The following is a 72,089-nucleotide window of genomic DNA, read 5'->3' as shown; positions in this document are numbered from 1 at the left end:
CAGACCTAGTTTTCCATACTTTTGCACTTTTTCTAGATATTTTTACAGCATTGTTCTTAGAAGCTTTTGTGCCCTAAATTTCATTTCTCTTCATCTCTTAACCATCTTTTACAAAAAGAAGGTGGATTCCCATCCAATCTCGATTATTCGACTCGGATGTTGATCAACCTTCTTCCGAAACTTGCCGACCAAGCTACCATGAAAATGAGTAGCTAAGTCCTCCATTTGTCAAGGTTAGATGTAGATGATCATTAGCTTTGTGTGTAAATGTAAGGATCTTCATGTGTAAACTCTTTAATGGTGAATATATGATGAAAACTTTGTTCTTATTCAAAACTCTTTGTGTTGGTTTATGATCGAGAGATGTTTACCAACTCTTAACCTAGGTTTTCATCCAATCTTATTTGTTAGCTAGAGATAGTAATGAATGATTTTGTTCACCATAAGGTTGAACCAAAAAGTTGTCATTTTGATAGGTTGTGTTAGAGATAAACAATCGATCAAAATGGGAAAACTCACAATGTGTGTTCGAGAGAAACACATTGGGAGGACTTTGTGAAATAATTTATCATCTAAAGGAGTTTATAAGATTGTTGACCGAACAAATACATGCAAAGTGATCGTTGAACCCTAACTTTGGCAATATTTCTCAAATATTCAAATCAAACTTTTACCGCATTGTATTACCTTTTTATGCAAGATAACGTGATTAAAACCAAAACCCCATGTGTTACTTAAGCTAAGATTAATACAATCATCGAACGGCGGTGATATCTTACAATCCCTGTGGATACGATAACAAAAACCCGACACTTAAAATTACAATCAACAGTTTGTAGCTCTCAAACTACATTGGTTTAGTCGGGATGACTGTACATACTCTTTCATATGAGGGTGGTTTATAGAGATTATGTTTATAATGGATCTAATAATTGTTTTATGTTTTTTTGAAGATATTATAAGGACTTACAAGGGGCGGTATTGTTTCATAAATTTGAGCATCTTTTGAAACATAAGAATACTCAACAAGATTTTTTATTTGGTGGGTATCAGTCTTTTTATAGAGTTTAGGAAGTAATAGGGAATATGTGGTAGTAATAGGTTGAATGTTTTGTTTGGTGTTTCCATGATTAAGTAGTTTTCTCTCATACTCCCTCTCTTTATTATATTCATACCATATGCACCCCTTCTTTCTAACCAAACTCTGATACCGTCGACCGCATCCAACCGGTGTCCACCCCTAATTCTAAAGTTATTAATCTCGAATAATGGAGTGGTTGACCCCAAAAATAGAATAATGAAAAGCAGGATATTTTTTATAAATAATCTACCTATATATTTTTATATACATTTTAAACCCTAAGATCAAACTAATTAAATAACCAAAAATGCTTAATTTATTGCCATTTACTTAATGTATTGTTTTTTTAAGAGAATAAGTAATCATTATTATTAGTTGTTTATCTTGTCTAAAATATTACTATTTTTTTTCAACAGTAAGAGGTCAGTGAAGTATATGGGGAACATTAACTTGTAAATTGCCCTTTTCAATCCACTTTATCACCCTTTAGAATTTTCAACCATATATTCTCTTATTTAGTTGATTAATTAAAAATCTTTCTCTCTGCCTCCACAACTTCATCTTCTTCTATTCTTCTTTGATTTTTTGCTTCGTCAAATCCAACACAACTTTATCTTCTTCTATTCTTCTTTGATTTATAAGTTCTTTGACATTTGATGAAAAAGTAAAAAAAAACAACCAAACCGCTCCACGCTGGTAGCGACCCACGACCCGCTCCAAGATACAACGTCTTTTTCGCCAATAATCGTAAATTGGGATCCTCACATTGGATATGTCGCACAGGGTGGCCACTCCGGCCGAAAATCCGAGATTGCGGTGATAGGATTCTTTATTAATAACTCTGGGTGGTTCTTGGGTATATTCTAAGAAAGGAATCATTATTGTCTCTAGGTATGTTTTAAGAAGAGATTGTATAACCATATTCAAATGCATATATCTAAAAATTTATAGTTTGTTACTTATTTCAATCTACCATAGAATTTTATAAATTGGATACACTTTTGTTTATCTTGGTTAGATGTTAAGGTTGTTTTAGGTTTAATATAATTTTTTACTGCTTGTATTATAGAGAAAATGTAAGAGGCTATTTGATACATGAGACATACATAAAGAAGATATTATAATAAATCCTTTGATGCATACTCAAATGTTATGTATAAGGTATGAAAGAAGATTGATTGAGGTGATTGAATTCCTATAATTCACAAGGTATTAGAAGAAAAACAAAAAGATGATAATTGAAAAATGAATTTAAGAAAGGCAATCATTTTAGCCTTTCAATAATCATATTGGTGTCATCCATAACAGGTGATTTATTAACAGACCTTCAATCCTTTATGTTGCTCATTTGAATAATAAATATCTTCTCTAGAGTTCACCCAAACAGAACAGGGTGCATGCTCTGATGCCAATTGAAAGTTTGTTCACCAGAGGCAAATGTTGGACCAGATTTCTAAGTCAATATCTTCAACATCTTACACCAGAATTAACAAATGATTAATAAACATGATGGTCAATGCAGAAAGAAATAAAGGGACATAAATAATTGTTAACCCAATTCGGTGAAACCACACATATGTCTGGGGGCACTCTACCCAAGAAAGGAAATTTACTATTTTAAATTAGTACAACTAGTCTTATAAGAACAACAACCCTATATTGTTCAATACATCTTCCTAATCCTATTGACTTTCTATTTATGACTCCCCTTAAATATGAGAACTCCTCTCAATTTCTCTCAATCTCTAATCTCAAGTGATTATAACTTCAATAAACAATTTATAGAATGTTGAATTACAATTCAACTAAACAAATTAGCATTATGTCTTTTGATATGAAAATAGACACTAGTGTGGTGTACAAGCAACACAAACAAAAGACTCAAATGAAATCCTAATACTAGGAATCTTCAATACTTGCTCTTTTTTTTCAATGTTGGAATGAGTCTCCTTAAACAGAAATGCATATTATGGGCTTTTCCAATGGGTATATGATCACTTCCAGAATTGTAGGATATATTGTTAAGATTTATTTTTCAAATATCCTCTAAAAATATTTGATTTGATTCAAATTTAAATCTCCATTTAAATTGATTTGATCACGTCCAATTTAATCAAGCAAATACACATAACTGCATTGCTAAAAGATAGCAACAAATATGCAACAAATCTGATTGAACCAACCAGAAAATAACGCGCAAAAAACTTATAACATTGACTTGTTGACAAGGGCCAAATGTTGCACACATGATGGTACATTTGTACCCACATGTGTCCTTTCTTCACAAAAACAACTTGAACATATCATGTTGTTTTACATAATACAGTCAATCCAAAAAGGAACAACAAAGGGTTTTTAGAGATTCACTTAATAGAGAAACTTCTTCTGACGAGTCTTCCTTCAATGAGTTTTTCTCTAATGGATATGCCAATGAGTCTCCTAAAGGTGATCATTTTCTCAATTTTATGCTTGCTTCCTCTGTAGTTGTCGGGAAATTCCCTCTTCCTGCGTCAAAACCTATCAGAGGTGGAGATTATTATTTTGAATAGGGAAAAATCTCACTCATTTATCGAAACTTATAGGTCTACTTTTAGTTAGGAATGTCATATTCGTTGTCGGTTTATCTCCTCATCTACTTAAGTTGTCGACCATTCTCCCATCCTAAATTCCTCGTACTTCACAAGAATCACTTGCTAGCATATTTGAGGAAGATCTCGCCTATCTCCGGAATCTCCATGAAGCAAAGAATATCAAATTTTTCTCTAAGATAGCCTTCTATGCTTACTAGACAACTTCTCTATTTTCCTTGAATGTTGTTGGACGAGGTGATGTTTTGGCTATGGGCCACCCTTCTAAGGAAATGGACTCTTGGAAAGGTAAACGCGAGGTGGCTGAGTATGATAAATCTTAGCTCTAAAAGAAGGTGTTGGATCTTCGTGAAGAAGTGGGCAGGCTAAGTTCTCTTTAAGAAGAAGTGACAATTCATGGGACCCTTTCTTCCCTTGTTGTTAAGAACATTGAGTTTTAATCATCCTTGATGGTAGAGAAGAAGTCTCCTGAAGAGGTATTCACTACTACACTAGTGCTGACACCTCGCACCAATGAGGCTTTTAAGGCTCTCTAAAAGGTAGAGGAGTATGGGGAGGAGAAAAGGGAGATCTACTAGGGACGAATGGGCGTCATGAGTAAAAGATTGGTGATTCAATTAACTAAAACCTCAAAGATGTGTATGACGCTTTCGACCTAACAGTCGACCAATTAGAAGTACTTAGCCCAGGTGTTCAGATTCCCCGTTTGTGGCTTAACTCGCAAAATATGGTCTAAGATGGAGTCTTGGTAGATGATGAGGTTCCCTTCTTAATTAGGGTGATGATGCATAATTTTTAATGATTTTGATTGGGTGTTGTGGCTTTATGTTTTCTTGCAATATATATGAATCACATTGTTTATTTACCTTTGTTCTGTTTGGTACCTATAAGCCTACTTCAATTTCTTTAGTATTTTTCTGTAGCCTTTTAATTGTAATTGCACGTGTTTGTCAAGAATCACATTTTATGAGCACTATATGTTTCATTATCTTGATTTAGGTATACCTTGAGTATGTGTCCATAAAACTTAAGACTTTATAACCTGAAACTTTGTTGATGAAATTGCCAATGCTTGATTAGGGGTATGGATCTTTTGAGAAGATTGTATTTAGATTAGTGAATTATACTCGCATTCTCCACTTGCTGGTAGATTTCCTCACCATTACTATGTTTTCCATCCAAGTGGGATTCTTGATCTCTTTTATGAAATTAGCTTCCTTCAACTTCATGTCCTATTTGTCTACCGATTACCTCCTTTGTTTTGCACATGCATCATTTTCTTTGAGATATCATCTTGATTAAATGAAAGAGTGGAAACTTGTTACTTATAACATTTTTCTCGAATCCTGACATATCATACAATTGGCACACAAAGAGTTCTATGTTTTCAATTTGTATAACCATTATTTACTCCTCTTCTGCGACTTCCAAGGAAGTTGTAATTTTTGTAGTTTAGACCTTAGTGAGCATATTTTTTATTTGCTTCTCTTCAAATATTCAATGGGGCATACCCTTCTTCCCCTAAGTCTTCATGTGGGTCTAAGTCGCTCACATCATGTGTGCAGTTCACATTGGACGAGCTCGTCTTAGGCGAAGGCACATTCTTTCCTTTTTAGGGTTTAATCTTCCGGTTGACATAGTAACAACATCTAGATACTTCCTAGCCCTCTTTTACAAAAGGCACTTAGATGTTGAAGTTAGGTACTTCTTGCAAATACATATTTTTCTTTTACAAATTTTAATGTATATTTGAGACTAAGATGATATTAGAATGAGCACCCTTAATTAGAAGCTGCTCAACCGATTTGGTAGCAGACACCCTTAGCCTCCCCCTTTCCAACTAATATCCTATAATCAAACAATACACAACTACTATCTAATTCACTCATTTTTCCAAGTGCACCTACAACCAATCTTTTCCAATAAGTTTAATCCAAGTATCATTCTTTAACAAAAACTGGCCAACCAACCAACCCAAATAATGACAGCAACTAATTGAGGATCCTTGATAACACAAGTCTTCTATAGTGAATGTGAGTGAGTCAATGTTGTCATTGAGATAAGGTAAGTTAAATTGTGCTAAAATAGTCCATTTGAAATTCAGCATTTTCCACTATGATAAAAATATTAAAACAATTTTCAACTGAACAAAAATGTACAAGATTGAAGCTTCTTCCTAACTATGTTTTCATAACAAATAAAAAAAAGAATAAAATCACCCTCTCAAACTCAAAGTTCCCTTGAAGAACTCTGCCAAACCTCAACACATTGCAAATCTTTTCTTGTCAAGAACATTCTACTTCCTCCAAATGCCAAATTGGTAATCTTAGCACCTCCTATATCCTGTCCTCTCCCCATCAAATTCTTCTTGAAAATCCTGTTATTAGAAGAACCCATTATAATCTCCGACCAAAGTTCTACATCACCACCTTTACTGCAAAACACTTGATTCCCTTGTGTTTCAATTTTGTAACCAAACCCTTCTTTTTTACCATTCAGCACTTTTCTCTTATCACCTAAACAAACCCATGAGCTTTTCTCAGAACCCAAATTCTTCAAATCCATATAAGAAACTTCACCGGAATTCACACCGACTTTAAACATAGCAGACAAAGAATCAGAAACTGTTACATCTGCAAAACAATCAACTTTCTCGGAAACTTCCCATACAACCTCGCCGGAACGAACGTCCCATAACCTAATATTACCGGAAACACCGGAAGGACCGCTGTGAGACCCGGACGCCATTAACAAATTATGACTTTCAATCCACTGCAACTTCGTGGCTGGGATGGCTGAATCAATATCGGCGCCGTAGATTTCATTGTGACCAATTTCAGTTACGGGTCTCAAGCTATTCAAATCGTAAACGACTATAGAATTGGAGTTTCTCCGGGAGGATTCAAAGCTGACGAACATATTCTCCGGGGAGGATCCAATAGCTTGAACGGTGGATCCCGATTTCGTGACGTTCTCCCAATTAAGCGTTTCTTTCACATAACCCTTTTCCAGATCGAGAATCTGCAGGCCGGAGAAGTCATTAGCACCGGCAGCGGCAAGCGACGGAGATAAAGCAAATAAAGAATCAACGGCGGTGAAGTGCGTTAGAATAGTAGATTTCCGACGAAGCGACCAATCAAACGTGGTGATCTTGCTACCATGAGAAACATGAAGAGAACCGTAAGGGGTGGTTGCGATGGAAGAAGGAGAGTCTCTCCCATTTAACGCTAACTGAAGCGATTTCTGAAGATTGAAAGGCTCTAACTGAGAGGGGTTGGAGAAGGAATTCACGAGGAGATTTTCGATGCCGTAGAATCGGGACTCGATGATGAGGTCATGGAGGTCGAAGGATTTGGCTTTGGAGGGAAGGTTACCGGTGCGGAGGAGAGAGAGGAAGAGAGAGAAAATTTCAGGGTCTCTGTCGATGAAAGGTGTGAAAGGGGAATCGGTTTGGGAGATTCTAGAGAAGAAGGTTTTGGGACCTGCTGAGGTTAATGTTTGTTTAGTGGTTTGGAACATTTGGCCACCGACGTCGATGGTGACTATGTTGGAGTCTGATCTTGGTTGAGATTGGAGAAGAGAGCCTGCGAATGGTGGCATTTTTTGTTTTAGGTTAATGTTTTTGTTTTAGGTTAATGTTTTTGTTTTGAAGTGGAATGGGTATTGAATGGAGAAGAAGTGGTTTATATATGAAAGGGGTGGGTTGTTAGTTAGTTTTGAAATAGGTGTGGGGAAAGAGGGGAGTCTAGAAGGTCCAATGCAGAAAAAGTCTGGAGTTCAGTAAATGTAACGATTTCTGGTTTGTTTTGTGAGCGTCATGCCCAACGTACTTTTCTTTCTCTTTCTTCTCTTGTTCCTAACCTGGATTATATTGGCTGTACAAATTGGACCATTTTTAATATTTTTATTTATTTATTGAGTAGGGATAATGTGAATATAATAGATATGAAAGTATTATTTTTTTAGATAAGTTATAAAAGTAAAATAAAATAAAAATAGTCAGACCAATGCGGCTGGGTATATTAGTGTGATACATATGGGAGGGTTGAAAGTCATACTTGGTGCCCACGTTTTTGTTTTACTAGAACATCCAGGTTTTTTTAATGAAGAATAATACTAAATGAACTAGACTGACTTTTCTATTTTGTTTGCGCTGAAATTTGACTTCTCATTATTCTTTGAATTGATAGAGTACTGTTTAAAAATAAGGATGATTATAATTTCTTTATATTTTTAAGTTTAAAGTTGTAATACTCGTGAGCCCACCCTATCTTGCAAGGTGGGTCAATTTAGACTCACACCCTCAATTATGTATATTTCGTTCATTCACGTTTTTTTTTATCGATTTTCATAAGACGAGTCTAAACGGGACAGACATGTCCATTTATCATCCCTATTTAAAATGTATAAAAGTTTAATGATATTTTTTTTTAAGTTATTGGTTAACTTATGTCCTAAAGATATACTATGTGTCTTAAAGATGTTTGAAGGATTGTGTGTATGTTTGATTTTGTGTGTGTATATATATGTCTGATTTCTTTGGATGAGTTATCTCGAACGAAGCTCGTCCGATTGAAGAATAAGACTTGGTTGAAATAATTGATGGATTAGGTCGTTCATGTCAGCCCACGGCCAACCCGATGTGGTATTTGATTGAGATATGACAGAGAATGTATTATGGCTTGGGATTTGAGCAATCAAACTTGATTTGAGGTCATATAAATGAGGGACAATCACATTAAACTGCCTTTAATAGGCTTTACATATAAGATGGGTCATAACTATTATACAAGGAAGAAAAAATAACAATTTTAACTAGATTAATATCATCTATCAAGATGAAATTGCATCGAACAAAGATCAATATTCTTGATTTTGTTTCTTATTTTGATATTCTAAGAAATTAGATCAACAAAAAAAATATTATTTAGAGTTAAACTCCAATTAAAGATTATTTCAACCTGTTTGATGAGAGATTTCAATAACTAGTACAACGATCGAGAATTCAATGTGAATTCAATAAATGTTGTCCAAAGAAAGAAGAAAAACAACTCTTAATTGTTGCATTGTTGTCCTAAAATATGCCATTAACACTAACAAGACTAGAGTTTTCCTTATCCCTGCCTATTAGAGTTTGCTTTGATCCAACCACAAATCAATTTACTCCTACTTACCTCCTTAATAATGAGAGTTGTTCTAGGATGACCTATTATAAAGGAAGTATTAAGAATGGAGAAGTAGAGAAGTGGATAATGTAGTTAAATGTAGTTTTTTAAAGGTTTCTCGCTTGATCTATATTACTAAGAGATAATTAAGTGTAAAACACTTTCATTAGGAAATCTCAATTGATTCCTACAATGTCAAATCACCCAAATAATGTTACTATAAATGATAAATGATCAAATTAAATCATTACCTAAGAAAGATATAATATCGACAAAAGAGGAAATATAAATACGATTGTGAATAATGGTACCAAACCACTACCAACACTTCTAGCAAAATAACACTTAATAAAGATATGAGTAACATATTAATATGAACTCCCACATAGGCTACACACAAAAAACAATAGTGTAACCCTTGAGATCAAGAATTTGGTAAGTTGACACCTTACAGTTCAAAATCCTCTAAAATATAAATATCGAGAGGAAGGAACATAACCATACCTAATGGCTTTACCCTATAAAAAAGGAGGGTTCATCTTACGAGATAATTATAAGCATCTTTAAAAGAGAGTGACCCAAAAATTATAAGGAACCATACTAAGTTATTATGATAATGGGACAATGAGATGGTTGGGTGAATTATTTTCTCGACCAACTAGGAATACTTTTGAGTGAGAATTATTAATCGTTTTCAGAGTCATAGGTGTTGTTTTTTAAGCATTTCTTTTGCCCTGACTTTCTTGCGTTCGGGTCTTTTTGCGGTTTAGAAAAAAAAATCTATTTTTAAACAAATTGTCTCAGATTATTCCGACTTTTTGTCGATTCATTAGGAAAAAATCAGTAATCAAAAGCCTCTATTTATGAAATAAATAATGGATGTCGCCCTAAAAAACCGAAATTCCTTATTTTTCTATTTTTTATGATTTATTTTCTGTTTTTGTGGTTTCAGAAAATTCCGCAAAAATTCTCAAAATTCTTAATTGACGTTATTAGTTTAGTTTTCGTGTTTTTGTATTTTTTTTATTTTATTTTAATCGTTTTTTTCGTATTTCAATTGTTTTTACTTAATAGAGACATTGTCGGTATTTTCCTATTTGTTGTTGCATTGCTGAGTTAGTTGTGTTTTCTCATTATTTGTTGATTTTTTTTCTTTTCTATTAAGTTTAACATGGATGACCAAAGAACTCTGAGAGAACTTGTTGTCCCTGATGTTGATTATAATGCTTTGTGTATTGAATATCCTATTGTTGTCAAATCCTTGATTGGGAACATGTCACTTAACTCCCAACAGTTCATAACAAGGGATAATTTTGTGGTCCAAGCAAAAGGTGTGAATGAGATTCAGGTTTCTTCTTCTAACAAGGCTCTAGAAACCAGAACTGATGAACTTACCTCTCTAGTGAAACAATTAATGCTACCCATTCCACCATCACCACCATATAACCCTCCATAAGTAACCACATTTTTACCTTCTGAACCTTCACTAGAGGAACTTGTCAAACAAATGGCCGCCAACAATCTCCAATTCCAACAAAGGACCGATTCTAGCATTCAAACCTTGAACACGCAAATGGGACAACTTGCTACTCAAATAAATAACATGCAAGCCCAAGGGTCGAACCAGCTTCCAGCCCAAATAGTTGTCAATCCAAAGGATTCTAATGCTAATGTGAGTGCGATTTCGTTGAGATCTGGAAAGGTTACAGAAATAGCCCCAGAAAAAATAAAAAATTGTTAGTGTAACACTTGAAAATAAACCTGAACCTTCTATTGATGTTGAGGTTGAAAAAAAGTATGTATCATCAATCCTTTTCCCAGAAAGAGTACTGAAAAATAAGAAGATTGACGAGGAAGAGCATTCTGTTTTTCAAATAGAGTTGGTTTCTGAAGTTGTTGATGAAGTTTATTCTAATTTGTTTTCAACTGATTTTCCAACTTTATCGGGTTTTGATGATATTTACTCATGTGATGATTGTACTAACACTAACATTTGTGTTGTTTGTGCTGAGATTGATGTTGTCTTGCAGGGTGACAGTGTAAATGAAGTTGTTTATGTAGCTGAAGCTCTTGACATCCCGGCTTCCCCAAACATACCATTCATTGAGCAACCACATTGTTTAGAGTCTAAACCATTTCCTGAGGATTTATATTATTCATCAAAGCTTCAACTTAAGCAGAAACATAAGAAGGGAATTAGATGGACCTTGGCTGACACTCGTGATCTTAACCCATCCATATGTATGCATAGAATCTCACTTAAAGATGAAATAAAATTAGTGAGGAAGCCCCGTAATCCTTTGATTCTTGATATTGTGAAAAAGGAGATCACTTTCACGCGTCCATTCAACACTTTTACTTATCAAAGATTCTTCTTTGATCCTGGAATACAAGGCGAATGCACTAATCAAAATTCCAAGGTCAATGGACGTTACCCAAAGCTACTACATGAGAACCCGACTTTGGAAGAAGAGACTGCAGAAGAACTCTCTTTGGAAAAGGCTGCTTATGTAATCACTTATCCGCCTTGACTCCTCGGGTGTGTTCTTTCCTTTCTCCCATTCTTATTTTATATTTATGGTATTTCATTGAGGACAATGTATGTTTTAAGTGTGGGGGAGGGAATCATTTATTTGTTTTGTTTTGTTTATTTTGTTTTTCAGTTTTTCTCTGTTTTTGGTTTTTAGTTGCTAAAAAAAAATGCATCTTCTTGAAAGTTTTAGGCTATAGACTGACTAATTTGAGATTAGTTTGCGGAGACTTGGGAAAAATTCACAAGATCGGTATTGTATTAACATCGTAAGTCTCATGAATATGGAAATTGAGTTGAATTCTTATTATGTTTTAGCCTTAAATTCTCATTCTCTGACAGCTCTTGAGTAGTTTATTTCAACAGTCAACACCATCTCACACACACTCTACGCAGGGAAGCCGATGAATATAAGTGAGTGTTCCAAAAGAAAAAAAGAGAAAAAAATAAAGGAATGCACCTTCTAAGTTTGGTGACCCTCACCCGGTCACTTAACCCAACGGTTGTGGAACCTTCAAAAAAAAGTTGGAAATAAGACTCTTTTGTAGTTGGTTTAGCGGTTTCTGGTGTTAAACTTGGTAGGGCGGATTACAGTCCGATCCCCCGCAACTACAATTGAGTAAGCAAAGGGTTATGCCACTTAAGTACCAGAACCCCGTGCAGAAAAGGATCAGAGTCACTAACCGGTCGCCTTGCTATGAAGTGTGGAGATAACGGGCTTAATGTGATTGCGCCTGAATGAAAAAGAGCCAAAGAAGGATGAGTAAGTTAGGCTTTAATATAATAACATGATTCGAGTTGATTTGTGTATTCAAGAGGTTTATGTCTGCATAACTGTGGATTAGTATTCTTACAATGTCCTTAGTGTGCAAGATTAGTACCTATCGAAGCAAACTTAACCGAAGATGACTTGTAGCCTAGAATGAGTAACCGTTGATGGGTCTGTGTTTTGTTTTGTTTTTATTTTACTCGGAGTGCAAAAGTTCAAATGTGGGGGAATTTGATCAGTGCATTTTGATGCACGTTCTTCCATGTTTGTACTTAAGCATTTCTTCGGTTTGCTTTGATTATTTTTATGTTTTAATGTATTTTCATAATTTATTTTATTTTTGCACTTATTTAATTTTCGTATTTAATTTTCAGCATTAACAACTTTCGCAAGAAAAATCATATATTGAGCTAGGAGTATCGGATTGAGACGTGCTACCAGTCGATGGAAAGCTAAGAAAAAGATCTACAACTTTTGTTCAGAAGTCGAGAGTTGAATCAGACTGTAGCAGGGCCAGAAATTTCGTTGAAGATGCTGTATTATTTTCATATTTTGTTTGGATTAGTTGTATTGGGCCTGGATCGTACATTTGACCCGGTTGAGTTGTGAAACGGGTTTGGGTGTTTTTACCTAGGTTAGGCAGCCAAAAACAGGGTTACAGCTTTTCTGTTCAAGGACGATTTTTGAGAGCGAGCAAGATGACTATGGAGAACTAATCCCTTTTGAATCAACCTGCTGTAATTCAGAATCCGCTTTGAGGTTTTTATTAATTCCAATTTGTTTCCTTTGAATTCTTCTTATAATTCCAATTATTAGTTGGTCATAAATGTGGGTTCAGAGTCGTTATGACCAACTAAACTTGATTGAAGAGAAGAGATTGACTGCCATGTGCCATGGTCAGTTATATCAGCAGAGAATGAAGAAAGCTTTTGATAAGAAGGTCAAGCCTCGTGTGTTCCAAGAAGGTGAACTTGTGCTCAAGAAAGTCTTGTCTTTCGCGCCCGATTCCAGGGGTAAGTGGACTCCAAACTATGAGGGTCTGTATGTTGTTAAAAGAGCATTTTCAGACGGTGCTTTGATACTTACAACTATGGATGGGGAGGATTTCACTCGTCCTGTGAATTCAGATGCAGTCAAGAAATACTTCGCCTAAAAAAATAAAAACTAAATAGCTCGCTAAGTTGAAAACCCGAAAGGGCGGCTTAGGCAAAAATGAGCGTCTCGGTGGATTGAAAACCCGAAAGGGCGACCCAGGCAAAAGTTAGAGACATAAATAATGATATATGTATCCCGCTAGATTGAGTACCTCATCCTGGGGCAATCTAGGCAAAAATTAGGGATTTGGCAAGTAACTGCATCCTGACAAGACTTTGTTCTACAACTGTCGTCCGTCAGAGATCCTTCCTCATTATCAACCAAAGCTTCAAATACATCGGATTCAGAATTGGTGGAGAAATGGTCATTATGTTCAACGTAGCCCTTTTCCAATATATATCACCAATTTCAAATTTGTAAAGATCTATGGAGTCTTGCCATTCGCAGACTACCATTCTATCAAATAAATTTGAGTCTTTTATCCAATTATTGGCACTCTTATCTGTTTCTATTCAACAAATGTTTTGCATGTTTTGATTAAGAAAATATCATTGTTTTAAACGATCAATTTTTTTATAATTTGTTTTTAAACAAAGTGAACATTCACAATGAGGAAAGGATACTTAGGAGATCCTCAGTGCTCTCCCAAGGGTGGTACGATCCCTAACAGGGTAAGATTTTTGTCCATATTCCTGGCATGATTGTATCTCCTCCCTCCGGAACCCCTTGTGGTTTATCCTACCAAGTGGATTGCTTGTTGAGAGTCACCTCTCTTCCCTTCAGCAGAGTAGCAATCTTTCTTCCTCAGCAGCTTGGATCTCTTTGGGCAAGAGCGGTATTTGGTGGTTGATCCCGATAAATCCTTTATCTCCTCGGATAGATTCCCCAATAGAGTTGTTGGTGTGGTGGACCTTGTCTGTGATAACTCTCGTCCCCAGCTGGAATGATTGATGATTCATCCCCTGCAGAGTTCTTTGCTTCCTGGTATCTCTGATCCCCAGCAGATTGGATACTCTCTGGTGAACTTGGCTTTCTCTCTTGAGATGTAGTACCGGGTGGTTGATTCCTAGACCTGGTTGTGTTAGATATGTCTGTTTGTCAGCATACAGCATACATAAACCACGCATATACATGCATAATTATAACATTCAGATATTCATGTTGCATTCTTTGCCATATATCGTTGTTTGTTGTCTCCTGCTATTTGGTGATATATTTCCCCAAGCAGATGTGTGTGTCTGATCTCTCCATATAGAGTCAGCTCCATAGGCAGAAAGCGTCTATCCTTTCTTCCATATTCCCCACCGGGTTATATCCTCGTGGATGTTGATTGTTTTTGTTCCTTCCCAACACATATACTGGGATGGTTTTCCCCATTGAGTTATATCCTCACCGGGACAAGTCTTGATTTGGTGTGCCTATCTAGTTTGATCCTAGATCGGTCTCTTGAGACTCTTTTCCTGTTTCCCCGTGGTAAATGAATAATTTCTCAATAATTAGTAATTACTATCCCCGGCGGAGTCTGTGTTTCTCTACCCTCATACCGGTAGTTGTGAACCCTATTTCTTCCCTTTTTGCAGAGTAACTATTTTTGCTCATCTTTAATTGGTGACAGTTATCTTCATCCAATATTCGGTGATGATATCCCCTCATCTGCTTGGATAATTGCCCTGATTACGCAATTTATCCCCAGCGGATCATCTCTCGTCTATCTTGTTGTTGTTGGTAACGATTGTTTCTCCCCTGAATTGGTCATCATTATATACCTAGTTTCGGTATCCCGGTGCCTTTTCTTTTCGGTCGATTTATCCTTTATTAACCCAGTAACCGATTGTGGATAATCGTCCATGCGAGTATATTATCTACGTTCTGACGGTAATAGATAGTATATCTCATGCACTCTCGGGTCTGAAGCCTTTTGTTCTTCCCTAGTTGAGTAAGATTCGTATCCCCTTTGTGGAGTCGAATATCCATCCTGTAATCGAGTTTGCTTTTAGCCCTCTTTTGGATGATGAGTGTTTTGGGAATATTCCCCAATTCACGCCTTGGTTGGTCACCTATTATATGCCCAGTAACCGATATCCCTGGTGTTCCTTCCTCTCTACTCCCTATCATGACTTTTCGTCCCCTATGGAGTAAGAATCCCTGAGTTGAAGTATACCTTTTAGGTTTTCCTCAGATGTTTTGAAGTTTTGATATCTCTCACCCTTATGCCGGTCTTGGATATTCATCTCTTCCTGAGCATGTTGTATCTCTCACCCTCATACCTGGCGTTCAGATCACATGTCTCATTGAGCTTATTACCCAGTAACCGGTAATACCTCGTCCCGCTGCTTCCCCAAGAGTGTCCTTGTGGACATCCCCAGCGAAGTCCCTTAGTGGATTGTTTTCATCCGGATTTTATCCGAAGTATCCGCTGTGGATTGTTTTTTGCTGTATTGGCGTATTCCCCAATACATGCATCTTCGAGTCAACTCGAGTCTTTCCATTGGATCTTTTCCCTTTGGAATTCTATTCCCCATGCTTTGAGTCGTGACCTGCTCGCGCATTTTTATCCCTTTTCTATCCCCAGGAGAGTCCCCAGGGTCTTGGTCCCATGGAGTGAATTGCTCATATGGATTATTAATGGCTTCTGATTTCTTTGCTTTTGTGGACACATATCTCCACAGAGTGCTACCATTTTTCATACCTACATTTGCATCATGAGGTCTCTTAGGGACCAAAATTCGTCTCTTTGTTATTATTTAACCCCATTCTACCCCGTCGAGACGAAGATTTTAACCTTCACTTCTCCGGCTAGAATGACCTTAAATAGGGGCATCTGTAAGACCCCAATTTTGACCCTAAGATCCCTCATGGCATCATAACATTGCATTTGCATTGCCTCAAGGATCTTTAGTATCTTGGTTCCCTTTGCCTTTGGATGGGACTCCTTGTGATTGGTTTGAGATCACCAAGCATGCTTGAATTATACATCATTGTTTCTCTTACTTTTGTTTACTAACCAAAAGCACAAAAATGTGTCACTAACATCTTTTGTTTGAAGCTTGAGTATCATCCAAGACACTTTGTGGGTTCTATTTAGATGATCAGTCAACACAAGGGAATGACTTGAGATACTTCCTACAGGTTCAAATGGGGTCTATTCGTCAGTCAAAACGTTAATCTTGAAGGAGCAAAAGTTTGTTTTGAGCTGTCATGCTCGCTAGGCGAGCAGAATGGGTCGCCTAGCGAGTCCCAAGAAAAGCCACCAGAATCACCTACGCTCAGAGGAATTTCTTGAACTGTCATGCTCGCTAGGCGAAGCCCACGTGTTTTAAAAAAAAAAGAACGAAAAACGAAAAAAAAAACGAAAAAAAACGAAAAAATAAAATAAAATAAATAAATAATATATAACAGAAAATTTTTGGACTTGGGCCTCTCTCATTTGAGCCCACAGGTCCACAAAAATCAGGTTATAAATTCAGAGTTTCAGTGAAACAAAATGTCATTCTATTCCTATTACCCTGGCAGGGAAAAAGATAGTGAGAGAAGAGCTAACAGAGTTCAGAGCAACCTCCAGAGACTGAAGGGAACTCATCGGCAAAGAACCAATTCCCTCTCATATAAACCCTAAGAGTGCTTTGCAAACCCAACCGTTCCATTCAATTTCATTCGATCTCTCCAGTCAGGTTTGCCTTATTCCCATTACTTTATGCTTTTAATTTGAATGCTCTGAATGTATGAGGTATTATGGGTGAATTTGATACCCTTTTGATGCATGTGTTTGACAAGAGGTTTAGGCCTCCTACCCTTGGTTGCTTTTTGTGAGCTTTTTGTGAATTTTAATGGCACGATTAATGTGGTTACATTTTGATTTGGGGGCAACTCTTGATTATCCTATCTTGTTTCTCTAACCTGTTTGTTGAGTTTTGTTTTGTGAGGGCTCATATGATTCTTGCAGAGATGGCTTGCCTGGTGTTCCACTTTATTTGTGGGATACCACCTGGAGGTTTATTCCGATTACCTGTACTGACTTGCTTTCTTTGATGGTGTTTAGCTTGGAAGAGTCTTTGGGTTTCTTATTTATCTAATTGTTGTTACTTCGGATCTTTATCCGTACGGTAGATCTCTCGATCCCTTTACTTTTCCCGCATGTTACCGATTTCTTAGGTTTCGTATAGCCTCTCGTGGCATGTCATTTAAGGTAGCGCGGTTCCTTCATCTAGGACTGCCTTTTTGCATGAGCATCCCTAAACACCCCAAACTCATTGATTTTTCTTCTCCTAAGAACACGTTATCTCCTTCTACTACAGGCGAGTAAGTCTCCAAAGGTCGAGCATCCGGTAGATTGCGTAGTAACATCGTTCACCCCAAAATACAACCCTTACCCCATAGGTGGTCGAACTACGTTTTGCTCTGATTTTCATCCCAGATGAGATACGTAGGCATAAGACGCGATGTCTTAGCGAGCACACTCCTCTTTAACCCATAGGTAGCCGAGCTACGAAGACTCTGATTCTCAGATTCAGATGAGATACGTATGCAGTGGATGCGACGTCCGTGCGAGTCATTTTCTTTTGACCCTTCTTTTAGTAAGTAGTACATTAGATAAACATACACGTTTTTCTCATCCCTTCAATCATGTTTGCACAAATAAATTTTCAAAAAAAAAACAACAACCTTTGCAACAAATGTGAAAAGGGCTCCCTAGGAGTACCTAGGATGCTTTGGGTGCCTAACACCTTCCCATTGCATAACCAACCCCCTTACCCAGATCTCTGACATTTTTACTAGTTTTTTATTCGATAAAACTTTTAGGTTTTTGTTCGCTTTCTAACCATTCCTTTGGATAAATAGAAGTGCGGTGGCGACTCGACTTGTATGATTTACCTTGGATTTAGTCAATTTCTCTAATGGTAACGAATACCCCGCTACACACTCACAACACTGCAACAATGGCTGGAGGTAAAACCTCTAATTCTATTTCCGCATATCGTATCAGACAAGAAATAGAAACACACTCATTTGTGAATCATATTAGACTAAAAATTGTATTAGATCACAGACAAAATTTCATTAAGAACCAAAAATTGTATATTACATCAAAACTAAAATGGCACAAAATAACCTATAATTTACACACCATTACATCAAATATTAGTATCTTGGTGTCTTGTTTTTTTCTGTCTTGACTTTAAACACCTATAATTTCAAATAATAATATACTTGTTAGTAAATAACCTTAGAAATTATAACTTACAAAAAATTATGAATAGAGAATAAAAAATACTTACTTGTTAATTTTCTCATATGCCTTCTTGATGATCGTTATGAATAACATGCACATCACCTCTATCAACTTCTTCATATGAAGTAGACACTTATGTTGCGTAAGAAGGAGTAGAAGGAATATCAATTTTTTCATCACTATGAGAAATGTATTTTCCTTGAAGAACAATTGATCATCTCATGGATAAGTCAACGGAGTACGTCACATAAAAAACTTGTTTTTCTTGAGTAGCCATGATAAATGGTTCGGTCATACAAGTCTCATTGTCAAGGTCAACCTGTGTGAATCCTAACTCATCAGTCTGTCCATCACTATTATTGGGAACCCACTTGCATTTAAATAAAGACAGTTAAAAAAAAACATAATCAATCTCAAAAATATCCTCAATGACACCATAGAACGCACTAGATGTCAATATATGATTCTTATCTTTCGAACTAGAAAAATACATAGATTTGGCCTCAACCATAACCCCACTATTTTGAATTGTACTATGATCATCTTTAACTTTTGTATAAAAGAAAAAATTAGAAATATTGTATGCAGTCCAAGTTGTCACATTAAATTTTGGCATGTACGACAACCATTTAATAGTCTCGAATATACTATCATCATTAGAAATCCTCTTATTAAACCAACTTACGAATTTCTTTTAATTCTCCATCAACAATAAATTGTCATTCGTTCGGGGATATTTTTTCTTTAAAACTATTTTGTGAGTAACTATGTAGGGTTCAACTTCACTAACATTATTCAATATATAGATATGTCTTCAAGAACTAAATCTCGAGCCATTGACTTAACATTTAAACCTTGAGTACCTCTATCTCCAAATTTGTCAGCATGATGAGACTTTGGAATTCCTATAGATTATGTTTCCGACAAATAGTTTGAAGAAAACTCAACAACTTCTTCTATGATGTACCTTTCAACGACCGAAGCTTCCGATCGGTGATGATTCTTCGTATATTCTTAAAGATATACATGTATCTCTATATTATATGCACCCAACTTAAATAAACCGGACCATAAAATCTGATTTCTCTAACTAGATGAACAAGTAAGTGAATTATAATTTAAAAAATGATGAGGAAAACACATCTCCAATTGACACAAAATTAATGTAGCCTCATCTTCTAATTCATCTAAGTTTTTGAAATCAAGAACTTTATTACATATATCATTGAAGAATAAGCACAATCTAATTATAATTACTCTTATATTTTTAGAAGGACGCCACAGATAGCCAGTGGTAGAAGTTGTTGCATCAAGACATGACAATTATGAGATTTTAATCCAATTAACTTGAGATATTTCATTGATACAAATTTCTTGATGTTTGATGAGGAACTTTGATATCATGAAAACACTCACAAAAACTTTTCTTTTCCTTTTTAGATAGAGTTTGACATGCCAGAGGCAAATAAGTTCTTTTTTCTCTATCTTCTAGAGCTAACTGTTATCGTATACCCATATCTACTACATCTAAACGGGAAATCTTATTATCTTTAGTCTTGTCTGGAATGTTTAGAAGTAATCATATCAAACTATCACACATATTTTTCTCCACATGCATCATATCAAGACGTGTGAGCAACATTTTAACAGTCATCATATGTTGTGTCAAAAAAATTTGGCCACCTCAATATGTTTTAATTAAAAACATATATAAAATATTTTTTAATATTGACTTAATTACAATTTTGATCTTCTTATTTTTTTTTATGGAATTAATATGGTGTGTCTATTTTTTATTGTCGGATAAAACATTTTTTTTTAATTTAAAAAATTTTGGTTTATTTCTCTCATTTTTTGCATTGAAAATTATGACGTATAACACTTTTTTTTATTTTAAAGTTCAAATTTTTTTCACTTAACTTTTTTTATAAGCAATTAATATAAAAGGAGTACAAGGGGTGCTCACCCTTTTATCCAAGAAGAAAGTTACATATTAAGCCAAAACAAAAGGCTAAGGCTCAAAGAGGCAATAGTACAATCATCAAACTCTCTACACCTAACAATCTAAGCAACCGATTTAAACCTTATGAATATTTTCAGTACATCTTTAAAAGCCCCTTCAAACAAAACCTTATTTCAAGTAACCCAAATACATGAGCAAACCAAAAGTCAAATAATACCTCTTAATCTTTTAGAAACTTTATCTTTAATAAGAGTAGAAAAAGAGAAGTAATGATTCTCCAAAGAGTCTACAATAATGTTGTTGTCCACATCCAACCACTTTAGAACCATCGACCACAAAGCAGAAGCAGTTGGGCACACATTAAAAAGATGCAAAACAATTTTTTCATCTTCGAAACAATGAGGGAAGAAAACTTCCAACTCCGCGTGTCTTCTAGATAACTCGATCCTAGAAGGAAGAATATTCTGAAATAACCTCTAGCCGAACAAAAGGAGTTTGCTTGGTGCCTCCACTTTCCAATTTGAAATTAAAAGCCTGTTGTTGCAAGTCAGAAAGTGAAGGCCCTGCAAAAACCAATATAGACAACCAAACATAACACAACTTGATGAATAAACCATTAGAGTATCTCCACTAAACATAGGAATCAAACTCCTGCTGATTTAAAGAGATTTCTTGCAAATTAGAGTTCAACAAATTCGTCTATTGCATTTCAACACTGGACAAAACAGAATTCGACACTTGCATATTCCAGTTCCAAACCATACCATTCCAATTGTCCATATCAACCACCTTAACATCCTTTCTAACTGACATACTATATAAATCATGGAACTCTTTACATAAAACTTCCCCACCAATCCATCTAGACTTCCAAAATCCCAAAGACTTGTAATTTCCAACTCTTCCTCTAAAACAGTCCTTCAAAGCATCAGTAATAACCACTAAATCAGACTCAAGTGTCTTCAAATTCCTCCACAAAATAGAATCTTTTTTGTTTATCTTACTAGGGAAGTCTTCATTGACTTGACTCTTAACATCACTATAATTGAAAACTAGTAAATCTTGCCAAATAGCCTCTTGTTGATTAAAATTCTATTATCCCATTTTTTCAAGAGAGCAAGATTAAACAACTCATAGTTTTTAATGCCTAAACCACCATCCACATTTGCTCGACACACTTTATCCCAACTTAACCAAGCCAACTTCCTTTTGTCCATCCCCTCTTCCCCACAAAAATGATCTTTGGTTTTATCAAGATTTTGATATAATAATTTATCACGTTTCACAATTAACACCATTCAAAAATAGACACATCATAAATTTTAAATGCAATAATTATAATAGAGACTAAATTTGTTTGCATTTGATATAGACCCTGCAAGAAAAATATTGTCAAGTGGCGTGATTTTGCCACGTGAATTTCACGACGCTAAAAATGACATTTGCGACGTGATTTACACGTTGGTACCTATTTAAAATATTAAAATAATGAACGTCAACTTTTCACTTGGGGAATTTGAAAAAATTTGAAAATGTTGTTGTGACATGATATTCACGTCACTAATTAATTTTCAAAAAATTTAAAAATTTAAGTGGGAAAAATTGACTGTTGAAATTGATTGAGGTGCAAGTGGACTGACAACTTTAATGTTGTGTCATGATATTCACGCCCTAATGTCCTTTAATACTGCGTCATAAATTTCACGTGGCTAATGTCCTTTAATATTGCGTCATGAATTTCAGGTAGCTAACCTGAACAATGATAAATTTTGCGATGTGATTTACACGTAACTTATTTCGCTATTTAATATCATAATTGATTTTCTCTCCCACATATTTAAGAAGAGAAAAATGAGTACAAACTTAAAACCAAAACCAATACAACCTTCACATATTTTCTCTCTTCCTTCACTAACTTTTGCTTGCCCATCACCTATTTTTGCTTGCAAAGATTGATTGTTTCGTATGGTTTATTCATTTATATCATCTATTTTAAGAAGTTGTTGTATTTTTGTTGATCAAGATTCAAGTAGATTTTTTTTTATTAAATCTATTTTTTCTTCTCATTTATTAAAAATATGTATTTTAATTTTGATTTTTGTGTTGTGGTTGTTTAATATTTGTTGAATGTATAATATTTGTTTAATATTTATTGTTAAAAATATTTAGTGTAGTAATTTTTAATTTTAAATATATGATATGTGTTTGTTTAATATGTGTAGTTTTTTTTTAATCATAAAACATAAAATCCGAAAATATATTTTAAACCTAAACTAGACTCTACAATTTATGTAAAAAATTAATGGCATTGATTCTCACGTGAAAATTTTATGGAGTAATTTTTATGTGTCAATTGAGTTAACACATGCGCACTTGCCGTGTATTTACTCACTTTATTAATTAATGATATGTGACATGATATTATTGTTTGTGACATAAAGGTCATATGACAAATAATTATTTTTTTTAGTGAAATGAACGGTAAATAAATTAAAATAGAAAAGTTAAATTTGTAATTAAATTTTTAATATTTTATTAAAATTGTAAGATAAGATACATAAATAAATTTTCTTTACGTAGGCTAAAATCAAGATATATAGGAATTAGAAACATATTTAAGTTTTTTGTGGACACGTTTCTGCTTAGGAACATTATTCACTCTCCCAAGCATATAGATTGTAGAAAAAAATATATTTTATTAAATAAAATTGTAAAGAATTATAATGGAAATGGTAGACGATCATTGTGTAAAATAAAACTCTAGAGGATTAAAATTTTCTCAAAATCCCACGTTTTTATAAAGTTGCTAATTTGTAGGATTAGTATAAGTTGAATAATTCAAATGTTTGGATACTGTACATGAAAATGTTTAAAATAGTTTGAACTAATGGTAAATATTTTAATCAAGTGACTCATTCAAGTAGTTAATAAATTATAGTTATATATGATATTTTTTTTAGAAATTTTTTATCTGAACATATTTAAGTTTATTTTAGAGTCTCACTCTTTTGGAAAGAGAAATTATTTTATAGAAAATTTAAGTGATTGAATTATGGAATTTACAAAATCAGAATAGATTAAGAAAGCTCAACAATAACTTAAATATTTACAAACTATTCAACAAAAAAATCTACATGATAAGAGCCATGAATTAAAACCACGACCTTTCCACTATATGATTCAATTCTTTAAAATAAAATAGTAATTCAAATTTATATAATCCCACAATCATATAAAAACGTAGGTGTATTGATAATATATTTATTTTTAAATGATAGACGACACTCTGCCATGGCTGCTGAAATGAATGATTGACTTCTGAGATAATATTTTAATACAAAATGTAATTGTCAAGCTCAAGCATGCACATTTTATTATTATTCTAAATATTAGGAAACATCTTAGGAATTTTCTTATGAAAAAGGAGGCACTCAGTTGTTGAATCAGGGGTTCCAAATTAGGGTGACTGCAAGGTGGGTTATTAACTGTTTTATTATTTATTTATCTTTTCGGCTTTATTTATAAGATGTTTCGATTATATTACAGGAATTAAATATATTATAATTGATTTTAAATGAGAAAGAAAACTTAGATAGAATTTTATAATATAGTTTATTATATAAAATAGAATATATAGTATAAAATATTTTTATATTATCAATTAATAAAGGATGTGTATTTTGTAAAATCAGATTTTTATTTTTAAAATAATGATATAACTACAAATTTAAAGATTTGGATAGAATGTGATATTTTAGAATGACGGCACTACCTTTAAATTTTTAGAAGAATAAATAATAAAAATATTCTAAAATGACTTATAATTTAAAATAATATTTTTTTTTATAAAGTGATTTAAAGTTTGTGTTTCTTCCCGGAACCGAATCTTGATGTGGACTGTTTATATATAATCTTGAATCGATAGTCCTAACTCCGACATTGTTGAAATGAGTTTCTGATGCGACAGAGGGTGTGTACTTGCAAGGTACTCCGACGTCAAAGTCAGTTTATAACTCAAGATGAGAGTGATCAAAATGGAGATTAGAGAATGTACATGGAATTCCCGCATGAAACGGTTTTATACCTTGGACTAGGTGGAATAGAGTGAATCGATATGGGCCTAAGTTCTTTTGGGTCTTTGGCTGACACAAAACAGTTGCCCCCAAGACTCGTCGAGCACTGAAGGAGTTGGGAGAGTCTTTTATCGGTCGTGACCGACCTTCAACGAAGTCTTCCGTGCTACTCAGGTTGTGACATGATTCGATTTTACTGAAAAACAATGGGTAACTTGAGCAATAAATACGCTTCCATCATTGAAATGTTTCGCCGTTTCTTTCTGAAGTGTGCGTTGAAAAGATAAGATAGGCCAAGGCGCTGTCTATAGTCCATTTAAGTTTGTTTATGTTCTATAGGGGAATCTCAGTATTGATTTTACAATTTATTTCAAGATGGATTTGAACTATTAGATTATTTTGGCTTATATGTAAGAGTGGAAGGAAATTGAGGAAGTTTTCGCACTCTTTGATTTCCAGTCTTTTCCTTAAAGATTTTTTGCTTTGCTTTTTTATGTGCCCGAGGGGAATCTCGCCGTTAATTTGATAATGATTTTTGACTCGCGTTCTCCTTCCCCTACACATGGGGATTTTTGTCCCAAAGTAGTTTCTTTAGTTGATGATTCTGGCTTGAAGGGGTGCCTGCCAACTCCCTACATGAGACGACTTCCTCACTAGACTCTTTCAAAGCTCTCTTGTCAGGTGGCAATGGTGAATGGGAGAATCCCGCGGAAGGCCCCATGCCTCCCCTGTTCTGACTGAGGTGGAGATACAGGTGGCTAAGAAGAGAAGGGAGTGTGGCAATGACTTTGTGCAACTTCATCGAAAGTTTTACGGCCGTGAACCTAGCGATGTTGATATTATGGTTCATCTAAAATATCAGGGTAGATCAGACGTAGTATCCTCAATTAAGCCCAACGAACACTCTAAGGTTGACGAGCTAACTAAACAGGGAGTGAAACTAGTGGAGCCTGCAGGCGCTATCAAATACTACAGGGCAAACGCCAAAGTGGTTGAGACCCTGTATGTTTTGAAGGATGAAGTTGACATAACTTCGGCTGATATTATGGTCAGAAATGCGTCAAATTTTTTGGTTATTCCCGTGGATCCGGATAAAAGGGTATGCATCTCTTTTGATGGTTGTTCAATTCCGCTTTATGAATGTCTTTTCACCAGATTGGGGGTACGATTTCCCTTCTCTGATTTTGAGGTGATCCTCCTAAATCACCTTAAGGTGCCCTATCTTAGCTTCATCTGGGGGCATGGGTCTGCATGAAGGTATTCCAACTCTGTGTGGATGTAAGTCTTAGAAACCGAGCTTAAGGGTATTCTTTGACTTGTTCTACCTGGTGTGTACTTCTCAAGATGATGCCCATGATCAAGGGCTGATTAATTTTCACGCTGAAAACTGTTGGTTCAAACATTTTGGCAATGATTATGAAGCGTTTCTTGCTAGTGAGACCCCTTACTCCAATGGTTCACCTTGCCTTCTACTCTTTTACGTCCTCTTGCTTATGCATAAGTTGTTTCTCGAAGTATTGGGCTCGATATAACTTCCTCTAGACCGTCAACTCTTATTTAATCAAGCTAGGCATATCCTCTTTTGACTAGGTGATGATGAATGAGGAATTATGCTCCTGGTACTAGGGGCTTAGCTACGAGAAGGGATTTGGCCCTGACGAAGTGTCTTCTTTTAAGCAGAAGAAAAAACAAAGAGACACTTACTCAATCTTGAGTGGTGAAGACGGAGGCTTGCTTTTTTTTTGGACATGTTTGACTTGTATTCTGCATATAACACAGAACTAAAGACCCTTTTTAAACTTTCCAAGGCTCAAGGCATCACAATGATTCTAGTCGGTCGGACGGGGCAAGAGCCCGCTGCCGTTGCTTTGACAAGTGTCTCGGTGGCGACTATTGTGACCATCCCAACTACTATTGTGTCGATTACGGCTTTGAGGTCGACCATATTCCTACCACAATGGTTATTCTTTCAATGGAGGACCCATCACCATCCATGCCTCCCATTAAAAGAAGACGGGATGACAAAATATCTCCTCCTCCATAAGAGGGTACACCCAAGCGGGACAATGTCTCTAAAGACACCAATTTGGGGTCTCTAACCCATTTTCTTTATCTTCCAGCCATTCTTCCCTTTGAAGTCCCCAACATTCCGGAGGAATTTGCTGCTATTGTGGCCAAGGAGGACATATCCTTTATTCTAAATCTGTATTAGGCAGAAAAAGTGGAGCTTCTCCGACACCTCAAGCATCTTTTTCAGAGTTGGCTCATTTTTTTCTCTGGCAGCTGCAGGTCAGGGATATGTCTTGTCCCTTGGAAACACAACCCAAGTGATATTTTGTGTATGATATATGTTATAAGTGCTCACTTCTAAAAATTTCAAGTGTTAACCAATATGTGTTTCATTTAAAATGATTGTAGTAACCTTATCTAAATATCTTCACATGTATGCTATACTGTCTCTAGCTTATGCTTACTTGGAAGATTTCAAGTTTATGTCGATGATATTATTTTTGGATCCACTGACATGCAACTTTTAGAGGAGTTTTCTAAACTTATGCAAGGTGAGTTTGAGATGAGCCTGATGGGGGAGTTGAATTACTTTCTTGATATTGAAATCAAACAACTCAATGAAGGGTCATGTGTGTGTTAAACCAAATATTGTAATGGAAGATGCAAAGTTTATTGACACCTCCATGACCATAGATTAAAATTTTGAAAAGAATGAAAATGGTAAGGATATAGATGTCAATAAATATATAGTGCATCCTTAATCATTTCATAAGAGAAGTAATATCGTTCCTTTTTTCCTTTTCCCTTTTTATAAGTAAGCTTTTATCTTTACATGTTGCTTGTGTTCCAAATGGTTGTATTCTTGATGTTTGAGTTAGTTCATAAATGTTCACTTCCAAAAATATCTATTGATGTATGTCAATTATATGCTTATAGTGACTTTGTGCTTTTCTCTCTCTATATATACTTGAAATATATTGTTAGTGCATTGACTTGTTATCTATTTTCTCATGAATTGTGATTGAACATGTTACATTGTTAGCAAAATTCTTGTTGTGTATCATTGTTATATTTTCATCATTATTTTTGGTTTTGTATGATGGTACATCGTTTATCGCCTTGCTAGAGCACTTGCATGTGCAGCATTTCGGGAGCACCAAAGGCATATGTCACGTAATCGTGTCGCTTTTGTAGCATGTCAAGAGTTTTGTGTCCAGTTTGTATCCTTCATTGTTCATTCTTGTGTTTTGTTTATTTTTGAGCATTTGGTGTAGCAATTATATTATATTCTTGTTTTCTTTGCTTATATTTATGTTTAGGCATTCTTATTCAATATGAAAATCATTCTCTGTGAGTGTTGTCGTATTGTTTCTCTTATCTTTGTATTTCGCCTCTGTGTGTTTTATATTCGTTTATGCATGATTTAAGATACTTCAAATAAATTACTTCATTTCTTTTTGATGTTGTCAAATGGGGAGAAGCAAGATGAACTTTGGGGATGCATATATTCATGGGGAAGAACTATTCATTACTAACACGTCGTCTCAACTTTTTCCATCATCAAAAGGGGGGTATGTGAGTGCATCTTCCATTAGGTGTATTTTGTATGATGTCAAAACTAGGATACTTTAGCGTTTATGTATATTGAACGATATCCTCTTATTCTCTATGTGCATCTTAGCATTAGGAAGCATACACGTCTTTAGAAACACCTTTGGAAAGGTTTCATTCATTAAAAATGATTTAGAAAAAGTTTCATACATAAAAATAGGTTTTCATGTGAAAAAACAAATCTATAGGTTGGCCTATACAAGTTTCAGGTTGACCTATGTAACTCATTTTTTAAGCCCGTTTAATGTGATGACTCATAGGTTGGCACATGACCTTTACAGGCCGGCCTATACGATTTTCAGGTCGGCACATATAAGAAAAAATTCATCTATAGATCGACACATAAGATCTATAGGTCAGAACATATACCGCAGTATTAAATCATGTAGCTTCTGTTTTATGTGCCGACTCCACGTGTCAACACATAGGAGGCGCATAACCTTGACAAGTCGACACATGACCTGTACATGTCGACCTATACGATAAAAACTTGCAAACTTTCATATTTTTGTCAAGTCCTTTGCATTTCCTTTTGCCCTAAATCACCAATGCATATAAATACTTCATACACGCATCATTCTCTAGTAAGGTTTCTAGAGTGAGTAAAACCTACATGAATCCAGGATTTCAAAGCATCTCATCATCTTCAATTCAATCTATGCATACACACAATCAAATTACACATGATCATTTTTTGATTGGGTGCCATCTAGATTATGATTGATAACGTCCAATTAGGTTTGTTGTACCGAGAATATTGAGTTGTGATCTTTGAGGAATTGAAATAAGAAAATCAAGGTGGAGTTTTCTTTCAAGATCTTTGGGATTTGAAGGTTTTGGACAAGATTGTACAATTCGGATCCGATCGAGTGAAAGCCTTAAGACTAGGTGTATCGACAAGGGAGTAGAGTGAAATGGTGGATCGTGTTGACAAATCTTGGGTTCAACAAGTGTGCGTTTGAGATTAATTCAGCCGGATGAAAGCCTTGAGACAAAGAGGTCGTGCAAAGAAAACAACAAGTGAATTGAAAGGGCATCGTTGGTTACATGATCATGCGCCTGTGATTAATTCAGTCGGGTGAAAGCCTTGGGACAAGGGGTGCTTGCAAGGAAGTAGCAACAACAGGTGAATTGAAGCGACATGGTTAGTTACTTGATCAAGATTGATCAAGGTTTTTGGAGGTGCTAGAGTCAAGACCAAACTTAGGATTTGTGGGTTTTGATTTCTCATCTCTTGTATTCATACATTTGCAAAGTAAGATTTATCATATTAATATCTCAATTCGAATTCGGATTGAGGGCGGACATACTCAGAGCGAAGTCGATTGAGGAACTACCTAAACAAATCATTACGTACTCTCTCTCTTTTATTTTTTAGTTCGCAAATTGTTGATTACTTTGATCTCTTGATCAACATTGTTTGAATAATAAATTTTGAATTCTTGATAAATTTGTGTTGTTGTAGTAGTCACGTTAGTAGTGATTGGATTTCTAAGAACTAAAAACACTATACTAATATCCAAACTTTGTTGATTGCACGCAAAGTGTTCGACAAATTGTTTCAACTAATTTTTCGTATGTTGTTATCATTGAAGATAGACCGTTACTATAATAGAGTATTCAATTTAGTGTTTGAAGTATTGATTAATCAACTTGTGGATTATTATCATACTATTGATACTTTACACATATCCGTACTTTTCAATAGTAAATTCGATTAGACGATTTTGAATCCGAGAAATATTTGAAATTAAGTTCTACACCATAAATTTTTCAATAAAATTTTAACTTAGATCTGGTCACCCCTCTAGTCTAACACGTTTAATCCTAAAAGATCTCCACTCAGTTATCGATGAAGGATTCAATGAAAAGAAGTGAGAATTGCAAACAAAATTACATATCAATCAACAGAATATAAGTTACAAACACTTAAAATATATATATACAGCTATTTCTAACCCAAACTTAGTAAAACCTACGTAAACACAAAAGTAACTTCTTTGACACCACACTTTGTCCAAAAAAATTGTATATTTTTCAGAAGTATACTTCCCAACAAGTACATCTGAGGTGGGAAAAGAAGCTTCTAAACACAAATTATTCAAACTCACTATTGCTTTTGAGGCCATTGTGTTCAAAATCCAGACCACCACTGTGTTAGTCTCCCCAATCACCACCATTCAATTTAGCAGGTGCTGTTGCTGTTGGGTTTTGCCAAGTAGTAGCACAAATTCTGCGAATAAAATCCACTATATATGTTAATCCTTTACTTGTTAGCTAACACCAGGTTGAATAATTGGGAAGAAAGACCAATCCTTTGAGGCCCCTCCTTCATTCCCTGCAACTTTCTCATTAGCCCACCAATCAGCAACTATGTTTGGTGCATGAGAATCGCCTCCATCTGCACTGTCGAAATTGAATTCTTTCGTAGAAGATGAAGAAAGGGTTAATGATTGATCCTTCTCATGAGCTGTTGCATCGTCTCCAACCAAAGCGGGTTTTGTTTGCTTCGGCGCATCAATAAGTGTTTCTGTTACAACTTGTTTGTCATCACAGTCATTCTCTTCTTTGTCTGGTGTTCCTGCTGCTGCTTCGCTTTTAAATTTCGACAGGACTTTAGTCCATGCGGATGATGTTGTTGGCTTGTTTTCCACAGCGGCGGATAATTCAAATGAGACCCGGTGATTTACACTAATCTCATTTCGGCGGTTATTGGTTGGACAAGGGGAGATTTTGATATCAGAAACCCAATTACTTGGATGAAAACCAGCTTGAGCAGTAGTGGATTTTACGGTATCTGGTGTTATAGATCCAGAAGTTTGATTCGACTTCTGTTTACCATAAGTTGAGAAGCTATCCAGTTTGAGAAGCTTAGCAGTGTCTGCTGTTTGAAACTCATCCGGCAAAGGAGACGAGGTACCAGACACCGAGATCGCGGATCTTGGTGATATCAGCGGACCAACCGGGCTTCCAGGTTGAAACTGATAATTTTGGAAGTCATAGTGAGATATTTGGAATCTCTGATAAGTCTCAGAGTTTCTGTTATTGGAGTCAAATAGCTGAGCAAACGGAACCTCGGGCGAAGACGGCGTGGTCAGTTGGAGAGACTCGGGAGGTGGAGTGAAAGGAGCGGTTGACGAAGCCGAGAAAACAGGCGGCGAAACTAATTGCGTTTCGTGCGCGTAAGGGCCAATGGCGAAGATTGAGTTAGGCCCGCCAGGCGAGTACATGCTTGCAGATACAGAAGTTTTAGATACTAAACCGACGGGTGATTGCGCGGTCGAAGGAGGTTCGGATTGAAAGAATGACGCCGGAGACGAAGGAGGAGCAATGAATGGAAGAGTTATACTCGGCGGTACTTGAGCTGTTGAACTAACAACATTAGCAACAGCAGCAGCATCTGTTCCAGCAGTTGTTGTTTCTGGAACAAGAACAGCATGTCCAATGCGCTTTCTGTTATTCTTCTGATATCCAAAACACCCGGTTATGTTCAACCAGTTTCCCCATTTTTTCTTCTGCAAACACAAGTAACCGAGTTAAACAGTAGTTAATTAATCCAACAACATACATAATCACTTTTAATCTTGAGGATACAATCTGATTACCATAAAGTAAGATTTCAATCATCAAAAAAAGATGAAAAAGCACACAAAATTGACAATTTTCTAAGAACAGGAAAATCATACACATATATATGGAAACAAAAAAGAGATCAATTATTGAAGTTGAACCAAAAAGGCTAAAAGTTTATATGATGAAAACAATCCATAAATAGTTATAATAAATACATAAATTTCTCTCAGAAAATCAATAACACTTTCTAAAAAGTTGTGAGTAAATAAAGAACAAAAAAACCTATACCTGATTAACAGATTGAGAAGCGTGATTCTGAGAAGAAGCTATAGCAAAAGCAGCAGCGTTTATAGTATCAAAAGTGTTGTTGTTGGTGGTGTTATTGGAATCTCTTCTGTTAACTCTTGTCATGTTTCAGCATGTGGTGGTAGATTGGTTGATGAAGAAGGAAAAATGAAAAGAAGTTGAGAAGTGAAATCTGAGATTGAATATAAGAAAACGAGATTGGTTATGGAAGCGTGTAATTTGTGTCGTGTGAGAGAGTATAAGCCAAAAGTTGTGAGTCCAGGTCAAACACGGCAATCACTCGTGTGGTTTAACAAAGACTTTGCTTCTCATAATATTATATTTTGTATTTATGATTATTAATGTGATTAGCACATGATGTTGCCAATGTTGTTGATTAACCCAACTAGCCTTGATGTTTCATTTTTATTTTTTGTCGTATGGTAGAAGATGCTCTTTTGACTAGTCTCATAAAGTAATTGCATTTATTAATGGAGTTGGTTTAACAAACATATTACTAGTAATAGTCAAGAGACTATGTTAATTCTAGGGTTTAACTCTACATATTTTGATTACTGCTTCAAACTAGGTGTCTACTTAGGACAATATGTGGTATGTTTGCATGTGATGTTAATTTTTTGTTTTATTATTGATGCTCTTTTTTTGCCTTTTTCTTTCTAAACAATTCATATAATTGTTGTGTATTGAAACCTAACCATTTAAGTCAATTATTTGTTGAATTATTATTATTAAATCAACCATTTTATATTTATACATAAATATAAACAAATTATTAATATTTAAAGTATTATTTTTTTAAAATGAAATTACAACGTGAATTATAGATAAGAAAAAGTAAATCTGGTAATACAAATTTTGGTTTTTTAATATTTAGTTATATATTGGAATGAGAAAATAAATATGTTGTGGAAAAAATAGTGTATATTAGTATTAGTAATAAAATAAAAGAGGAGTGATGAGTTACGTTAGTGGTAGTGCACGTGTGCGAACTCATTTGGTGCGCATCATCATCCCACTCACGAAACTTAGATGATGGGACCCACCGCTATCTATATCTCACCTTCCAAACTTGTTCCCTTTTTACTACCCATCCTTTTTCAAATTCCAACAACTAACACAATTACTCCTTAATCCCTTTTGTATTATTTTATAAGTTTTTAACATAATTATAAAAAGATTTACACTGTCATGTAAAAAGATTTACACTGTCGATTTATGATCATCATTCGTTTGTATTATTTTATTAATTTTTTAAATAAAAGCCAAATTTATTTTAATATCCAACGTATAAGATTAATTAACAGTGTAAAATCCTTTTACACTATCAATGTATTTCAATTAAATCCTATTAAAACCACTAATGGATCAATAAAAAAACACAACAGAAAAATTTACCCAACTAAATTAAAATGCAAAAAATTTAAACAAAAGAAAGTTTCAATTAAAGTACAAAGATTTTATTTTTCATCAAATCATTGTTTCACACAAATAAATCAGTTTATTTACCTCAAACATCTAGAACAATCAATTACAAAAATTGATGAAATTTGGAATAAGTAAAAAAAATTGAGAGAAAGGGAGGGAGAGAGAGAGGTGGCATGGTGGTTCGTGGTGGCGTGGTGTGCTCGAGGATGAAGAAAGGAAGGCGCTGACGGTAAAGGATGGAAGACAACGAATTTAAAACCCTATTAGAGAAAGACTGAACCTTACAAAACCTTACAAAATAATAAACCCCTTATTCGACCGATCGGTTATGAATTTCACTGGGCTCAAATAAACCATTTGAAATTGTTCGGTAAAATCCATTCTTGGCCAAACCGATAACCCAAAAACCCGACGAACCCGGCTAACCCGAAGTGTGCCTTAACCGGCCACTTGGATAGGTCAGATTGGGTCGGTTTCCAATAATTTGTACATCCCTAATATTTGCGGTGAAATCCATAAACTATTTTGAAATAAAACCAAACTATTTTGATTTGGTTGATTAAGTTGGTTCAGTGTTTTACAATATTTTTATTGAGCCATACATACACATATAGAGGACCATATAGTTTTGTGTTTAGTTATTCATACATTAATAATAATGTCAAGAACATAAGAGGTGCGACAAATATAAAATTGGAAGAGAGAATAATAGTATAAAAATGAGAATATGAAGAGAGAAAAAAAAGAACATAAGAGATGAGAGAAGAAGATGCGAGATGTACCTTGCGAAGAAGATGGGAAAATATGTGATACTAATAGGAGAAATTAGAGAAGGCTGAAACTGACACCCTAAGTGTGAGGAAGAAAAAATTGTTTATTATCGTAAGGCTATGGCATAGTCGGTTTAGGTTTGGGTTGAATGTGAGTTAAGTGACATTTGGGTCGTAAGATAATGCGGTTTAGTTTTATTTGGTTCAATTTGAATAATACAAACCGTAAATCAACCCGAACCATGCGGTTTTTTTATAAATAAAAAAAACACATATGAACCAAACATATTTTTTGCGATTTTAAATTTAATTTGATTCAATTAGCGATTTTCTATTGGGTCGATTCGCTTTTGAGCACCTCTACCTCACCCTAACTTTTTAAAGTAAGCTCAAAAATTATATTCACTCACAAATTTGATATATATTTATATCCATTAGATTAAACTCACAATTTAAATTTAAATTTAATAATGTTTTTCAAAAAATTATAAAATTTAGATTGTTCGATTTATATCTATACTATTATCAACCTACTAAATATGGGAATACTTCAAATATGGTGAAATATATTTTTAATTCCTCTAAATATGGACTATTTCACTTTTAATCCCTCAAAAAAGTTTCCTTAAATAATCGTCCTCATAATATTTATCATTCACATATTTGGTCCCTCTTGTTAACGGCCATTAATAAAGCTGACATGACATGTCATGTAGAATATTTTTGATGATTGGATGTACATGTGGCACTGACAGCATGAAAAAAATGTTGATGTGGTGTGCCACACCACTCAAAGTCACCAACATAATCGACTATAAAAAATGCGTTAGATTGTGGAGTTTACAAACCTCCTTAAAATAACATAGATTCTTGTCATTTATGGTTGTTGTTATCAAGATAATTTCTTGTCATTTCTAAAAAACTTCAATGTTTAAATATTTACAATAGTTTTTCAAGTCACATGCCTTGCTATAATCTTGTTTTGTTGTTCTAATTGCATTGGTGGAGCGACTTTGGTGGCAACAATGAATCTCTCATAATTTTAACACAATCTCAGATTTTAATTTGAAGTATTTTATAAGCCTTTTACAGGTGTCGCATCCTAAATTTTGTCTGCATTTTACTAGTTTACGTTTTGGGTGTACGAAAAGCATTTGCATTTGTTTTTATTTTTAGGCCGAATTCAAAATTAAAAATATATAAAAAAATAGGTATTATTATTTATTATTTATTCATATTTTATTAGAAGGTAAAAAAAAGTCAACAAAAAGTTATACGTTTACTTTTTGAAGTATCGTAATATTATTTTCGTATTTTCTAAATAGATATTTTTTAATTATTAATTTTTTATTTTATTCATTTTAATCACAAAGTAATAAGAAAATCATAAAAAAATATTTAAAAAAAATCATAATGTACATAATCTTTCCTGATTTGTCATCCATGTTTCTAATTGATAATAATTTATCATCTTTGTTTCTAATTGGTCGCAGTGTGTCATATTTGTTCAAAGGGTTGCAATATGCCATACTTGTTTCTAATTGATTGCAATGTGTCATATTTGTTTCTAATTGATCGCAATTTGTCATGTTTGTTTTTAATTGGTCACAATTTGCCATTGTGGCTTATTTTTCTTATGTAAAAATTAGTATAATTAAGAGTCTAATTTCATAGTAGATGAGGAGCTCAGAGAAGAAACTATTCCACAAGAAGAAGAAATACCCGAAAACCCTACACAAAACTCTCACACACAATAACCACAACCCCAAAAAGCCACAAAAATCTCACACGCAGAAAAAAGAAATCAACAAGCTTCCCTCTTCACTTCCATAAAACTACCACCCACCATCATAACAAATCTCATCACCATATGCATTAATCACCCTTCTTCCATATCACTTCAAATCACCCCACACTCATAAACCTAATCCTACAAACTAATTCAAACAAACAACAATAAATTGAAACAAGCAATATAATTGGGATCAAAGAAAAAGGGGTAGAATAACTCATGGATCCGATCTCTGAACTCCCTTCGTCGGATCCGTATCACTTTTTTTATATGTAGTTTTGTCATAATTTACTCATAATTTATTCTATTTTCTTATGATTTACACTTTGCCCCAAAACTCTCTATTTTCTATTAAATTAAATAAATCTAATAAAATACCATTATTTTAATTATTAAAATAAATTCTAATGATTGATCAAACTCTACTATCCTCTAATTACTCTCCACATTTTCACCTCAATGTCACATACCCTCACCACCCCTATTTATTTATTTATTAATTTTATCCAATAATTAAATAAATACACAAAAACCATAATAAATCAAATAATTCCAGTAAATCAAAAACTAGGGTGTTACAACTCTCCCCAACTTAAAGAATTTGCTCCCTAAAAAATTATCTTAAGTAAACAGATTCGTATACGACTCCCTCATCTGACTCTAAAGCTCTCAAGTCACGTTTCCACCAGTTGGTCCTCCCCAAGCTACCTTCAACAAGGTAATCTCCTTACCACACAACTATTTTACTTTTCGATCCTCTATCTGCATGGGTGATGCCTCAACAGTCAGATTATCTCTCACTTGCATATCATCCACTTGGATCACATAAGACGAATCCATAATGTATCTCCTCAACTGATACACATGAAACACCTCATGAAGATTAGCAAGCGAGAATGATAAAGCAATTTGATAGGCCATTTCTTATATCCTTTGCAAAATCTAGTACGGATTAATGAAATGTGGAGTGAGCTTTCGAGATTTCAAAGCTTGACCAACACCAGTTACCAGAGTAACTCTCAGAAACACGTGATTTCCCTCTTGGAACTCAAGTTCTTTTCTTCGCTTATTATGATAGCTCTTCTGGAAACTCTGTGAAGCTCTCATCTTCTCTTGGATCACTTTGATCTTCTCTGTGGTCCATTGGAAAACCTCTGGTTCAATTGTAGCACCCTCTCCCGACTCATACCAACATAAAGGTGTCATACACCTTCTTCCATACAACGCCTCAAACAATGTCATTCCAATTCTCTAATGGAAATTGTTGTTGTAGGTAAACTCGATCAATGGTAAAAAGATATCCCAAACACCTCCTTGTTCTAGCACACATGCCCTTAATAAGTCTTCTAAGGATTGGATAATCCTCTCTCTCTCTCTAACTATTTGTCTGCGGGTGATAAGCAGAACTCAAATGTCGCTTCGTACCAAAATCTTTCTATAAACTTTCCTAGAACCTCAACGTAAACCTATAATCCCTACCAGATACGACACTGGATGAAATCCCATGCAAATTGATAATATTTTCAATATACAGCTCTGCTAACCTCTCCAATGGATAGTTAAGTTGAATCAGAATAAAGTGAGTCGACTTAGTCAACATATCCACAATAACCAAATGGTATCACAATTCTTCAATGTCTTTTATAAACCAAACACGAAGTCCATCGAAATATTGTTTGACTTCCACTTAGGGATAGATAATGACTGCATCAAATTCAACAGCTTCTGATGCTCAATCTTTGACTTCTGGAAAGTCTAACAAGTATAGACGAATTCAATAATCTCCTTCTTCATTTCTGGCCACCAAAACAACTTCTTAAAATCTTGATATATTTTAGTAGCATCAGGATGAATACTCGAGTCATTCATGTGACCTTCCTCAAGAATACTCTTCTTAAGTTCAGACATATCTGGTACACAAACTCTATCTTTGAATCTTATCACACCATTCTCGTCGATTCTGAACTCACCATCTTGACCCTGATTAATCAGTACAAATTAGTCAACTTATCTCAATTGATTCAATTTTGAAGCGAATTGTCTTTATGCTCAATGGAGTTCTTAGACATTCTGCCCCTTAAAATGATCAAATGAAGTGGTTTGCCCCTACTCAGCTGAGTTCTCAAGCATTCTGCATTTTTGGTATGATCAATTAAGATGATTTGCCCCAGCTCAACGAATTTTTTAGGCGTTATATTCTTTGATCCGATCATTTGAAGGGGTTTTCCCCCTGACTACGTGATCTTCGGATAGATTCATCGAATCTCGAAGTAACTACACCAGATTAACTGAATCTTGTAGAGATTTCTTGACGTGATTATATCAGATTGACTAAATTTTGAAGCTTCTAGCCCTTCTTCTCAACGAAATTCTCAGACATTAGGCTCTTTGATGTGATCAAATGAAGTGGCTTGCCCCTGCTCAATGGAGTTCTCAGGCATTCTGTACTTTTGGTATGATCAATCAAGATGATTTTCCCCTAGCCAACAGAGGTCTTAGACGTTCTATCTTTCTGAGTATGATCAACCAAGACGACTTTCCCTTTCTCAATGGAGTCTTTAGGAATTCAGCTCTTTTGTTGTAATCAATTATGAAATTCTTGTATCAGATATGAGATGTCGAAGGTAATCTCACGACACTAATATCTGAATAATAAGTGAAATATAAACAGGATAAAAATAGAGAAACAATTGAAAAAGCGACACAAGCAACTGTTAACCCAGTTCGGTGCAAACACACCTACGTCTGGGGGCTACCAATCCAGGAAGGAAATCCACTAAACAGAATTAGTTCAAAGACTCTCAGTAAATAACTTCAAGTTATAGTCTTTTCACCTAATCTCTACCCGTGTGACTTCTATCTAAGAACTCTTAGATATGAGACCCTACTCACTCCCCCTCAATCACATCAATGATACTAGAACAAATACTACAAAGAAAGACGACACACTTCAAGGACACATACTTGATCTTGCTTAAAAGCTTCAATCAAGTAAACAAATACACTCGTACTTCAAAGCTTAGAGTGGACAGATTACAACCCAAAACTCAGTCCAAATCACACATCAACAAGATGAATGAATGGCTCACAAATCACAAACGTACATTAGGCTAAAACCCTAATACTCACTCACTTCAAAGTTTATATTTTCTTCTCTGCTATCACACAGGGTTTACATGGTCTTTAAATAGAAGCTTTCTGAATGGGCCTGGGCAACATGTAACCCTAATCCAATTTAACGCGTATTCCCTAGGAATTAGTAACAAATCATTCCTCTTTGGGAAACAGAATATTTTGGCTTTAAATAGAATTACTCCTTGAATAACGCATGCAATCTCCACATAAGCACACAAAGACTTGCATGAAAAGCGCAACAACAAAACAAATAACATTCAGACTGAATGTTCTGTATGCACATGTCTTAAGGTCGGGTCTGACATCTTGAATAAATCCTGCACAACCATATTAAACAACCTGCAGGAAGCTGATATCACATGTCAAGACAACATGCGTGACATCTAGTGATAACACTAAGTTTTACCAAAATTGATGCCAATACATAGAACCAACAAACTCCCCCTTTGGCAAATTTTGGCTAAAACATACAACAGATCACACGTTCACAAGAAATCAATCAAAGTATCAGTTCAGCAGTAGAAGTAAACATACACACATTACTAGCAACAATAACACCTAGTAAACACACAAGCGCTTGTACTCGGAGAATCCTTCAGCTAGGCCACAACAAGCAACAACCTGCTTCACACAGACAGAACACAGAGAATCCTTCCCTTGTGCCAAACAAATAAACACCAGTAAATTCTCCCCCCCGTATCAGACAAACAGAGCAGCAAAGATACTCAACCCTGTATCAGACAAACAGAGCAGCAACAACAAAGATACTCAACTACATCATCTATAGCTACTTCTCCCCCTTCTTAGCCAAAAGAGACCAAAAAGACAAAATAAATGTCTATTTAGTCATTAACCGAAATATCAGAAGTTAAAAGGTTACAACACCAAGTACATAACCAACTGTAAGCAAGCTGAGAAACAGATCAACAAAGAAATACCAAAAACGAGGAAATCCACCAAAACAAAAAGAAACCATCAAATCACTAAGGACCAAAGTCAAAGGAGCTACTCAATAGAGCTTGAGCTTGCAGCTTCATCAGCACCAGAAACAAAATTCTCACTTGTCTCATCATTGTTAGCAGACCTCTCACTAGAGGTGTGGGCTTCAGCTTCTTCTTCATGGTTGGCATTAGCATGTTTAATATTTTCACCCTCAGCCTGCTCCAAGCTTGCAATCAAGGCTTCCAACAATTGTTTTCTAGTTGTGGCTACCCTTATCCCTTCACCCAGCTCTTTGCAAGTCTCCTTAAGCTCAGCAATTGTTCCAACTTTTGAGGCTGGCCTTTTCATGGCAGATGTCATGACAATATCCTCGACATGACTGCCTTCAAACAATTTATAGTGCACAGACAGAGCAGGTTTTCTTCTACTAGATAAGTCATTAGAGCATAGAATACCAGTGTGTTGATTCAAGATAATTCCACAGATCATAGAGGGAAAGGAAATTGGTAGCCTAACTTCATTAGTAGATGCATGCTTGATGATTTTTTCAAACATAAATCTACCATAGTCAAATTTCACTTTGGTTCCAACAACAAAAAAAAACCTCCCAAGGGTATTAGCAATGGTGGAAATATGGTTGGTAGGGACCCAGTTAGCAGCTCCTATTTTATGCAGGATAACATATTTGACAGTCAACTTCCCAGCAGGAAGGTGCTTTTTAACAGGCCAACCTTTCACCTGCCTAGCTATAATCTCTATACAAACCTCATTGTCTGTAACTTCTAATGCACCTGCACCCTCAATTTTTATGCCTAGAAAATTATTAATAACAGTAAGAGAAAATGTTATACACTTACCCCTCACATACACCTTACAGAATTCCTTGCTATTCTTATCTGAAATGTCCTTAGGAATGTTAACAATAAATTCCTTCACTAAACCTTCATAGCATTGAGAGAACCCAACAACAGTCTTCAATAGCCCAGCAGCTTTTATCAGGTCCATGACCTCCTTGACATCAACAACATCTTTTCCTAACTCCCTTTCCACAACCACCCTTCTCTGAATCACAAATTTCCACTTAGCAACTCCATCCTCAAGATGGAAAGAGATGTTATCCAAATGAACAACAGGAAATTTAACAGGAAACTTCCTAACAGTGGTTTTCTTTACAGGCGAGATGTTAGGGACATCTTCCTCAACATTCTCTTCAGACTCAGAATCATCTCTGACCTTCCTCTTCTTTACTTCAACCTTGCTCCAAGATTTGGAGGGACCAATACCAACAATCTTCTTAGCTTTTCTAGATGACATAAGTTCAGCCACAGATTTTCCTTTGCGAGTCTTCATGCGTTTAGCCACACTTGGCTTTATGTGATGAAGTAAGCTTTCCTCTTGATCCTCAGAGCTACCATCCTCTAGATCAATCACAACGTTTGCATCATCATGCTTCTCAGAGTGGGAAGCATTGACAGTTTTAGAGGCCACATTTTTCCCTTTTTCAGACACGGTTTGCCCTAGAGAGCACAACCCTTCAGCAGCCAAATCCTTTTCAGAACTGGAGGAATCGTCATCCTTCTCACTATGTTGTTCAATCTCAAGAGAGGGGTACATTTGAGACAGGGCAGTAGAAACTCCCTTCATAGAGTGACCTTCATTAAGTATTCTAGTGACTATGTCTCTTATAACACAATTAGTGTAGTGTTTATCTTCCCTAGAGTGATCGGCAGGAGTTGAACCAGAAGGGATACTAGAGGTGTTACCTTGATTGGAGCATGCAGCGGAGGCATCAATGGAGATGGGTTGGTTCAAATCAATGTCCGCACCAGGAATAACAGAGAGTGGAGCAACATTCAGAATCTCATCATCAGGGATGCCCATGGGAGGAGCACTAACCTTTTAAGTAGACTTGGTATTTTTAGAAGCAGATGTATCTTGATGTTGTGACATTTTGGAGTTTTTCTGGAAAAAGCACGGTTGCCCTAGTAGAGGTTTGTGAAGAAGGAACAGGAAGATGGAAGAGTTGGAGTAGGTAGTGAGGTTATTGGGGTAGCGTGTGAAGACAGAATAGATGGTATTTCCAAAACAAGGTGATGATTTACCATAATGGGGGCACTTTATTTTAGCCACATAGACACTAATTTGATTACTTTTTCCACTCCATATTAATTGCTACAAGTCTTCATAAATTCAAATCCCTAATTTTCCTCCCAGGACTTCAAACTGATTTGCATCTAAAGCCTTTGTAAAAATATCAACTAACTGCATATCAGTAGCAACATGCTCTAAGACTATAGTCTTATCCTCCACAAGTTCTCTAATAAAATGGTGACGTATATCAATATGTTTGGTCCTGTTGTGCTGAATAGGATTCTTTGAGATGTTTATGGCACTCAGGTTGTCACAGTATAATGTCATGACATCTTGTGAGACATTGTATTCAGTCAGCATTTGTTTCATCCACACCAGTTGAGAACAACTACTTCCAGCTGCTATGTATTCAGCTTCAGCAGTAGACAGAGAAACACAATTTTGCTTCTTGCTAAACCATGATATTAAATTGTTCCCCAAGAAGAAGCATCCTCCTGATGTGCTTTTCCTATCATCAGCACTTCCAGCCCAATCAGCATTACAATATCCAGATATCACAGATTCAGATCCATGAGTGTATAGCATCCCATAGTCACAAGTGCCATTGACATATTTCAGGATCCTTTTCACTTGGTTTATATGGCTCACCTTTGGTTCAGCTTGATATCTAGCACATACACCTACATCAAAAGCAATGTCAGGTCTGCTTGCTGTAAGATATAGCAGACTCCCTATCATGCTTCTATAGAGACTTTGATCCACACTGACACCATTTTCATCTTTAGACACTTTCAGATGAGTAGGAGCAGGTGTCCTCTTGTGGCTTGCATTCTCCATGCCAAACTTCTTAACAATATTCTTGGCATATTTACTTTGAGATAGAAAGATAGAATCTTCCATCTGCTTGACTTGTAGGCCAAGAAAATAGGTTAGTTCTCCAACAAGGCTCATTTCAAATTCAGACTGCATTTGCTCAACAAAATGTTGAACCATTTTAATTGACATCCCACCAAACACAATATCATCCACATAGATCTGAGCAACCATGAGCTTTCCTCCTTTATCTTTGACAAATAAAGTCTTATCAATGCCTCCCTTTCTGTATCCATTGTCAATGAAAAACACTGCGAGTCTCTCATACCAAGCTCTAGGAGCTTGTTTTAACCCATAAAGAGCTTTCCTCAACTTATACACATGCTTTGGAAGATTTGGGTCTGTGAATCCCTTTGGTTGTTCAACTTATACTTCCTCATTCAAGTAGCCATTTAAGAAGGCACTTTTCACATCCATTTGGAACAGTTTAAACTTCAGAATACATGTCACTCCTAGCAATAATCTAATGGACTCCAGGCGAGCTACAAGAGCAAATGTTTCATCAAAGTCAACTCCTTCAACTTGAGTGTATCCTTGTGCTATCCATCTTGCTTTATTTATAGTAACCACACCTTTTTCATCAGATTTATTCTTGTAAACCCACTTTGTTCCAATAACATTTATTCCTTCAGGTCTTGGAACCAATTCCCATACTTCATTTCTCTTGAATTGGCCTAACTCTTCCTGCATGGCATTGATCTAGAGTTTATCAGGTAAGGCTTCTTTAACATTCTTAGGCTCAATCTTGGACACAAAATAGGCATGTGAGATCACTTCCCTTGATCTAGTGGTGACCCCTTTATTTGGGTCTCTATAATGAGATCTTTAGGATGATCCTTCTGAATTCTGATAGAGGGTCCCTTATTTACTTGATCAGCTTCAGGTTCAGCTTGAATGGACTCATTCTCACTACTTTTGTCCAGGAGTTCAGCTGGGGCATCATTCATACATGTTTCAACATCGTCTGTAACATCAGTCTCTTGACCATCAACAATAACATTGATAGATTCCACCATAACTTTTGTTCTGGAATTAAAAACTCTAAAGGCTCTGCTGTTTGTTGAGTAGCCCAGAAATATTCCTTCATCACTCTTGGGGTCCATTTTCCTTCTTTGTTCACGATCCGCCATGATATAGCATTTACTACCAAACACATGGAAGTATTTGACAATAGGTCTTCTTCCCTTCCAGACTTCGTATAAAGTGGTTGAGGTCCCTTTTCTCAAGGTTACTGTGTTGTGAACATAACAGGCCGTGTTGATAGCTTCGGCCCAGAAGTGGTAAGGCAACTTCTTAGCATGAATCATAGCTCTAGCAGATTCTTTGAGAGTTCTATTTTTCCTTTCCACCACACCATTTTGCTGAGGGGTAATGGGAGAAGAGAACTCATGACCAATCCCTTCAGATGAACAGAATTCAGCAAATTTGCTGTTCTCAAATTCTTTCCCATGATCACTTCTGATTCTGATAACATGACTCTCTCTTTCTCTTTGAAGTCTTTGGCAAAGGTCTTTGAACACATCAAACACATCAGATTTTTCCCTTATAAAATTCACCCAGGTATATCTGGAGAAGTCATCCACCACAACATAAGCATACCTTTTCCCACCAAGACTTTCCACCTGCATAGGTCCCATCAAGTCCATGTGGAGAAGTTCCAGCACTTTAGATGTGGTGTCATGTTTGATCTTCTGATGTGACATCTTTGTCTGCTTTCCAATCTGACATTCACCAGATACTCTTCCTTCTTCAATCTTTAGTTTTGGGATTCCTCTGACAATTTCAACATATATGATCCTCTTCATTCTTTTAAGATGCAGATGACCCAGTTTTTGATGCCATAGTTTCACTTCTTCTTCTTCTTCTTCTTTAGCTAGAGTACATATTGATGAATAGCTAATTTCTTGAGGAATCCACATATAGCAGTTGTCCTTAGATCTGACTCCTCTCATGATCACCTTATTTTTTGCATTAGTAATCAGGCATTCAGTTTTTGTGAAGTTCACATTTAGACCTTGATCGCATAGTTGACTGATGCTGATCAGGTTTGCAGACAATCCTTTAACAAGCAACACATTATCAAGGTTAGGAACTCCAGGGCAGTTCAGCTTTCCAATCCCCTTGATTTCACCCTTTGCTTCATCACCAAAAGTTACATAGTTGGTGACATGAGATTGAAGGTCAACCAGCAGGTTTTTGCTTCCAGTCATGTGTCTGGAGCATCCACTGTCAAAGTACCAATCTTCTTTGGTTGAGACACTGAAGGAAGTGTGAGCTATCAAGTTAGTAGCACCAGCCCTAGGAACCCACTGTTTTCTGTTAGCAGGGATGTGTTATTTGGGTCTAGGTTGATGAGTAGGACTCGGATAACCATACATCCTAAAGCAGAATAGTTTTATGTGACCAAATTTCCCACAGTAATGACATCTCCATCTTTGGTGTTCTCCTTTATGTTGTCTTTCCTTGTGATGTTGAGACACCTGATGTGACATCTTTGGTTTGCTACCAGTGGGACTACAATCAGGAGAGGATTCATTGAACCCAAGGCCAGACATGTCTCCTACCATCTTTCTAGCCTGGAAGATTTTGTCTAAGGTGTCAGATCCACTGTTTAGCATTCTGACATACTTCGTCATCTCATCCAGTTTGGAATTCAGGAACACGACTTTGATCTTCAACTTAGAAATGGTTTCTAAGTGTTCTGTCTTCTCAGCCTCTAGTTGGGTTATCAGTTTCTTCTGATTCTCCACTTGTTGACACACTTCTTCACTTCTGAAACCCAACTTCCTGTAAGAAGTAGCTAATTCATCAAAGGTTAATTCATCACCACTGGAGTCTTCATCAGGATCCCATCTCCCAGTCAAGGCAGTCACAAGATTAGCAGATTCTCCTTCTGTTTCACTTTCAGAATTATCATCAGACCAAGTAGCAGCAAGACTCTTCTTCTGTTTCTTAAGATAGGTCCCACATTCAGCTCTAATGTGACCATACCCTTCACATTCATGGCACAAAATTCCTTTGCCCTGTTTGGATTTTTCCTCAGATTTTGTTCTTCTTCCAACATCGTTGGGCCTATTGATGTCAAATGAGTTATTCTTGACATTAGACTTTGACCTCACATCCATCCTCTTCAGGATTTTGTTGAATTGTCTTCCAAGTGACGCTAAATCATTTTCCATACCTTCATCAGTACCCTGACTACTTTCTTCCTTTTTATCTTTAGTGTTTGACACAAAGGCTATGCTTTTGACTTTCTTTTCAGATCCATCACTCATTCCCAACTCGAATGTTTGGAGGGATCCAATTAGCTCATCCACTCTCATCTTGCAGATATCTTGAGATTCTTCTATGGCTGTCACTTTCATGGCAAATCTCTTGGGAAGTGATCTGAGAATTTTCCTTACAAGCTTTTCATCTGACATCTTCTTACCCAGGGCTCCTGAGGCATTAGTAATTTCAAGGATATTCATATGGAAGTCATGAATAATTTCATCTTCTTTCATCCTCAAATTCTCAAACTTAGTAGTAAGCAGCTGCAATCTAGACATCTTCACTCTAGAGGTACCTTCATGAGTGGTTTTGAGAATATTCCAAGCATCTTTAGCCACCTCACAATTGTTCACCAGTCTGAAGATGTTCTTATTAACCCCATTGAATATAGCATTCAATGCTTTAGAGTTTCCAAGAGCTAGTTCATCCCTCTCCTTGGTCCATTCTTCCTCAGGCTTCTTATCAGTTGTAACTTCTCCATCCTTCATAGTGAAGGGATGTTCCCATCCTGTTAGAACAACCTTCCAAGCCTTATTATCCAACGATTTCAAGAAGGATACCATCTGAGGCTTCCACTAGTCATAGTTAGATCCATCCAGAAATTGGTGGTCTATGTACAAATCCTCCGTCTCTATCCATAGTACCAGAAAGTAACGTCACAAGATCTCACCCAGAACCAGAGCAGGATGCCTGCTCTGATACCAATTGAAATTCTGGTATCAGATATGAGATGTCGAAGGTAATGTCACGACACTAATATCTGAACAACAAGTGAAATATAAACAGGATAAAAACAGAGAAACAATTGAAAAAGCGACACAAGCAATTATTAACCCAGTTCGGTGCAAACACACCTACGTCTGGGGGCTACCAATCCAGGAAGGAAATCCACTAAACAGAATTAGTTCAAAGACTCTCAGTGAACAACTTCAAGTTACAGTCTTTTCACCCAATCTCTACACGTGTGACTTCTATCTAAGAACTCTTAGATATGAGACCCTACTCACTCCCCCTCAATCACAGCAGTGATACTAGAACAAATACTACAAAGAAAGACGACACACTTCAAGGACACATACTTGATCTTGCTTAAAAGCTTCAATCAAGTAAACAAATACACTCATACTTCAAAGCTTAGAGTGGACAGATTACAACCCAAAACTCAGTCCAATTCACACATCAACAAAATGAATGAATGGCTCACACATCACAAATGTACATTAGGCTAAAACCATAATACTCACTCACTTCAACGTTTGTATTTTCTTCTCTGCTATCACACAGGGTTTACATGGTCTTTAAATAGAAGCTTTCTGAATGGGCCTGGGCAACATGTAACCCTAATCCTATTTAATGCGTATTCCCTAGGAATTAGTAACAAATCATTCCTCTTTGGGAAACAGAATATTTTGGCTTTAAATAGAATTACTCCTTGAATAACACATGCAATCTCCACATAAGCACACAAAGACTTGCATGAAAAGCGCAACAACAAAACACATAACATTCAGACTGAATGTTCTGTATGCACATGTCTTAACATCGGGTCTGACATCTTGAATAAATCCTGCACAACCATATTAAACAACCTGCAGGAAGCTGATATCACATGTCAAGACAACATGCGTGACATATAGTGATAACACTAAGTTTTACCAAAATTGATGCCAATACATAGAACCAACAAATTAAGATAGTTTGCCCCTGCTCAACAGAGGTCTCAGGCATTCTATTCTTCTGGTGCAATCAATCAAGATGACTTGCCCTTGCTCAATGGATATCTCAGGCATTCTGCACCTTAACAATATCATTGAGATGACTTGCCCCTGCTCAACGGAGGTATCAGGCATTCTGCACCTTAGCGTGATCATTGAGATGGCTTTCCCCTACTCAACGGAGGTCTCATGCATTCTGCCTTTGAAGTGACCAATCGAAGTGGCTCGCCTCTGCTAAACGGAGTCCTCCGATATTATGTTCTTTTGATGTCATCAAGCTCCTCAATTCACTTTTATTGCAGAAACTTTCTTGGTGTCAAATGCTTACTTATGAGTAAAACATATTTATATAGGAAATGATAATGCCAATGTTATGTTTATGCTAATTTTGAAATCCAATTATGTTCACTGGAATTATGACATATAGTGAATGAATCACTAATGAGAATGTCATATAAATACCAACACAAATGATAAGCAAATCATTAAGGAGACAGTTTTAACACGACCTTACTGATGTCATACCCCAAAATTTGCCCATTAATATTTCAAGACATTTTGCAAGGCATTCCGACTCATATATAACACTGATCTTGAAGAAACAAAGGCCCAGCTCACGGATGGCCCAATCCAGAAAATGGCCCAAACTGGCCTGTTCGCTACGCGCTCGCCTAGCGAAGCTGACAGACAAAAAAAAAAAAAAAAATGAGAAACGAAAAAAAAAAAAAAATAAAAGAGAATTTTTTTTTAATTAATTAATTAATTAATTAAATAATTAAAATAAATAAATAAATAAAATATAACAAATTATTTTGGACTTGGGTCTCCCTCATTCCAAGCCCATTACCCACGAAATTAGTCTATAAATACTGAAGTTTCAGTAGGGGAGTTACACTTGGAGTTACACTGGGAGATTCACTGAAAAAAAAAAGAGGAGGAGAACAGAGAAGAACGAATAGAAGTTTTGGCATAGGAACCCTGCCTACCCGGAGAATTCAGAGTAAAGAAACCCTGAAGGCAGCCCATCTGCACCGAAGCCATCGTCGTCCAATTCCCGCTGCCTAACTTATTCCGATACTACAAGTGGTCAATCCCTTCAACCTTGAATTGGCAAACAGGTTTGCGTATCTCTATTGTTTATACTTTCAATTGGCCATATCTACATATATAATGCATCATGATTAAATGTTGATATATAATTTGCTTTCGTATGGGAATTTAAATATGCCTGAATACCCTGAATGTTTGACCATGTTATTCCTGTGATAAAATGCCATAAAATTCAAAGTTCCTAACATGGGGCTGTTTTCAAATTCAAAATCCGTGGCCGCTCGCTAGCACCTCGCTAGGCGAGCCTGGGGCGAGTATTCGCCTGGCCTTCGCTAGGCGAGGCAGAGGCGAACGAGACAGTAGCTGACTTTTCTATTCTTTTTTTTTTATGTTTTATCATAGCCATGCATTATTCATCCTATCCTATTTATTGTTGTGATATTTCTCCGGTGTAATCTTCGATTGCACCCTGATTTGGTGTTCTGACATGTTTCTTTTTTTTTTTGAGTTTCGTAAAGGTTCACATATCCCAGGAAAAGGTTATTGGCTAGGTATTCCACTTTATTTGTGGGATACCCTTGTGGAGTTTCACCCTAAATTAATTTTTAATGTATTAATTTCTAATGTATTAATTTTTTAATATATTATTTTTAATAATTTTAATGTGGAGTTTCATCCTAATTATATAATTAATTGTAAAACCTTGCCTTTGAATAAGTGATCTTGGACCTCTCTTTGTTGCCTTACGATTACGATATTACGGTCATGTCCCGCGAACGTGGGGATACCCTTAGCAAAGACCCTTCGGTTAAATCATCATAAAATAAATTATAGTCCCTCGGATGTTGCCTTCGAATATACAACTTTGTCCCTCGATGACCCTCCGATGTTGCCTACGGTTAAAAGATGATAGTCCCTTCGAATGCTAAGGTATCCTCGTAACTGTTGCCTTCAATGACCAATCGATGACCCTACGATGACCCTTTTACATCCAAAGGATAAAACTACTTATTTCTCAATAATAAGGACAGTTTTACCCTCATAAGGATAGGAAATACTCATAAAGACCTTGGGTCGGTATAACTCTTAATTGCTGGCTCACTATCTAAAACATTTTTCACACCTCCCACCTTTCAAAATACCTTCAGAAAATCACCACTTGGTATACATTCATACTAGAATCATTACCGAGTTATATTTTTCTAAACAATTTTCAAAACTAAACGAGATAATCACTTTGTATACATTCATACAAGAATCATTACAAAGTTAAATTCTCTTTTCAAAACAATTTTTCTAAACAATTCACAAACACTTTTTTTTCAGACAAAAATAATATAAGTGATCGAGCAATTAAGAGCCCATGGATAACCATGGATACAAAGGGTGCTAACACCTTCCCTTTGTATAATGTACCTCCCGAACCCAAAATCTAAATTAAGGTCTTTCCTGTTCTTTTCCACCTTTCCTTATTGGATAAAAGAAAAGTCGGTGGCGACTCTTGCTAACCGCGACATTGCGATTAAAACCACAAAAAAGTCCAGTTCACCGTATGACAGAACTGGCGACTCTGCTGGGGACTCTAAATATTTAAAAAGAGAGGTTACCTTAAAAACAAGATCACTTATTCAATTTGTCTGATTTATTTTTAAGGGATTGCTTGGGTATGTTATGCTTGAGTGAAAGATCCTACACCCGGATCTAGTGTACCTTAGGTAAGTAGCAAGAGATCATCGCGACTGTCCGGCGTATACTGGAATGGTCAAAATGATGGCTACGGTTAATGTGGCACTTTGGATGTCCTGATGTTCCTCATGTTAGTTGAGGAAATATTTGGCATTCGCGTGGTGTCATAAAAGCATTAACCAGACCTTTAGAACCCTAATTGACTCATCCTGGCCATTAGAAAGTAGTGAGATAACTGGCTTCGGTTCCGACTGGAGTTGGTTGAGACTCGATACTACACTCTTTGAGATTGGACTTTAGGGAAGCTTCGGTCAACCACTTGGTGTTGCACTGAAGTGGACTTAAGGAAAGGTCAATGATTTGAGATCCTTCTAGAACCCGGTTACTATTCTAAGACAGGTTGAACCAACCAAACTTCAGTGGGGAGGGTATTTACCTATGGAACTCACGCAAGCCTTAAAACCTAGGAATGATTGTTGTGTGACTTGCTTGTGCTTGTTATTTATCTAACAACATGACATCATAACAACATAACATCATAACATCATGGCATTGTACTAACCATTTCAAGGATTTAGGGATTTAACTCTGCTAAAAAAAAAACAGAAAAAACAAAAACAAAAACAAAAGCAAAAACAAAAGAGAAAAGAAAAAAAAGCTCTTTTTGTTAGTTTATGCAAAGTTAAATCCCGAAAGTCCTTGAAAACATTTCATACATTGCATTGCATCGCATAACAGGTATTCTAAAGGATCAGTGTTCTCACGATTTTCCTATCAAACAGATTCCAGCAGATTCAAACAGATTGAACAATGGCTCTCGAACAAACTGTCAAAGATCTCCAGGCCCAGAATGCTCAATTCCAGGAAATGATGCTGAGCTTATCTAAGGGGCAGGAAGAACTGAAAGCTCTTTTGATGGAGAAGAAGAAGGACCAGAAGCCTGTGGGTTACATCAACCCGGGGAGAAGGCTTAAGGGACAGGTTACAGGAGTCAAGATTAGAATTCCGAAGGATTCAGAAGAAGAGACCGAGAATGATTCGGAAGATGAGAATCCTAATCTCGTCAATTCCGAGGACGACGATGAAGATTATGAACATGAACAGTACTCTTCGAAGGATGATAAGTACAAGTTGCTGGAAGAACGTATGCTAGCTATGGAGGGGCATAAAGTGCCCGGTCTGGATTTCGAAAACTTGGGTCTGGTCTCTGATGTGGTCATTCCCCGCAAATTCAAGGTTCCCATTTTCACTAAGTATGATGGTGCCTCTTGTCCTCAGATGCATCTAAGGGCTTATGTGAGAAAGATTCAGCCGCACACTACTGATAAGAAACTGTGGATCCATTTCTTCCAAGAGAGTCTGTCTGGCACACAGTTAGAGTGGTATTATCAGCTTGAGAGCTCTAACATCCGCACATGGACTGATTTAGCAACAGCTTTCTACAAGCACTACCAGTATAATTCTGAGTTAGCGCCTACTCGGCTACAGCTACAAAATATGACTATGGGCTCTAAAGAAAGTTTCAAAGAATATGCTCAAAAGTGGAGAGATTTGGCTGGCAGAGTCAAACCCCCTATGACTGATCGAGAGTTAGTGGACATGTTCATGGGTACACTGACTGGCCCATTCTACAGCCATCTACTGGGAAGTTCCTCGTCAGGTTTCACTGAACTTATCTTGACAGGTGAACGGGTTGAAAGCGGCATTCGAAGTGGAAAGATACAGGCAGCTACTTCTGCAAGCACCAAAAAGTCCTATCAGGGAAAGAATGAATCAAATGCTGTGTACAGTGAGAGGAAGCATAACAAGAAGAATCGTGACCATACTGTTGGGGCAGTTACAATTGCCGCACCGCCATCTCAGAACTTCCAACACAGACAAGACAGGTCGAGAAGACAGTTTACCAAGATCAATATGACTTTAACCCAAGCACTGCAGAGTATGTTAAAGGCCAATTTGATTACCCTCAGAGGCCCTCCTGCAAATCCCAACACTACTTCTCCTCGTTATAATCCCAACGCCAGGTGTGCCTATCACTCCGATAGCCCCGGGCATGATACGAATGATTGCTGGTTGTTGAAGAACAAGATTCAGGATATGATCGACGCTGGAGAAATTGAATTTGATCCTCCGGCGACCCCCAATGTCATCACAGCACCTATGCCTAATCATGACCAGAATGTTAATGTTGTGGACGACAATTCTCACGTTACTGACGTTGCTGATTTAGCATCTCCTCTCCTGATCGTTAAGAAGAATTTATTGCAAGCTGGTTTATTTCCAGGTTGTGCTGAAGATTGCGATCTCTGTGTACTCCGACCCAATGATTGTTTGAAGTTGAAGAACGGCATTCAACGGCTGATGGATGATCGTACAATTCTATTTGAAAGGGTTCCTAAGGTGGACAACTCTATTGAAGAGGTATCTGTGATTACTAGGTCCAAAGCTCCAGTGAAGATTACCGCTACTAGAGTGCCTGTGAAGATTACCGCTGAGCCCAAAGTGGCTCCCCTGATTATTACCGCACCTGGCCCCGTGCCATATTCCTCCAGCAAAGCTATTCCGTGGAACTATGGAGGCGACGTTTACATCCATGGCATAAAGCAGGTTGGTAGTTCTGCTAAACCTAATGATATTGTGGGGACTAGTAAAGTTACTCGAAGTGGAAGGATCTACTCCCCAGAAATCTCACCTCCCGCTCCCGAAATTCGAGGAAAAAGACCAGTCAATCCTCCTCAGTCAGAGACATCGGTCGAAGTTACTTCTGAAGATGTTGCCAAACAGGAAATGGAAGAGATGCTGAAAATCATCCGTAAGAGCGATTTTGATGTAGTGGAACAATTGGGGCATACTCCGTCTAAAATCTCAATGTTGTCCTTGTTATTATCCTCTGAATCCCATGCCAATGCATTGATGAAATTCTTAAAGACCGCTCATGTGCCTCAAGAAACATCCGTCGATCAATTCGAACATTATGTTGCTAATTTGACTGTTGACAATGGCCTAGGCTTTTCCGATGCTGACCTGACGCCAGCAGGAAAGAATCACAATAAAGCTCTGCATATCTCCATCGAGTGTGAGGGGATCACCATGGCTCACGTGTTGATCGACAACGGCTCTTCCTTGAATTTGCTCCCGAAAGCTGTACTCGATAAATTTGACTACAAAGGCATTGAACTGAAACCTAGTGATGTTGTGGTGCGTGCTTACGATGGTGCGAAGAGTGTTGTCTATGGTGAAGTGGTTCTCCCTATCAAGATAGGACCCCAAGTCTTCAACACTACCTTTCACGTGATGGACATTCGTCCCGCCTACTCCTGCTTGTTGGGGCGCCCTTGGATCCATGGGGCAGGTGCGGTAGCTTCGTCGCTTCATCAAAAGCTGAAGTATCCAATAGCAGGCATGGTTGTCACTGTATGTGGAGAAGAAGAGTATATTGTCAGTAGTGTGCAAGCCTTCAAATACGTCGAGATGGATGGTGAATTCTTTGAGACTCCTTCTCAGTCATTTGAAGTGGTTCCTCCACCCAGTCCTGTCCTTAAGCCAACTCCCCTTGTGCCCAAGGTTGTTCGTGCTCCCCCTGTCATGATCTCTCTGAAAGATGCTCAAGCCGCGATTGAAAATGGTGATCGTGCTGGTTGGGGTCAACTGATCAATGTACCGTACAAGTCTGATAAAGCTGGCCTGGGGTTTAACTCTGGAAAGATAGTCAAAAATCAGATTAATGCTATGGAAGATGCTGATAGTGATTGCGACTTGGATAGCTGGATTTTCCCAAAAATTGGTGACGGACTCAACAATTGGAAGACTGAAGACATTATCCCGATTTCCTTTAGTCAGGAGTAATTGTTATTGTTTATTCTAGAATTGCAAATTTTAATTTTCTTTTACAATCAAACTTCTTAAAGCATTATGTCTATGCCCGAGGCACAATAGCTAATTTGTTAAGGGTTTTGTCATTTTCATAAGCATATTTATATTCAATAAATCAATGGACGTTTTGCATTCAAATATTGCGCTCTTTGTCTTTCCTATTATCTTTCAAACGAGCTATGTTTTCTTACACACACGCACGTAACGAATTGCAGATCCCTATCCACTCTGGATCCTGTTGATAATAGTTCTACTACTGTTCATTATGACTTTGAAAATCCGATCTACCGAGCCGAAGATGGAAGTGAGGAAGATTGTGAAGTACCTGAAGAACTTGCCAGAATGTTACTACAAGAAGAAAGGACTATACAGCCGCATGAGGAGTCAGTTGAGACTGTAAATCTGGGTACCAAGGTGGACAAGAGAGAAGTCAAAATAGGAGCAGGCTTGGAAATCAGTGTCAAAAGAAGATTGATTCAAATGCTACATGACTATGTGGAGATTTTTGCTTGGTCTTACGAAGACATGCCAGGGCTGGATACCGATATAGTAGTGCATCGTTTGCCGACGAAGGAAGATTGTCGTCCTGTTAAGCAAAAGGTTCGTCGCATGCGTCCTGAAATGTCCGAGGAAATCAAGGCCGAAGTCATGAAACAATTCGATGCTGGTTTTCTGGCGGTTACTTCTTATCCTCAATGGGTTGCTAATGTGGTACCAGTGCCAAAGAAGGATGGTAAGGTGCGAATGTGTGTGGATTACAGAGATTTGAATAGAGCGAGTCCCAAGGATGATTTCCCACTGCCACACATTGATGTTCTGGTAGACAACACCGCTCAACACAAGGTATTCTCCTTCATGGATGGATTCTCGGGTTATAACCAGATCAAAATGGCACCTGAAGACATGGAGAAGACTACGTTTGTGACGCAATGGGGCACCTTCTGTTATAAAGTAATGCCGTTTGGTTTAAAGAACGCAGGAGCAACGTACCAGCGTGCTATGGTGGTTTTGTTCCATGACATGATCCATCATGAAATAGAAGTATATGTGGACGATATGATAGCCAGGTCTCATACTGAAGAAGAACATCTCGATCATTTATACAAACTGTTTGAGAGGCTGAAGAAATACAAGTTGAGATTGAACCCGAACAAATGCACCTTTGGAGTAAGATCTGGTAAACTCTTGGGCTTTATTGTCAGTGGTAAAGGTATTGAGGTCGACCCAGCCAAGGTGAGAGCTATTCAAGAGATGCCAGTTCCCCGTACGGATAAAGAAGTCAGAGGTTTCTTGGGACGTTTGAATTACATTGCCCGATTTATTTCCCATTTGACCGCTACTTGCAAACCCATCTTCAAGTTACTGAGAAAAAATCAAGAGATGATATGGAATGATGAATGTCAAGAAGCTTTCGACAAAATCAAGAAGTACCTCCAAGAACCTCCAATTCTGGTGCCACCAGTTGAGGGAAGACCTCTAATCATGTATTTGACCGTTTTAGAAAACTCAATGGGGTGCGTGTTGGGACAACATGACGAGTCCGGTCGAAAAGAGTATGCCATATACTACCTTAGCAAAAAGTTTACCGACTGTGAAACAAGATTCTCACTGCTCGAGAAAACTTGTTGTGCTTTGGCCTGGGCTGCTCGCCGACTAAGACAGTATATGTTGAATCACACCACTTTGTTGATTTCTAAGATGGATCCTATCAAATACATATTTGAGAAACCCGCCCTCTCCGGAAGAATAGCAAGATGGCAGATGATTTTAACAGAGTATGATATCCAGTATACCACCCAAAAAGCAATCAAAGGAAGCGTGCTAGCTGATCATTTGGCTCATCAGGCAGTGAATGATTATCAGTCTATGAATTTTGAGTTCCCAGATGAGGATGTCATGCTTGTTACTGATTATGAAGAACCTGGACCAGAGGAAGGACCCGAAGTGGGATCCCGATGGACTATGGTTTTTGATGGATCGTCTAACGCATTGGGCAACGGTATTGGCGTCATGATCATTTCCCCCAAGGGTGGCCATACGCCTTTCACCGCTAGACTATGTTTTGAATGCACCAACAATATGGCTGAGTATGAAGCGTGTATTTTGGGACTCAGAGCTGCTATAGACCTAAGAATCAAGTTCTTGAAGGTGTACGGAGACTCAGCCTTGGTAATCAGTCAGGTCAAAGGAGAATGGGACACTAAACATCCAAACCTCATCCCCTATCGAGAGCAGGTGTTGACATTAATCCCATACTTTGAAGAGATCACATTCGAACATATTCCCCGAGAGGAGAACCAGTTGGCAGACGCATTGGCTACCATGTCATCTATGTTCAGAGTCAGATGGGACAATGAAGCTCCCCGGATTACCATTGAACGACTAGACGAACCAGCATATTGTTATGAACTTAACGCTGATGAAGTAGAAGAGAAGCCTTGGTTCCACGAGATAAAAAGATATTTAGAAGCTCAGGAATACCCTGAAGGGACATCCATCAATGACAGGAAATTTCTGAGGAAGTTCTCCGCTAAATTCTTTTTGAGTAATGGAATATTGTACAAACGTAACCATGATTCGACTTTGCTTCGCTGTGTGGATAGAAAGGAATCAGAGAAGATTATGGAAGACATGCACGACGGTATCTTTGGGACTCATTCTAGTGGACATACAATGGCCAAGAAGATTCTGAGGTCAGGGTATTATTGGTCTACCATGGAAACTGATTGCCACCATCACTCCAGAACTTGTCATAAGTGCCAGATCTATGCAGATAAAGTACATGTGCCTCCTGCTCCATTAAACGTGTTGACCGCGCCGTGGCCCTTTGCAATGTGGGGCATTGATATGATTGGCGAGATTAAACCTACCGCCTCTAATGGACATCGTTTCATCCTTGTTGCTATTGATTACTTCACAAAGTGGGTGGAGGCAGCCTCATTTGCTTCTGTTACTAAGAATGTGGTGGCACGATTCATCAAGAACAGCCTCATCTGCCGATACGGCATCCCTGAGAGAATTATCACTGACAATGGCACTAATTTGAACAACAAGATGATTACTGAACTCTGCACGCAGTTGAAAATAAAACACCATAACTCTTCTCCGTACCGGCCAAAGATGAACGGCGCTGTAGAAGCGGCTAATAAGAATATTAAGAAGATTATACAAAAGATGACGGTAACATACAAAGACTGGCATGAGATGTTACCATTTGTTCTTCATGGTTATCGTACTTCCGTGCGAACTTCGACAGGGGCAACTCCTTTCTCTTTAGTCTACGGAATGGAAGCCGTTTTACCAGTGGAAGTTCAGATTCCCTCTCTAAGGATCATGAAAGAGGCGGGCTTAGACGAGGACGAATGGATTCAGACTCGACTCGATCAGATAAATTTGATGGATGAGAAGAGACTTGCGGCTGTATGTCACGGGCAGATATATCAGAAGCGCATGACCAGGGCATTCAACAAAAAGGTCAAGAGACAAGTGTATCAAATTGGCGACTTGGTAATTGTAGCGGTGTATTCGTCGCTATATGATCTATCGATTAAACCATAAGCAAGAGATACATTGAAATTTTCGAGTCGCCACCGTACTTTTATTTATCCAAAGGATTGGCTAAAAAGCGAACAAAAGCATAAGAAGTTTTACACGTAGAAAACTAATAAAAAGATCAGAGAGTCTGGGTAAGGGGTAAATTACGCAATGGGAAGGTGTTAGGCACCCACTACGTCCTAGGTACTCCTAGGGAGCCCTTTTCACACTTGTTGTATAAATTGTTATTTGTTATGACATAAGTATTGTGCAAACATGATTGGGATGATGAGAAAAGAATGTACATGTTTTATTGGGTTATTGGGTTTGAACGGATGAACCCGCTGCCTACGTACCTTCCATCAAAGGTAAGGATCAAAACGCCGTAGTTCGGCTAAAAGATTTCCAAAAGTTGGTGGATTCAGTTTTAAACACAAGCACTGAGGCTTTTCATTATCAATGGGAGAACAATCGACCAAAAACAACATCCACCATGCGAGGATAGCTTCGACGTACTAGAGGGGTTAGCCCTGTTTTCAGTACGGAAGTCTTACTGTCGACTCACTAAGGATAGGCAAGATTTACATCAACCACAATGATAATTGAAGCCTATGGCTAATGCATGAAAAGATTAACAATGGACAAAGCCAAAACAAGTGAATGAGTGAAATTAATTGATTGTGATTATGAAAATGAAGTCAAAGTATGATTAAGATTGATTTTTGAAGAAGTGTTATGAAAATGGAGTTTGAAAAAAGTCAAGGACTTGGGTCCAGGTTTTTAGTTAGAAAACATGAAGATGTTTGCACAACACTTATGTCAAGTTTGAAAGTAAAGTGTGAAAAGGTTTAGGACATAATGAGGATGAATGGATGAAGATGGATTGTAAAACTTCTTAGAAGGTTCACTTCTTGAAATCATATAGAGGATGACTCAAGTGTGTCCTTTGGAATGGCAATTAATAATAACAAACAAACAAAGCAAAAGAAAAGCGGATACTGGATGCCAATCACTGGTCTTATACCAATCTCCTAAAACAAAACGGGATATCAGAGGCCACTCAATGGTCTTACACTAATCTCCTCAAACAAAGAAATAAAAAGCGGATACCGGATACCAATAGATGGATTTACACCAGTCTCCTAAAACAGAACAGGATATCAGAAGCCACTCAATGGACTTACACCGATCTCCTCAGAAGAAAACAAGAATGAAATATGGAAGTCAACTGCCAATCTATCTGGACTTAGGTTAACTCCACACATATGATCATAGGAAAACCAATGCCACATTACTGGGACTTATAATGGATCCTCACATACAAGAACAAAAGCAACAATATGATCACAGGAATGCAAATGCCAACTTACAGGGACTTATAATTGCAACCTCACATAAAAACAGACAAAACAAATTAGGATCACAGGAAAGCAGATGCCAACTTACAGGGACTTATAACTGCAACCTCACATACAAATCAAACAGATCAAATTATGATCACAAGACAACAGATGCCAACTTACAGGGACTTATAACTGTATCCTTACATACAAATCAAACAGATCAAACTATGATCACAGGACAACAGATGCCAACTTACAGGGACTTATAACTGTATCCTCACATACAAACAGATAAAACAAATCATGGTCACAGGAAAACAGATGCCAACTTACAGGGACTTATAACTGTATCCTCACAAACAAACAAACAAAGCAACAGAAGATATGAGTGACCAATGAGGTCTTACACTCTATCCTTCCATATCATAGGAGCAAATGCCAAAGCAATGGACTTACAATTGTCCTCAATGGGTAAGCAACAATGATAGCATCACAAAGACAAATGAGATGATCATGCATTAATGGCAATTGATGATGATAAATGCACAACATATAAGCAAACAGGTGCATATGAAGCAATCAATCAATCAATGAATATCAAACAGCACACTCTATAGCCAAACAAGGGGGCTCACACAAGAGGGTTTGACTATGAAAGTCCACTGTAATAGGTAAAGGTCGCTCTTAACCTTGCCATTGAGAGGCTAAGGTGAAGCAGATGAAAAGGAGATGAGGGGTGTGCCTCATTGCTTCTATCCCTGATCAGGGAGAGCATTAGAAAGTGTGGGAGCTCAGAAAGATGGAGCTCTTTCCACATTATTGACTCGATAGATCTTGGGTTTTTATCTCAATGCTTCAACCATGTAATGGGAGCAAGGAGAGGACTCACTGAATAGTAGGGGATAGGCTACTTATCCCTTTGATCTACCAATTGCCTTACTTGAAGGACTTTTCCTGCTTGGGACAATTTTAAACACACACAAGCATTGCCTCTTAAGGAGGACTTCAGACAGTTTGCCCGGTCAAATAACAGACCGGGTCTCCAGACTACATGAAGAAGAAGTAATTATACCTCAAAGCAAATTGCTAAATAGCAAAGCAAAGCAAGTTCAAAGAACTTAAGCAACTAAAGTACCTGAAAAAGTCAAACCCATTAGTAAACAGTTCAACAGTTTAAAACAAAAGGAATGGATAAACAACAGTCAACCACAGAGGGACCAATGTGCAAAGCACAAGACTCAACTATATGAGTCACACCTACAAAACAAGGGTTAGCACATGATATATATAATCCAACTCAATCAAATTTGAATGATCTTTGAGGCATTGGTGCTTAACCTGAAACATTAACTCAATTGTAAGCTCAAAAGACCACTAGGACTAGCCTAGGGTCAAAGATGAAAGAAAAGGTCAAAACAGCAAAGAAAAGTCAACCCAATTCATGTTCAAACATTTAAGAAGCTACCTCAATTGGATTCACATGCATATCATTCATCATCATGATTTCATAGACAAAAGAAGGCAAAACATGGCAAATTGGAAGCACAAATAGGTCAACAGCAAGACCAAGCTCAAAAGCAAGCATAATCAATTCCAAAAATTATGAAATAATTCATACTCAATCACAATCCATAACATAGCATGCATATGAAATTTCAGCTCAATTGGATCATGGGAAGATAGTCAATTAAAATCAGGAAGTCAACACATTTTCAAGTGTGCACAAAGAAGGTCAACAAACATGTATCAACTTCAAAAAATCATAACAAATTGGAAACAGATGAGAAATGAATGGGATTAACACCAATGCAAAGCTCAAGATGTCTAGTATGCACATATGAAATTTCATGATCATACAATAAGATATGAGAATTTCCCAAAGGATTTGGCAACATGTATCACATAAAGTCAACAATTGACTAGGCAGGGAAGAAAAATCCCAAACAAATCAGAAATGGCATAATTAATTCCAGGAAAATTCACACATCAACTAGACACATAAGAGATGGCTCATGCAAAATTTCACATTATTTGGAAGCCAGGAAGCATGTGAACAAAAATCATGAAATGGCATAATATTAGTGTGACACAAATTGTCACACCCTACTTCAGAAAATCATATCTCACACACCACATATGATAAATGCACAAACTTTATACCAAAACAAAGGTGAATGAGTCTAGTTTCACCACAAAAAATTTCAGGGGCATTGGATACATCCTCATCATTTCACAAAAGGAATGGCAAAAGGTGTCAATTAGGCATACATGTTAAGAAACCTAATAGAATTTAAAATTCAGCCAACCAAAAATTCAGCAAAAATCATGATAAAAAAGTAGACATTCAACAGGTCATAATGCAAAAAATCCCATGATTTTTGGATGAATAATAAAGATGTTATGAATTTTCAAAGTTGTGTAACAATTTGGAATGAACATGAGCAACATAACATGAAATGGTGGTCAAACACGGTTGACCGATGGCAATGTGGTAAATACCACCTACACTTAACTAAACGCAGCGTACAGGCTCAAGAAACCAAATGTTTTCATTGGTTGGTTCCTCAATGGAACAGTACCAGAGCCAATCGATGCTCATGTTTCTGGGCAGGCTAGGGTTTTGTTCAACAACATCATGTGATCATCTTCATGGTTCATCATCATCAAACAAATTTCAAATAACAATGTACAAATCGCATGGCAGTGATATGGTGGTGTTCATGCAACGAAAACAACAACAGCCAAACACAATTTCACATGAATTTCTGGGTTTTATCTTAGGGTTTATGAACAGGGTATTCATCATCTTCATCAAAATCATCAAGAACAAGTGCGCCCAGAAAATGATAACAAGCATATCAAATGATTCAGCAAACCAAGCACGTGCATAATATAACAATCATCATCATTAATTTGAACACACAAAAAAGAAATCAACCAAAACAAGTTTGAACATAGAACTTCAAAACCAGATTTCTCTTAACATAGTGAATCATTTTCGATGGTTTAAGGTTCATTGGAATCAGCAAGTCAAGAGCTATCTAAAACATAGCATGGCATAGCAAATGGTTAAGGTCGAATCCTTACTTGTTTTTGAAGAAAAATGAGATGCAGTGGTTATTTGGTGGATGCAGCTCGAAACAGATGAACACAAAGCTATGGAATGATGGATACTTGAGGGAAATGAGCTCAATGATGCCTGGAAGCTTCCACAACTCGAATTGCCATTAAAGGTCCTTGAAGAAAACAGAACTTGGTGCTGCAATGCAGGTGATGAATGATGCTTGAACAAGCTTCCAAATGTTGTCTAGGTCATGGAACAATGAAAGCTAGCTCGAGGGTTTTTGGAGTTTTGGCAGAAAAATGTAAATCGAGCCAAATGGAAAATGAGAGAATGAGAATGTTTTCTGTGCTTGGAGGCTGTGTCTAGGGTTGGTTTTTGCTGAGAATGAGCTTTTATATTTCTGTTTAACATTAGCTTAACAAATGCTAAACTTGCTTATGCTAAATGAAACCAATTTGCAATTTGCTAAGTTTGAACCAAATGAACATGGAGGGTGTGAGGTCTGTACGATTGGGCCTCAAAACAGGCTGCAAATGACCAATACACTTGCTGTTTGACATCTGCTCATGAATTGCTAACAAGGATTTGCTCTTATGAATCCATTTGCAAAATTGCCAATTTCCCACATATGCACATGGAGGTGTATGCTTCTGGCCAAGTTAGGGCTCTAGACAAGTTGCAAATGACATATTAAACACATCCCAATTGGCCAAAGTGAGAAAAAATCAATAAATCAAAAAGTCAACTTTTGGTCAAACTTGAATTTTAAATGGAACAAGTCAAAAAATGCCATTTTGATTGGCAAGGTTTTGGTTCATGAAATTTATATTTTTGGAAAGAGGAGATGAAATGTGGTTTGTAGGAAAAAAACCCCACCAAATTTGGCCTTATGGTTCATGAGATATGGCTTGTTGAAGTTCACAAATTTTTGAAATTGAATTGATCATATCTTGACAACCATACATGGGATTTGGGAGTTCTTGGACTTTTTGAAAATGGGAGAACAAGATCTTCAACTTTCATGTTGGGCAAAAATTCATTTGAAGCTTGTATCATGATGTAAGTTTAAGATCAAGAAGTTTCCATTTTTGGCAGTTGAAATTACAGGTCCACTTTCAATTTCTGGAAAATTTTCTGTTTGACTTGATTTTCTTCCATGATGAGGTTTGACATGATACATGAGGCTTATATGGACATGAATGAGCTCCTTCAAATCAATTCTATCCATCAAATCACTGATTAAATCCACAGTTGACCAAGTTTGACTTTTCTAGGGTTTTGGATGACTGGACCACTTCTGATGAATTCCAAACCCTAATTCCTTGAGAACTTGACTTCAAATGATGTCCCAAGTTGTATGAACTTTTGATTAATGATCATGGTGCCCAAATTCTGTGAGAATGGCCACCATCCATTGCTTTGACTGACTGTTGACTGATTTTGACCTAACTGCTGATGATTGCTTCAACTGCAAGCAACAAGGTTAGAATGACAATATTTTTGTACTTTTTGGTTAGTAAACATATGAAAGGCAAAGATATACAAATGCAAGACATGCTTGGTGATCAAGAATCAACTCACAAGGCAAACTACCCACTAGGAGGGAAACTAGGGCATGCAGTGATCCTTGAGGCCATGATATGATATGATATGGGCCATGAGGGATCTTAGGGCCCAAAATTGGGGTCTTACAGATGCCCCTATTTAAGGTCATTCTAGCCGGAGAAGTGAAGTTTAGAAATCTTCATCTCGACGTGGTAGAATGGGCTTAAATAACAGTAATGAGACAAATTTTGGTCCCTAAGAGACCTCATGATGCAAATGTATGTATGTAAAAGACACAAACTCTGTGGGGAATATGATTCTCACAGAAGAAAAGACGATACATCGGAGTAATACACTCACCAGTAACAGATACTCTAACAAGACTCTAGTTGGGGATAAACAAAATTGACACAACGTGAACAAGACACGACTCTGATTAGGGAAACACAGAAAACAGACTGGAGAACTCACTGGGGAGTGAAGGACTCACACTGGGGAAAAGAATTCCAAAGGAAAATAAATCCATTGGAGAAACACAAGCTGACTCCTGGGGGGAAGCAACAAGAAAAACTTCACTGAGGAAGCACCAAAGAAGAATGAGATGTTACCGGCATAAGGGTAACAAAAAACAGGAAGGAACACCAAGGATACCGGTTACTGGGTATATAATAGGTGACCGACCAAAGCGTGAATTGGATTTCACTTCCAATACACTTATCATCCTGAAGAGAGCTAGAAAAGCAAACTTGTTTAAAGGATGGATATTCGATTCTACAAAGAATACGAATCTTACTCTGAGGGGAAAACAATCAAAAGATTAATCCAAGAGTGCATGAGACATATTATTCATTACCGGCAGACCGTGAATAATATACTCGAAAGGAAAATTATCCTGAACCGGTTACTGGGTTGTTTATAGGATAAGATCCGAAGACGTGAATTGGTTTTCACTTCCAAAACACTCATCATCCTACACACAAACTGGTTAAAGGATGGACATTCGATTCTACAAAGAATACGAATCTTACTCGACTGGGGAAGATCAACAAAGGACTCCAACCAAAGAGCGCATGAGACATATTATTCATTACCGGCAGACCGTGAATAATATACTCGCATGGTAAGAAACACCAGGGATACCGGTTACTGGGTATATAATAGGTGATCTACCGAAAATGTGAATTGGATTTCACTTCCAAAACACTCATCATCCTGAAGAGAGCTTGAAAAAGCAAATCGACTTACAGGATGGGCATTCGAATCCACAACGGGAAAACGAATCTTACTCAAATGGGGACACAAACCCAAAGAGTGCATGAGATATAATATCCATTACCGGCAGACCGTGGATAAGATACTCGCATGAGATATATTATCTATTACCGTCAGAACGTAGATAATAAACTCGCATGGTAAGAAACACTAGAGATACCGGTTACTGGGTATATAATAGGTGATCTACCGAAAACGTGAATTGGATTTCACTTCCAAAACACTCATCATCCAAAACACAAACTGGTTAAAGGATGGTTATTCGATTCTACAGAGAATACGAATCTTGCTCAGTTGGGGAAAATCAACAAAGGATTCCAACTAAAGAGCGCATGAGATATATTATTCATTACCGGCAGACTGTGAATAATACACTCGAAAGGAAGAGACACCAGAGATACCGGTTACTGGGTATATAATAGGTGACTAACCACAATAGAGAGACAATCGATACCAAGCATCCGGGTAAACGAAAGACAACTCAAAGGGATAAATTGCAAGCATCCGGCAATTATCCAACAACAAGAATATTCGACTCCACAAAGGGAAATAACGAATCTTGCTCGACAGAGAAAACACGAAAGGCTTCGACTGAAGAGTGCATGAGATATATTATTCATTACCGGCAGACCGTGAATAATATACTCGCAAAGGAAGATTATCCACAACCGGTTACTGGGTTAATAAAGGATAAATCAACCGAAAAGAAAGGCATCGGGATACCAAACTAGGTATATAATGATAACCAATCAAAAGGAGCAACAGACATTACCGACAAAAGGGTAAATGAAAGGCGATCTGCTGAGGATAATTTGCAAGCATCCGGCAATTATCCACAGGGACTAACTGGGGAAGCATTGGTATACAACCAATGATCCGGGGAACAAAATCACTAGCAAACGGTGAAAGGACCCACTGGGGATAAAATTGCTAGCATACGACAATTATCCATAAAAGACTTGCTAGGGATATAAGTGCTGATCTGAGCAACTTATACAAGCAAAGGAGAATCAACATCAAAGACTAGATGAAGATAACCACAAAATTAGGGTCTACATCTACCGAATACGGGGTAGAAGACCAAAAACTCCGCGTGAGGATAGAACAAATCACAAATCCGCACGGGAAACCAAAATAGGGTTTATAACAAACCACAAACTGCTGGAGAGCAGGAAAATAGGATTTACAACTACCGGGTAGTAGGTAGAAAACCACAACACTGGCTGGAGAATAAAAGGTGTATAACCACAAATTCTGTTAAGAAAGCCAGGAAGAATAGGACTTATAGCTACCGGTTATGAGGGTAGAGGCCCAAAAAAACATTCCGCTGGGGAACAACCCACTGGGAAGTACAAGATATCTGACAAATAGCCAATTCGGGAATGATCCGAAAAGACGGACTGAATCAAGACACGTCCTAATGAGGATGTAACTCAAATAGGAAAATCCATCCCAATATATGTGTTGGGAGGAAACGGAAGAAACCGTCATCCACGAGGATATATCTCAGTGGGGAACTGCAGAAGGAAAGACAAACATTTTCTGCTTATGGGGTTGACTCTATATGGAGAGATTTATAAACACCCGACATCTGCTTGGGGAGATCTGTAAAGAGATCTATATCACCATAGCAGGAGACACGACAAACAAAAGATATATGGCGAGAAATGCAACATGAATATCTGAATGTTTATGAATATGCATGAATATGCGTGATTTATGTTTGATAAATGCTGACAAAACAGACAATTCTAACACAAACAGGTTTAGGAACAAACGTCCGGTATTATACTTCCAGGGGAAAAAACCAACTGGAGAGCCACTCTGTGGAGATCCACATGCTGAAGAGCAAAGATCTGCGAGTACTGCTGAAGAAGCAGAGGATCGGAGATATCAGGAAACAACCCAATCAGGGTACAGAAAGTCACAACGGGCAAAACAGCCAGCAAGACGAATCTGTAGGGGGACAAGAGAAAAAACCCAAAGATATCTGCAGGGGATCCCAGTGTCAACTGAGAAACAAAAGTGCGTTGCACAAGCACGAACTGCTGTAGGAGCAACACCACATAACTCCACTGGGGAACAACCCACTGAGGGAGAATGATATCATCCAAATAGAATCTAACTGCATAAGCAACTCTACTGGGGAAAACTGTCGGCTACTCTCTTGGGGAACAAACCACTGAGGGAGGACAGATCAAACAAGTAGATTCTGCAACGAACCACTCCACTTGGGGAGAATACACAGCAAACTGATCACAACAAGTAGATTCTGCGATATAAGCCACTCTACTAGGGATCACAAACAGTCAGGAAATCAAATCCGTTCTCTGGATGCTAGAGCCATCATCCGACCATACCGGGGATTGAAGGAGCATTCAACAGGCAAAACTGCCACAACGAACACTCTGCAGATTATGCTGAGGAAAAGATGGATGAAAACACCGGGATATCAACCCAAAACAACCACTGAGTAGGAAAATAAATCCTGCTCTGCTGAAGAGAAAAACTCTGATGGAGAGATAGCAACAAATCCACAGACGACTTCGCCGGGGAAAAGGTAAAGTACCGGGTATCAAACCACTGACTTACCGAGTCTTTAAAAAGAAAGCGATTGTGCTGAGGGAACAGACAATTCCGCTGGCAACTGCACTGGGAAGAGTGACAACAACTCTGTTCGCAAATCCGATGGGGATATCAATAACAGCTCTACTCGCGACTCCGAGGAGAATATCAATCAACAGTTATGCTCATGCCTGCTGAGGAGACAAATAAAGTCTGGGGCAGACGACCCACTGGAGAAAGTGACGGGGCACCAAGATGACAAACCATCAACCGCCGAAACTTTACAAGAAAACACCCATGCTGGGGGAAAACTGCTGCTGGAGAAAGCGAAGTCTTCAACAGTAAACTACTTGCGACTGTACTGGGGAACAACCCCAACCACACCTCTGTTTGAGGAACGACTTCAACAAAGATCTGAAGAAAGAAGATACAACCAAACCAGGAATATGAACAAATGTCCTACCTGTTGGGAATCATGCCACCCTCGGGAGAGCACTGAGATATTCTTGAGTATCCTTTCAATCTTGTGAATGTTCACTTTGTTTAAAACAAAAATTTTGAAAAATTTGATTTGTTTAAAACAATGACATTTTATCAATTTAAAACATGCAAAACATTTGTTGAATTGAAACAAATAAGAGTGCAAATAATTGGATAAAAGCTCAAATTGATTTGATAGAATGGTAGTCTGCAAATGGCAAGACTCCATAGATCTGTACAAATTTGAAATCAGTGATATATATTGGAAGAGGGCTACATTGAACATAATGATCCTTTCTCTACCAATTTGAATCTCGATGTATCCGAAGCTTCGGCTGACGACGAATCGAGAATGTTCTGACGAAATGACGACTAGTGAACAGAAAGTCTTGTCAGGATGCAGTTACTTGCCAAAATCCCTAATTTTTGCCTAGATTGCCCCAGGGTGAGGTACTCAATCTAGCGGGATGCAAATATTCTCTTTTTTTTCAAGTCTCTAATTTTTGCCTGAATTACCCTTGCGGGTTCTCCACCGAGACGCTCATTTTTGCCTAAGCCGCCCTTTCGGGTTTTCAATTTAGCGAGCTATTCTGTTTTTTTTTTTTTTTTTTTTGCATATACCTTTTTTTTTTAGGCAAAGTATCTCTTGACTGCATCTGAATTCACAGGACGAGTGAAATCCTCCCCATCCATTGTTGTAAGCATCAAAGCTCCGCCTGAAAAGGCTCTCTTAACAACATATGGACCCTCGTAGTTTGGAGTCCACTTGCCCCTGGAATCGGGTGCGAAAGACAAAACTTTCTTGAGCACGAGGTCACCTTCTCGGAACACACGAGGCTTGACCTTCTTGTCGAATGCTTTCTTCATTCTTTGTTGATATAACTGACCATGGCAAATGGCAGTTAAACGCTTCTCTTCGATTAAATTCAATTGGTCGTAACGACTTTGAATCCATTCAGCATCAGTCAACTTGGCTTCCATCAAGACTCGCATTGATGGGATCTCCACCTCTACTGGGAGAACGGCTTCCATGCCATAAACAAGAGAGAAAGGGGTTGCCCCTGTTGAAGTGCGTACAGACGTACGATATCCATGCAAAGCAAATGGCAGCATCTCATGCCAATCTTTGTACGTGACAGTCATCTTCTGGATAATTCTCTTGATATTTTTGTTAGCAGCTTCAACAGCCCCATTCATCTTAGGTCTGTAAGGAGAGGAATTATGGTGTGCAATCTTGAATTCAGCGCACAACTCATCCATCATCTTGTTATTCAGATTGGATCCATTATCAGTAATGATCCTCTCTGGCACACCATAACGGCAAATCAGCTGGTTCTTGATAAACTTCACAACCACCTGTTTGGTTACATTCGCGTATGACGCGGCTTCAACCCATTTGGTGAAGTAATCAATTGCTACGAGAATAAACCGATGTCCGTTGGACGCTTTCGGCTCAATCATGCCGATCATGTCGATTCCCCACATAGAGAAAGGCCATGGTGATGAAATCACATTCAGGAGTGTCGGAGGAATATGAATCTTATCCGCATAAATTTGACACTTGTGACATTTCTTCACATACTTGCAACAGTCAGACTCCATTGTCAGCCAATAGTAGCCTGCTCTCAACATCTTCTTAGCCATGGCATGTCCATTGGAATGAGTACCAAATGAACCCTCATGGACCTCAGTCATCAATAGGTTTGCTTCGTGTCTATCCACGCATCTGAGCAAAACCATATCAAAATTTCTTTTATACAACACTTCACCACTGAGGTAGAAACTGCCTGACAACCTTCTCAAAGTTTTCCTATCTTTCACAGATGCCCTAGGCGGGTAGACCTGGTTCTGGAGGAAATTCTTGATATCAAAATACCAAGGTTTGTCATCTTTCACTTCTTCGATTGCAAATATGTGAGCGGCTCTGTCCAAGCGCATCACAGTGATATTGGGAACATCATTCCACCATCTGACTACTATCATAGAAGCAAGCGTTGCAAGGGCATCTGCCATCCGATTATCCTCTCGAGGAATATGATAAAATTCAACTTCTGTAAAGAAAGTTGAAATTCTCCTTGCATAATCTCTGTACGGAATGAGACCTGGCTGATTTGTCTCCCATTCACCTTTGATCTGATTGACAACCAAAGCCGAATCACCATAGACATCAAGGTATTTGATTCTCAAATCAATGCATTCTTCCAGCCCCATAATACAGGCTTCATACTCCGCCATATTATTCGTGCATTTGAAAGTTAGCCTTGCTGTAAACGGAATGTGTGAACCTTGAGGAGTAATAATCACTGCCCCAATTCCATTTCCATATTGATTAACAGCGCCATCAAACACCATCGTCCATCTGGAACCAGGTTCCGGACCTTCATCAAGTGTAGGCTCATCGCAATCTTTCATTTTCAAATACAGAATTTCTTCGTCAGGGAAGTCATACTGAACAGACTGATGATCTTCAATCGGCTGGTGCGCTAGATGGTCAGCCAAGATACTACCTTTGATAGCTTTCTGAGCTCGATACTCAATATCATACTCAAACAACAACATCTGCCAACGGGCAATCCTCCCAGTTAAAGCAGGCTTCTCGAAGATATACTTAATTGGATCCATTCTGGATATCAACCAAGTTGTATGATTTATCATGTACTGGCGCAAACGCTTAGCTGCCCAAGCCAAAGCACAGCACGTCTTCTCAAGCATAGAGTACCGAGACTCACAATCAGTAAACTTCTTACTGAGGTAGTAGATAGCAAACTCCTTCTTCCCTGATTCATCTTGTTGACCGAGTACACAACCCATCGAGTCTTCAAGAACTGTCAAGTACATAATCAAAGGTCTTCCTTCCACAGGCGGAGACAAAATCGGAGGTTCAGACAGATAATCTTTGATACTGTCGAAAGCTTTCTGGCAATCCTCGGTCCAATCATGAGACTGATCTTTCCGGAGGAGCTTGAATATCGGCGCACATGTGCCAGTCATGTGGGATATAAATCTGGAAATGTATTCAAGCGGCCAAGAAAACCTCGGACTTGCTTCTCAGTTTTGGGTGCAGGCATCTCTTGTATTGCTTTGACCTTTGCAGGATCAACCTCAATACCCCTTTCACTTACCACAAAACCCAACAACTTGCCGGAACGGACTCCAAATGTACATTTGTTCGGATTCAGGCGAAGTTGGAACTTCCTCAAACGCTGGAAAAGCTTCAACAAATGCTCAATATGCTCAACTTCCGTTCGGGACTTAGCAATCATATCATCAACATAGACTTCTATCTCCTTGTGCATCATATCATGAAACAAGGTAGTCATAGCTCGTTGATACGTGGCTCCGGCGTTCTTCAAACCGAAGGGCATCACTCGATAACAGAATGTTCCCCAAGGTGTGATGAATGTTGTCTTCTCCATATCCTCTGGTGCCATCTTGATTTGATTATATCCGGAAAATCCGTCCATAAAGGAAAAGACTTTGAATTTGGCTGTATTGTCTACCAACATGTCAATGTGTGGTAGAGGAAAATCGTCTTTTGGACTAGCTTTATTCAAATCTCTGTAATCAACGCACATACGGACTTTTCCGTCCTTCTTAGGAACAGGCACAATATTGGCCACCCATTGAGGATATGTCGAAGTCACCAGAAACCCCGCATCAATTTGCTTCT

General features: G+C 37.4%; 3 protein-coding genes across 3 annotated transcripts; all 3 read right to left on the bottom strand.

The window, feature by feature from the left end:
- Positions 1-5,761: 5,761 nt before the first annotated feature.
- On the bottom strand, positions 5,762-7,541 carry LOC127105551 (BTB/POZ domain-containing protein At5g41330). Its single transcript, XM_051042737.1, has one exon. The coding sequence runs from the start codon at positions 7,267-7,269 to the stop codon at positions 5,899-5,901; it is 1,371 nt and encodes a 456-aa protein (XP_050898694.1). The 5' UTR covers positions 7,270-7,541; the 3' UTR covers positions 5,762-5,898.
- Positions 7,542-29,990: 22,449 nt separating this feature from the next.
- On the bottom strand, positions 29,991-32,253 carry LOC127105550 (uncharacterized protein At1g76660). Its single transcript, XM_051042736.1, has 2 exons — positions 31,977-32,253; positions 29,991-31,630 (listed from the first exon to the last, which is right to left on the bottom strand). Exons 1-2 carry the CDS (start codon positions 32,097-32,099, stop codon positions 30,389-30,391), a joined length of 1,365 nt encoding a protein of 454 aa, XP_050898693.1. The 5' UTR covers positions 32,100-32,253; the 3' UTR covers positions 29,991-30,388.
- A 7,868-nt stretch (positions 32,254-40,121) lies between these two features.
- Positions 40,122-41,939, bottom strand: LOC127102010 (uncharacterized). The gene is made up of 4 exons (XM_051039431.1): positions 41,313-41,939; positions 40,916-41,120; positions 40,514-40,870; positions 40,122-40,393 (listed from the first exon to the last, which is right to left on the bottom strand). The coding sequence occupies exons 1-4, from the start codon at positions 41,937-41,939 to the stop codon at positions 40,122-40,124; spliced, it is 1,461 nt and encodes a 486-aa protein (XP_050895388.1).
- Positions 41,940-72,089: the final 30,150 nt, after the last annotated feature.

This window comes from Lathyrus oleraceus, chromosome 7 (genome assembly GCF_024323335.1).
Source record: "Lathyrus oleraceus cultivar Zhongwan6 chromosome 7, CAAS_Psat_ZW6_1.0, whole genome shotgun sequence".
In the NCBI taxonomy this organism is placed as follows: domain Eukaryota; kingdom Viridiplantae; phylum Streptophyta; class Magnoliopsida; order Fabales; family Fabaceae; genus Lathyrus; species Lathyrus oleraceus.
Note: the sequence above shows the minus strand (reverse complement) of the source record. Positions and strands in the feature narration are given on the sequence as shown.

Coding starts and splice junctions, on each gene's coding strand:
- LOC127105551 (XM_051042737.1), bottom strand. CDS start 7,269: ATGCCACCATTCGCAGGCTCTCTTCTCCAATCTCAACCAAGATCAGAC.
- LOC127105550 (XM_051042736.1), bottom strand. CDS start 32,099: ATGACAAGAGTTAACAGAAGAGATTCCAATAACACCACCAACAACAAC. Junction 31,631..31,976: donor CTTCTCAATCTGTTAATCAG/GTATAGGTTTTT, acceptor TTGTGTTTGCAG/AAGAAAAAATGGGGAAACTG.
- LOC127102010 (XM_051039431.1), bottom strand. CDS start 41,939: ATGGGCATCCCTGATGATGAGATTCTGAATGTTGCTCCACTCTCTGTT. Junction 40,871..40,915: donor CTGTAAGGTGTATGTGAGGG/GTAAGTGTATAA, acceptor ATAATTTTCTAG/GCATAAAAATTGAGGGTGCA. Junction 40,394..40,513: donor TATCTTGAATCAACACACTG/GTATTCTATGCT, acceptor TGAAAAGGCCAG/CCTCAAAAGTTGGAACAATT.